The sequence below is a fragment of the Triticum aestivum genome, chromosome 2D (assembly GCF_018294505.1).
Source record: "Triticum aestivum cultivar Chinese Spring chromosome 2D, IWGSC CS RefSeq v2.1, whole genome shotgun sequence".
In the NCBI taxonomy this organism is placed as follows: domain Eukaryota; kingdom Viridiplantae; phylum Streptophyta; class Magnoliopsida; order Poales; family Poaceae; genus Triticum; species Triticum aestivum.
In genome coordinates, this window is record NC_057799.1 from 276,315,229 (window position 1) to 276,387,317 (window position 72,089).

Sequence of the window (72,089 nt, forward strand, 5' to 3'; positions counted from 1 at the left end):
CACACAAAGAGAGAGTCTTGTCCCGTTTTACTATACAAATGCTATTCAAAGCTACTCCCTCCTTCCATCTATATAGGGCCTAATGTGTTTTTTGAGGCTAAATTTGACAAACCAAATATTAGAGCAATAATATATGACATGCAACTTACACAAAGCACGCCGTTAAATTCATGTGTGAATGGAGCTTTCAATGATATAATTTTCACATTGTGCATGTCATGTACTATTAATCTTGTCAATAGTCAAAGGCGGTCTTAAAAAATGCATTAGGCCCTATATAGATGGAAGGAGGGAGTATGGATCCATGTTATGTCCAATTAAATTTTTTCGCTGGCTGTATAATGCATGTAACCTACTCATGCCAACATTTTAGTGCATTCCAAATGTCTATACTACCGCTGCAATTCGAACTGAATTTGAATTCGTTTCTCTATTTCAATAAGAATGTACAATCATGATTGTTGCCAACTTCAACCATCATTCGTGTATTACCTTAACAACACACCACATGATTACTATAGAGATGAACTATGTGTACTATATGAACTCGAATTCAATTTTTTGAATACACTTGATGTTGATTCCAAATAATAGTACATTTGATTTACTAACTAGATATTCATAATCTAAACCATGTTCCATACGCACACCGTGTTTATCACACAAAGTATAGTGCCCCGCCCCCTACATTATGACAAGTATTTAGCCCTGAGCCGCAAAAGCCACACATTAGCCCAAATTATAATCAGTGTTCTATATATTATATGTAGTACTAGCAAGATGCCCATGCGTTCCACGGAACATCAACATGATCAAGGGGATGCCTTATTTGCAAATATGGAGAGGGGTGTGGGTATCTTTTTTCAAAATAGCCATAGTTTCCTTCCTATCCGTCAGATATAAATCGGACGGCCTATATTGCAGGATGGCAAGCACACCATCATCAACAACTCTGTTTTTTATAAGAGTAGAGATAAAATATATTATATGTAGTATAACATGTTCATAACCAAACCATGTGTATCACCGTTATATATATTCACGCATGCGTCGGTTTAAAACACTATGATAAATTCATCAAATATCTGAATTCGTTTTTTATAATGAATTGTGATCTCTGTTCGTCTTTTACACCCACACAATCCTCTTATCTTTGTAGCTAGCGCTAACTTTCTCTCGTGCATGCACACGCCCGCATCCCTCTCACCCTCCCTCGGCATTCTCTAGCTCCATCATGCAAATTCGTCTTTCCACTTTAGGTCGTTCACCCATGGTGTGTGTAGGCCCCCCAGCTCCTTCTTTACAGCACACATCGATCGATATGCCTCTCTAGCCAGATGTGCTACCACAAACACAAGCTTCCCCACTTCTCTTCCCACCGTCCATGCCTCACTCCCACCACTCCTTTCGTCGATCTCGTACTCACACACTCCTTCCCCCTCGATATAGTATGCCTCTCGCACCACCTCCTAGATGCATCCCTCTCTGTCTCTATCCTTCTCCCCGTGCCTTATTTGCTTCTAACACATACATGCATGTATACCGATTGATCTCCCTACATATACCTAGGTCGAGTTTAACTATTTCCCCCCACCCATCGATTGACGTACCTCACAAGTTATGTCTCTCCTTTCTCTGACAAAGGACGATTGATCTTCCTATGTAGTTAAGTCTGCTTACCACAGCCATATCGTCTTCGCTCATCATTCGTGCATGCCTCCTGACCCGTCTCTCGCACGCACGTGCACAGACAGGCAGCCATCCCCTCTCTTATTGATATTGCAGGTGTGCCCTCCGTTTGTCTAGCAAGCCTCTCCCACCATTAGTTAGAAGCAACTCCACTACCACCCCCTCCAACACTCTAGCTCTGTCTCTCTCCCAACCTTATTCCTCTCCTACACATAGGCATGTATGCCGATCGATCTCCCTTAATACACAGTGGCGTAGCTAGGGGGTGGCCAGGGTGGTCCACGGACCACCCTGGAATTTCCTATAGCTTGTATATAATGTAGTAAAAAAATATTCTTTGAAAATAAATAAACTTATGTAAATACTAGCAGGATGCCCATGCGTTGCACGGAATATCAAGATGCATTTATATGAGTAGTTTATCTTGTGAGAGAAAAGGATGAATGAGGGAAGGCCTTATTTGCAAATGTGCAGAGGGTTGTGGGTATCTTTTTGCAAAATTGCCATAGTTTCCTTCCTATCCGTCAGATATAAATCGGACAGCCTATATTGCAGGATGGCAGGCACACCATCAACACCAACTCTGTTTTTTTATAAGAGTAGAGATTTCTATTGATGGACCACCCTGGCTTATTGGGCTGGCTACATCACTCTTAATACATAAGGTAGGCATCTCTCCTCCACAAATATACCAGCCATTGTACCACTATAATTAATTAGGCATCCCCCCACCACCACACACCGATAGTCGAGCGTTATAGGTAGGTATCCATGCCACAGAGACAAACTGCACCTATCCCCTCTCACGTTCTAGTAGGCCATCCACTCTATATCTTTGACGTGGGCACACACATATTCGATGTCGCTCTATCGATCGCCCACGCACACACACACATCATCCCTCTCTTCGATTCTATGGATACCTCAAGCCGATGATACCTCCACTCTCTTCTCGTGGATCGCCCCCTCTATATATATGATATATCCAGGACTCTATTTCACACAGATTGCATATGTTACATTTTTTGATTGACCCCCTCCCTAAAAAAACACTCATGAACCCACACACTATATCTCTCTACGTTTGTATCTCTCTCACACAACCCTATATAGGTGGTGTATGTACATGAAGAGAATAGTGCATGTACTCACACTTCGTGCCCAGCCACACCCGCGCGGGTACACGATGGAGCTCATTTCTGTATGAAATGGCAGCCCACGTGCTAATTTGAATGCGTGTAGCGGTTGTTCACCTACGGAGGTCATGTACCACACGTGCACGAAACAAAGTTCTACTTGATGCGTTGGCACGTTATTTTTAAATAAAGTTATATCGCTCAATGGCACGTACACAGAATATAAAACAATTTTTATGGAGAAAAAGTTAGTCCGCTCCACTATAGACAATCGAGCCTGCCTGCCTGGGTTTGTCTCTCTTCAGAGTATATCACACATGGCAGCGGTGGCCTCTCTCTCTCTCTCTCACCGTTGGTCACTGATCCAGCCGCATCCCGTCCGCCGACGGAAAGGGAGGATGCGCATCGTTTCTCCGTTCGACGGTGCCGAGGCAGCACATCCCGATCTGCCGTACCCGCCGTTCTCTCCGACCCAGCTCCGGCGCGGTAGGACCTACGCCACCTGCTCGCTGCCGCTGTATGGGCAGACCCCGCCCACCGCCGCTCACCTAGTTACATCCCGACGACCCCCAGGTATCCCCTCCGGCCTTGCTCCACTGCCCGTCTTCCCACGTCGCTGCATGTGGAAAATTTTGCATGTGGATCTTCCATAGTTCTTTGCCCAAAACGTAGCTCGTCCGGCATACTTTCCATATTGCAATCTCATCCACACACCGTTTTAGACAAACACAACCGTGTTGTTATCTTCCCTTATTACATGGAATATGCTTCTTTTTTATCGGCATATGTGTCTTCAACTCGTGTTATTGGCCAGTAATTGTTTCCTTTCTACCTCTTTTTTGCAAATAGGGCTACCATTTCACCTCGTTGCTATTGCGACCTTTTGGTGAACTACACAAATAACTTTTTTCTTAAGAGTGTTTTGTGCAGTTGTACTAAAATTTCACACGCGCAACGTCTCTACATTTCAGTGTGACTGCACAAAGGGAGATTGGTTCGGCTCTATCCTCCTCATCCAACTTCGAGCCTAATCTTCTCCAACTATTTGCTTAATCTTTTCCAGCTAGTTAGTCTTAAAAGAGACTGCAAAGGTGACCGGCTTCTATTTGTGTGTTTATTGTTTCATCAGTAGTCCTCTATTATCGTAATCACACTTAATATCTTTGGAACAGGGCGCTCACCTCTATTTTAGTGGATCTGCACAAAATGATTGGAATGTTGCATGCACTAGACAGCTACTTTTTTCCCAACATGCCTTGTTGATTTAGACAGAGCTGGGGGGACATTGCTGCCAATGAAAGCATGGATCAATTTTAATTTAACACCTTCTCACAACTTTGTCTTCAGTTGTGATGTAAATATTAGCTCTAATCTGCTAATCATTGAGATGCATTAGCAAGGAAGTTAGTTTTTTATTGTTTCCGTAAGAGCATCGATGGCAAGACACACGAAACAAAAGCTGAAAGCTCAAAGCATTGTACAATTTCATGTCGCTGGAAAATTATTTGTATAGTACGTCAATTATGTAAACAAATGCTGGAAGCTTGATAGCATTGCCAGAAGCCTCTTCAGCATCCGGGTCCATGTACCATGCACAAAATTATACTCCTCTGTTCCTAAATATTTGTCTTCTTACAAATTTCAAATGGGCATATTTTAGTGTGTAGATTCACTCATTTTGCTTCGTATGTAGTCACTCGTTGAAATATATAGAAAGAAAAATACTCCGGAGTATATTTAAGAACCGAGGGAGTAGTGCACAACCGCATGGGAGACTCAGCCCGGTCGTTGCGCCGCATTAATAGTGAGTAATGAGCAGTTATATCATAAGCCCCACCTTTCCCACTGTAAGTTGCTTGGAAGAGGCAACCATCAATACGCTCTTCCTTGAATCCGCTCATACTACTCCATCCGTCACTGTATATAGAGCGCACTTCAAAAAAATTCTCTGGGACCAAGGCGACTAGAGATCGGCCTAAAAAATGGCATTGGTAGTTATATCACGGCGTCTATTACTAGAGGAAATAATGCGTACACACATTCATGCAGTGCTTCCACCACGGGTACCCACATGCATGCACTTACTCCACTCCGTAGTACATCGAGAGAAAATTGTGGACTTAATTGCGTTACCACGCCCTATTTAATTGAGCATTAAACCAAACGCGTCTAAAGTCTCTCTGGTGGTGGAAATGGATTGAGTGCATCAGAATGAAGCACGCCCTGTAAACTGTGACAGACGGAGGAGTAGTATGAAGGTGCAAAACCAAGTACGCGTATGGCCAGTCGGTCAATGCACCTCATCTTGGCATATCACTGACATGTGGGACTGGAGTGTGAGCAAACCGATCTCAATTGACGGCAAAATGACCAACCCGCCGTTCCTTGAGAAAGACGAGGAGCGAGAACACACAGACGGGCTCGCACGGAGGCCAAGATATATTCGAGCATGGTTGATCGATATTGTCATTACATGTTCGATGTTTTTTAATACTATACTATTGGGCTGCCGTTTTCCGCCCTTCTCCCGAATAAATGTGTACTTTATCAGAGATTAAAATAAAATAAGGGTACAGACGCTCCACCATGCGGTTCTAGTAGTAGTACTACTCATACTACAAAACCTTGCGCCTGGCTCTTCGTGAAGTCGAACAATGATGGTACTCCGCATGTTGGGTACTAAAGTGTATGCCTCTGGCAATCTGACACCGAATGAACTGATGCATGTCCACCGCCTGGGCGAGGGCAGGTTGCATTAGTCAAAAGGCGTAAGCGAGCTTTACCTTGTCCTGCAAGCTTCTCCTCATTCTGTGAGTTGACGGGACACACCAAAAAGTAGTGCTAGTCCATACTCCCTCCTTTCCGCTTAATATGGCTTAATCTTTTTTGCGGGTAAATGACAGAGCTTTATTCATATATAAGCATTCTTAGGACGATCACCCAAGAGACTGGTCATGTAACAGCCCCAAAATTGGGTTATCAATTTTTGTGCTGTTATTCTCTCCTGGCACTCATTTTCAAATTTTCTCCTGAGTTTGCTAGATGACCCTGAGAAATTTTTGTCGTTTCCAACCTTTCAAAATCCTGCTCATGTCTTTTTCAGTGGGCAAGACCTCATTTGCATCAGCTCAATTCCTCTTAAATCCTAATTCCAAATTTTTGGAATTTGGATATGCCCTTGTGATTACAAAGGAGCCACCATTTTCCTTGTTCTGTTTATCCTCCCAATTGATCCCAGAGATCATCCTATCTTTCTTAACCTTGGATATGCAAAAATATTGCTAAGTCCAATGCAATATTTTTGAATTATGATTTATTCCTTTTCTTGCCTTTCTGAGGAATAAAATCCAAAGGCATATCTAGCCATCTCCTAAATTCATGAGAATTAGTGGAGTTGATGCTTATGCCTAATCCAAGCTCTGGCAAGTATATTGGCCATAATTAAATAAGTAAAATTGCCTTTTCCCATTTAATGCCAATATTGCATTTCTGCCAATTTCCAAAGGAACTACTATTTTTATAGCAGAGAAAATTCCCACATAAATTGTGGAGCTTGTCCTTGCTATATAATCACCAGTTCCATCCTAATATCATGATTCCACAGTTCAAAATTTGGCACATGATCCAATGCAAGTTTCTGCCTTCTCTGAAATTTTGCAAAGGAAGTGCTTTATTGCTAGGTCCAATTGAGCTGCAATTTGGCAGGGTGTTTAACATTGTTAAAAGACCCATGGATACCAAAGATGAGCTCAATCCATTCACCCTAGCTCCCTGTGCAATTTTTCAAAGTTTCTGACCAGAACACAAGTTTGTGAAGGAAGTACCTTCATAGTGTTTCCAAATGGGATGAAACTTTTCCATCCTCTCAAGTATCTCAAATCATTATCCTCCACCCAAATTCAGTTCATTTCATTGAACTATGTGAGCACAGGAGCAATTCTTGTTTTCTGTCCAAATTTTCAGTTTGTGAAGCAAGTGTATTTTATCTTGCTCCATTATGGCTGATAATTTTTCCAGGCCTTCTCCTACTCATATAACCTATCTCCACAAGATTGTGGCTCATTTCACTTGACCAATTGCCCTGAGGATTTTTCTGAAGTTTTTGGACAGAAATGATAGCTGTGAAGGAAGTACCATTTTGGTGAGTCCATTTGGTATGAACTTTTTACAGCATCATGGTATGTTCAAATCATCAGGCTTTGCCAAGTTATAGCCCAATCCATCACTCCTAGTGAGTGTTTCATCATGATTAAGTTTCTGGGTCAGTTTTGGTGGTTGTACAGCAACTATGGTAAATAGTTGTCCATTTTACCTCAAAACTCCCAGGACCGTAGTCCTTTCTACCCCAAGCCTCCCGGACATCAAGTTTACCATTTACCCTCTCTGGTTTAATCTCTAGGATGTTGCCAAGTTTGCAACAGCAAACTTGTGGAGCTTGTTTCACTCATCTCCATTTGTCTCTGCCCGATCTTTCACCATGGTAACACTCCACGCTGGAAGGACTACGCGGTAGACATGAATTTACATCAGTTAAAACCCCAGAGCGTGCCATGCCAGTGGTGACCACGCGTGTAACCAGCCAAAACGGTGGTCTAGCCACTGTGGTCGTCGGCATCGCTGCCCCGACCGCCTCTGGCCTCGCCATTAATGTCCAGTAGCCCCCCTCGTCGTCGTCTTCCCTCTGGACCGCTGCCCCCCTTCGTTTTCTTCTCCGGAGAGCCGTGCCAACGACCGGAATAGTGCGCTCCTGTGCATCGTCGTCTTCCTCGCCGATGTCTTCTTCCTCCGTTCGTCCGCACGCCTTCCTCGTCTCCGTGACCCTCTGGCGTTCGTCTTGATCCCCCTCGTCGCCTTCCCGTGCCTCCCCGTGAGCCTTGGCCGCGCCTGCGCCCTCGCCGGCGCACGGACACGTCGCACGCCGCGTGCCACCTCGCCCCCCCTTCCCGAGCTCTCCCGCGGCTATAAGTAGAGCCCTCGAGCTCTTCCGCAGCCACAACGCCTCTCAAAGCCTCCCCACTCGCCTCGGAGCTCCACATCCCCCTCCATGGCCGAATGGCCGCCGCCGATCCCCCTCGGCCATTCTCTCTCTCCGGCCGTCCCCTGCCCAGTCTGAGCCCATGGATGGACGCGCCACTCCCCGTCGATCCTCCCTGGCTCGCCGCCCCTCCGCTTCCCCCACCAGAACCCCATGCCCACCAGAGCCCGAAGCCCCTCTCCGCCGCGTGCCCTGCTGCTTCTTCTCCCGCGCTCCTCGCCGGCAACCGAGCCCACCAGGAGATGCGCCTCGTTCTCCTGAGCTCGTGGGTAGGTCGGCCGTCGCGAGAGGTGGCCGGACGCGCCGGCGATCGCCGTCGGGGCGATCCCCTCCCGCTGCCTCGCTCGACCCCGAGCGTGAGGAAGAAGAAGGCCAGGCGGGCCCCGCCCGCGTTGACCCTGCCTCTGGGCCCCACCTGTCGGCGAGACGGGGAGCGCCACGTTGGATAAGTGGACGCGCCCCAGGCGCGAAGTCGTTTTCCCCACGCGAAAGCGTATTGCTGGATAATGCGCTTTCAATCACCGAAAGCGTATTCTTCCTCTTCTTCGGGTTAGAATGCGCTTTCCTTTCTGGAAAGCGTATTTCTGAGAAAGACGCGATCTGTTTTTCTGCTAGGGCCCCGTTTGTAATGATTTTCTTTACAGATTGGTCCCTGATAGTTAAACGGTCATATCTTTTTACCCACAACTCCAAATGAGGTGAATCCAAAGCCCACGTCTTCGTTTCGTCGAGCCCGTTCCGTTGATGTCATTTTCATAATATTTTCACACAGTGAAAATGACCTTTTTGCCCTTGCCCGTAAACAGCCCCCTCCGAGAAGGAACTGTTTCCGGCAAATCTTTTCGCGATCATTTCGCACTTCTTCCCGGAGTATTTGTCGACCCCCAGGCAAGCCAACCTCTTATCATGAGCCCCGAACTTGCATGTTGACTTTGCTTGCACCTTGTGTGTGTGTAGTTGCAGTTGTTTTATATCGTTTTCATCGGCAGTTATTTCTTTATGCCTATCTTGCATGCTTGTGTTTCATGATACCTTTGCCATGTTAATTAGAATGTTATTATTAATAATGCCATGCCACTACTCTACTTTATTTGCATGTCATCGTTATAAACTGTTATGAGGATTGTAATGCACCGTTGATATACTATTGTCGTGTCCTTTATGTTATAGTTGTGCACTTGAGGAGTTCAATATTTTGTTCGTGCATTTGTATGCGGCATGTTGCACTCATGTTAAATATGTTCATGATGATGGAGAAGGAAATAAAATGACTTAATAATAACAAACCTCCTCCGTCATCGATGGGATCGAGTCATAGTGCCGCCAAACCGAACTTTTTCAGTGCAGCCACATTTGCCTTATGGGAGGCCTTAATGCGAGCTATTGTCGTGACCTCTCGCCGGTGCCTCCCACTAGGGAAGGTTATGGGCGTGCTTACCCTGATCAGGTAAGCGGACATAACCTTGTGTGCTCGTTTTTGAGATTTTTGGTACCAGTCCCCGAGTGGGAGTGTCCCCGAGTGGGAGTTGACCACGACGGTGGTCGGGGTGTCTTTGGTAGACACGGGGCCACCCAGGACCAGCCCGTTGGGGATTGGGTCGGAGTGGCCGGGAGAGCGTCATGGCAGTAGGTTGGTTTCGTCGGAATGCCGTTGGTCCACCCGAATGGGATGACGAGGCCATGGGTTCCGTGGTGTGGGTACAGTGTGCTACCTCTGCAGAGTGTATAAAGTCTATCGATAGCAACAGTTCGTAGTAGGTCCCACTATCAGGTCTTGGTCGAAATGGAGGACAAACCGAAATAATTAAGTTGGTAAATAAATATGTGATAACAAGAATATGGTAACTTGAACTATGAGATAGTCGTGAGGAGTCACGACGATATTTTGATGATGAGATAAGTGGTTGTGATCGCCGTAAGGATCACGGGCCAAATATTGGTCGTGGTTGTGATCGCCGTAAGGATCACGGTTGGAGACCAAGTGTTGGTCGTGGTTGTGATCGCCGTAAGGATCACGAGTTGTTCTTGAGAAAGACCACTTTGGTGGTGTGTTTGTGATCCAGAGATGATCACAGTTGATAAGAGAGTCCGAGGGACTCGGTGCACAAGTTTGGTTGCATTGCTGGAATAATATATCATTATTTGCATTTAAAGAACCATGATAGAACAGAAGATGATTGCATAATGTTAACATGCTATGTCTGCATTGGATATTATTGGTAGTTTATTTTCAGCATAGTTTCTTGATGCCATGCTATGCTTTGATTGACATGTTAAGTTATGCCATGATTGAGATAAAATTCTATGTTTTGCTATTACAATGTTATAATCATGTTCTGATATGCCATGTCATTGCCATGTTAGTAGATGTTATGATTTTGTTCATGCTTAGTTGATTTTTATCATGCCATGTTTAGTAATTGATATGAGATAGGGTGTTGCATGCGCTCGGTTCTTGCTTTGTCTGCAGCTTGTTTGGATGCTATGTATTTGGTTGTCTTGCAAGTACATTCAATGTACTGACCTGGCGTGTCATGCCAGTTTTGTAGGTCGTACCCGTATTGCTCGCTTGATCCGTCGTGCTAGGCCGTAATCTTGCCAGTCCTGTGAGTTGTGGAGCCCAGCCAGAGTTGTTATGCTGCCAAACCAAGACTTCCGCCGCCATTTTTATCAGACTTCCGCTGTCATTTAATAGCCTTAGGGCTATGCCAGATAATTGTATTCATCAATGATGTAATCTCATATACATGTATTTGATGAATATTTTTGTACCTGGAATGCTGTATTATGGACCTGTCGTGCGTCAGGTGTTATCCTGGGCTGACGTGCGAAGGCCCCCTGCTCCATGCGGATCGGGGTGCCACAGGGCATGGTATCAGAGCAGCCAGGCTGGCATAGGTTATCCTAGTATTAGATCACCGCTACCATTAACCGGTAATGGCCCTAAGGGATTTGACCCATCCCTGCATACGGCATGGCCACTGTTAATCAACAGGTGGCGCAGTCGGGACCGACACGTCCTCACCCCGCTGTCCCCGCCTAGTTATCCGTGGCGCGAATAGCAACCATATCCTTTCGGGTCGGCCACACCGCTCACCCTTCGCCATTAAGGGAAAGGGGCCACACCATGCGGGCATGTCTCGCATAGCTGCCTATAAAAGCCCCCTTTCCGCTCGCCGTATCGCTCACCCCTCAGTCAACCATGTCCCTGCAGAGAAGCCTAGCTAGTAGCACTCCAGCCATGACTGGCACCTTCAAAGCTCCCAAGTTTCACAGCCGCACCGGTGCCGTCAACCACCCCGGCTTTCCACCCCTTCTTGCTGAGATGCTCACCAAAGCCTTTGGCTGTAAGGCTAGCCCCGATTACCTGGTGTTCCAATCATCACCCGTCCCTCACCTTCATCGCTTCGATGCAAGAGTGTGCATCAGCCTAGCAGCGGATGGCCAGCCGTTGGTTTTTCAGGGTAGAGCTATGCCTACCTCTGATTTAGCCATTCAGGCCGCTGCTGTGGAGGCTATGCTTCACCTCCGAACCAGATACCCGCATATGGCAGCAAGGCGTGATTTCTGCTTCTACCCCATTGTGACAGAGGTAGGAATGCAGCCTTCTCCCGCTAGCCAAGGAGATGACCCCGCAATCGCTCGCCTGGTGCAGTATATTACCGCCCAGGGGATGATGATTTCCCAGATGCTTGCCGAGTTTCGAACTCTGGACAACGATGCGGTGCGAGTCGTCAAGGAAGCTTACCGTGAGGCTCGTAAATTCGCATCTCAAGTCATTTGTCCAACGCCATCCGAACCAGTGCTGTCCTCTCAACCCGTGTTGTGGCCTAGACCCAACATCGTCACCCTCGACAAGGCTCTTTTACAGATCCACCAGCAGCATTTGCTCGGATCAATTTCAGCCACACCCCCAGCAGCCGAACCCCAACCCATAGTAGTGTCGGATGATGAAGATGGAGATTGGCTCAGTCTTCGTCCTCCCGGAGAGCCCCAGCAAGGCAAATCCTCTGCATGACCTCAGTCAAGCAGTAAGATGATCAGTCTGTCGGTTCATCCTCGATATGAGGGTAGAACTATGTATCCCTAGATGAGTTGCTTCGTTTAGCGCGTAGCGCGTTCGTGTTCTGTTGTCTGCTGGTACTGTTGTAGTCCGTATGCTGTGTTCTATGTATGTTTTTGTGCTTTTGTTTTTGTGTTGTTTTTGCTTGTCTCTCTGTCAAGCAGAAATGTTTGACAGGGTTGACACTGTGTTGCTAACAAGATTTTAATTAGTAGATCACATACACTAAATTAACCCTGACTCGTCTCGAGTCTATAATAAAATGCGCGCTGGTGTAGGTATATGTATACCAGGAGTACATATACCCACTAGCATTAAAACACCGTAGAATGATTTTGCCTGGTGTGTTTTCCGTTGCATGTTTATTGCCTCTGTCTGTTTGCTAGTTTAGATTTTTCTGCATACTGCACGCATACCCGGTTCACCCACGAGTACATTCGGGCAGTACTCGGGGAAATGCAAAGTCACATATCCCTATCTATCTGTGCATACGCCGTGTGCCGGATTTCCAACTCTAGAAACCCCGCAGAGGCATTTCCGCTTGGAAATTCCTCGTCTCTAATTCTTTTTCCTGATTTCATTTCCGGAGAAACACTGCCAATTTTATTTCACTCGATCCAGTACATCTACCCCGATACAGGTTTCACCCTTGATTCTACCTCGACACCTACGTTTCGTGGAGGAATCCGCGAATTTTTTTCTCGGTGCCCCCAACTCGTTTGAATTTAACCAAAGGGTTAAAAATTAACCCCGAGGTTTTTCTCCGGAGTTGTTATTCTTTCGTTTGTGCTGTAACCCTAGGAATCTCGAGGACGAGATTTCTTTTTAAGGGGGGAAGAGTTGTAACAGCCCCAAAATTGGGTTATCAATTTTTGTGCTGTTATTCTCTCCTGGCACTCATTTTCAAAATTTTCTCCTGAGTTTGCTGGATGACCCTGAGAAAATTTTGTCATTTCCAACCTTTCAAAATCCTGCTCATGTCTTTTTCAGTGGGCAAGACCTCATTTGCATCAGCTCAATTCCTCTTAAACCCTAATTCCAAATTTTTGGAATTTGGATATGCCCTTGTGATTACAAAGGAGCCACCATTTTCCTTGTTCTGTTGATCCTCCCAATTGATCCCAGAGATCATCCTATCTTTCTTAACCTTGGATATGCAAAAATATTGCTAAGTCCAATGCAATATTTTTGAATTATGATTTATTCCTTTTCTTGCCTTTCTGAGGAATAAAATCCAAAGGCATATCTAGCCATCTCCTAAATTCATGAGAATTGGTGGAGTTGATGCTTATGCCTAATCCAAGCTCTGGCAAGTATATTGGCCATAATTAAATAAGGAAAATTGCCTTTTCCTATTTAATGCCAATATTGCATTTCTGCCAATTTCCAAAGGAACTACTATTTTTATAGCAGAGAAAATTCCCACATAAATTGTGGAGCTTGTCCTTGCTATATAATCACTAGTTCCATCCTAATATCATGATTCCACAGTTCAAAATTTGGCACATGATCCAATGCAAGTTTCTGCCTTCTCTGAAATTTTGCAAAGGAAGTGCTTTATTGCTAAGTCCAATTGAGCTGCAATTTGGCAGGGTGTTTAACATTGTTAAATAACCCATGGATACCAAAGATGAGCTCAATCCATTCACCCTAGCTCCGTGTGCAATTTTTCAAAGTTTCTGACCAGAACACAAGTTTGTGAAGGAAGTACCTTCATAGTGTTTCCAAATGGGATGAAACTTTTCCATCCTCTCAAGTATCTCAAATAATTATCCTCCACCAAAATTCAGTTCAGTTCATTGAACTATGTGAGCACAGGAGCAATTCTTGTTTTCTATCTAAAATTTCAGTTTGTGAAGCAAGTGTATTTTATCTTGCTCCATTATGGCTGATAATTTTTCCAAGCCTTCTCCTACTCATATAACCTATCTCCACAAGATTGTGGCGCATTTCACTTGACCAATTGCCCTGAGGATTTTTCTGAAGTTTTTGGACAGAAATGATAGCTGTGAAGGAAGTACCATTTTGGTGAGTCCATTTGGTATGAACTTTTTACAACATCATGGTATGTTCAAATCATCAGGTTTTGCCAAGTTATAGCCCAATCCATCACTCCTAGTGAGTGTTTCATCATGATTAAGTTTCTGGGTCAGTTTTGGTGGCTGTACAGCAACTATGGTAAATAGTTGTCAATTTTACCTCAAAACTCTCAGGACCGTTGTCCTTTCTACCCCAAGCCTCCCGGACATTAAGTTTACCATTTACCCTCTCTGGTTTAATCTCTAGGATGTTGCCAAGTTTGCAACAGCAAACTTGTGGAGCTTGTTTCACTCATCTCCATTTGTCTCTGCCCGATCTTTCACCATGGTAACACTCCACGCTGGAAGGACTACGCGGTAGACATGAATTTACATCAGTTAAAGCCCCAGAGCGTAGCATGCCAGTGGTGACCACGTGTGTAACCAGCCAAAACGGTGGTCTAGCCACTTTGGTCGTCGGCATCGCTGCCCCGACCGCCTCTGGCCTCGCCATTAATGTCCAGTAGCCCCCCCTCGTCGTCGTCTTCCCTCTGGACCGATGCCCCCCTTCGTTTTCTTCTCCGGAGAGCTGTGCCAACGACCGGAATAGTGTGCTCCTGTGCATCGTCGTCTTCCTCGCCGATGTCTTCATCCTCCGTTCATCTGCACGCCTTCCTCGTCTCCGTGACCCTCTGGCGTTCGTCTTGATCCCCCTCGTCGCCTTCCTGTGCCTCCCCGTGAGCCTTGGCCGCGCCTGCGCCCTCGCCGGCGCACAGACACGTCGCACGCCGCGTGCCACCTCGCCCCCCCTTCCCGAGCTCTCCCGCGGCTATAAGTAGAGCCCTCGAGCTCTTCCGCAGCCACAACGCCTCTCAAAGCCTCCCCACTCGCCTCGGAGCTCCACATCCCCCTCCATGGCCGAATGGCCGCCGCCGATCCCCCTCGGCCATTCTCTCTCTCCGGCCGTCCCCTGCCCAGTCTGAGCCCATGGATGGACGTGCCAGTCCCCGTCGATCCTCCCTGGCTCGCCGCCCCTTCGCTTCCCCCACCAGAACCCCATGCCCACCAGAGCCCGAAGCCCCTCTCCGTCGCGTGCCCTACTGCTTCTTCTCCCACGCTCCTTGCCGGCAACCGAGCCCACCAGGAGATGTGCCTCGTTCTCCTGAGCTCGTGGGTAGGTCGGCCGTCGCGAGAGGTGGCCAGACGCGCCGGCGATCGCCGTCGGGGCGATCCCCTCCCGCTGCCTCGCTCGACCCCGAGCGTGAGGAAGAAGAAGGCCAGGCGGGCCCCGCCTGCGTTGACCCTGCCTCTGGGCCCCACCTATCGGTGAGATGGGGAGCGCCACGTTGGATAAGTGGACGCGCCCCAGGCGCGAAGTCGTTTTCCCCACGCGAAAGCGTATTGCTGGATAATGCGCTTTCAATCACCGAAAGTGTATTCTTCCTCTTCTTCGGGTTAGAATGCGCTTTCCTTTCTGGATACCGTATTTCTGAGAAAGACGCGATCTGTTTTTCTGCTAGGGCCCCGTTTGTAATGATTTTCTTTACAGATTGGTCCCTGATAGTTAAACGGTCATATCTTTTTACCCACAACTCCAAATGAGGTGAATCCAAAGCCCACGTCTTCGTTTCGTCGGGCCCGTTCCGTTGATGTCATTTTCATAATATTTTCACACAGTGAAAATGACCTTTTTGCCCTTGCCTGTAAACAGCCCCTCCGAGAAGGAACTGTTTCCGGCAAATCTTTTCGCGATCATTTCGCGCTTCTTCCCGGAGTATTTGTCGACCCCCAGGCAAGCCAACCTCTTATCATGAGCCCCAAACTTGCATGTTGACTTTGCTTGCACCTAGTGTGTGTGTAGTTGCAGTTGTTTTATATCGTTTTCATCGGCAGTTATTTCTTTATGCCTATCTTGCATGCTTGTGTTTCATGATACCTTTGCCATGTTAATTGGAATGTTATTATTAATAATGCCATGCCACTACTCTACTTTATTTGCATGTCATCGTTATAAACTGTTATGAGGATTGTAATGCACCGTTGATATACTATTGTCGTGTCCTTTATGTTATAGTTGTGCACTTGAGGAGTTCAATATTTTGTTCGTGCATTTGTATGCGGCATGTTGCACTCATGTTAAATATGTTCATGATGATGGAGAAGGAAATAAAATGACTTAATAATAACAAACCTCCTCCGTCATCGATGGGATCGAGTCATAGTGCTGCCAAACCGCACTTTTTCAGTGCAGCCACATTTGCCTTATGGGAGGCCTTAATGCGAGCTATTGTCGTGACCTCTCGCCGGTGCCTCCCACTAGGGAAGGTTATGGGCGTGCTTACCCTGATCAGGTAAGCGGACATAACCTTGTGTGCTCGTTTTTGAGATTTTTGGTACCAGTCCCCGAGTGGGAGTTGACCACGACGGTGGTCGGGGTGTCTTTGGTAGACACGGGGCCACCCAGGACCAGCCCGTTGGGGATTGGGTCGGAGTGGCCGGGAGAGCGTCATGGCAGTAGGTTGGTTTCGTCGGAATGCCGTTGGTCCACCCGAATGGGATGACGAGGCCATGGGTTCCGTGGTGTGGGTACAGTGTGCTACCTCTGCAGAGTGTATAAAGTCTATCGATAGCAACAGTTCGTAGTAGGTCCCACTATCAGGTCTTGGTCGAAATGGAGGACAAACCGAAATAATTAAGTTGGTAAATAAATATGTGATAACAAGAATATGGTAACTTGAACTATGAGATAGTCGTGAGGAGTCACGACGATATTTTGATGATGAGATAAGTGGTTGTGATCGCCGTAAGGATCACGGGCCAAATATTGGTCGTGGTTGTGATCGCCGTAAGGATCACGGTTGGAGACCAAGTGTTGGTCGTGGTTGTGATCGCCGTAAGGATCACGAGTTGTTCTTGAGAAAGACCACTTTGGTGGTGTGTTTGTGATCCAGAGATGATCACAGTTGATAAGAGAGTCCGAGGGACTCGGTGCACAAGTTTGGTTGCATTGCTGGAATAATATATCATTATTTGCATTTAAAGAACCATGATAGAACAGAAGATGATTGCATAATGTTAACATGCTATGTCTGCATTGGATATTATTGGTAGTTTATTTTCAGCATAGTTTCTTGATGCCATGCTATGCTTTGATTGACATGTTAAGTTATGCCATGATTGAGATAAAATTCTATGTTTTGCTATTACAATGTTATAATCATGTTCTGATATGCCATGTCATTGCCATGTTAGTAGATGTTATGATTTTGTTCATGCTTAGTTGATTTTTATCATGCCATGTTTAGTAATTGATATGAGATAGGGTGTTGCATGCGCTCGGTTCTTGCTTTGTCTGCAGCTTGTTTGGATGCTATGTATTTGGTTGTCTTGCAAGTACATTCAATGTACTGACCTGGCGTGTCATGCCAGTTTTGTAGGTCGTACCCGTATTGCTCGCTTGATCCGTCGTGCTAGGCCGTAATCTTGCCAGTCCTGTGAGTTGTGGAGCCCAGCCAGAGTTGTTATGCTGCCAAACCAAGACTTCCGCCGCCATTTTTATCAGACTTCCGCTGTCATTTAATAGCCTTAGGGCTATGCCAGATAATTGTATTCATCAATGATGTAATCTCATATACATGTATTTGATGAATATTTTTGTACCTGGAATGCTGTATTATGGACCTGTCGTGCGTCAGGTGTTATCCTGGGCTGACGTGCGAAGGCCCCCTGCTCCATGCGGATCGGGGTGCCACAGATCACTAGGAAGCGAGGTACCCCGCAATAAAAGAAGAAGGAATCGAGGTGTTTCATCAAGCCAGCTCTCGTCGGCATTCAAAGTGCAGCAAGCACAGTTCGCACAAAGATGCGCCGCAAGGTTTGCTGACCTGTTTACATGCTTAATAAAAAAAGAGGAAATATTACCGAGCGCTCCTATTTGTAATAGTATATGAGCGAGAATTAAGCGAGAATTGTGGCGAGTGTTCCATGCAATCAACTTCCATTATCACATGCGAGAACCCTCGAAGAGAACCAAATGTGTTGAAGATTGCTTTATCACATTTTTAAAATATAATAAGAGTGCAGACGCTCCTCCATCTGGTTCCTAGTAGTATAGTACATACCTCTATAGTCGTAGTACTAGTACTAGTGAACTTTGAGCTTGGATGTTCGCTTCTTCGGGAAGTCGAACAATAATAGTACTAGTATAGTGTATGCTTCTGGCAATCTGACACCGAATTAACTATTGCACGTCCACTGCCTGAGCGAGGGAGAGCTTGCATTAGTCAAAAGTTTCTCCTTGTCCTGCGAGCCACCGTGCGCAAGCTTCTCCCGTCCTGCAAGCTTCTCCTCGTTCGGCAAGTTGACGGGACACATCAAAGTAATGCTAGTCGATATTGCCTCCTCTCCGGTTAATATGGCTTACTTTCAAATGAGATAAATACACTGTCTGTCACTATATATTTGTAAAAATATGGTCAGTGGACTTCATAATACGCTCATTGCGCTCAATATATACATTTTCCGGTGTTTATACGGTCATTAGCTCACCCTGGCTGAGTATGTGTGTGCATGCGCGTGTAGGTTGAGCACTTGAGCGTGACCGTGTGTATTCCGTCGTGTGCTCGGACATTAAAGCATTAGGGCGTCGCACGCGTTTTTTTGCGTCCATGTGTACGTGTGACTGTTGCATGCATGCATGAGGTTGTAGTCCCTCACATTCACATGTTCATAAGTCAATGCTTTGTCAAAACGTTGCATGCAAGGTTTAATCATTCGTTGTTCACGCATGCATTCCCGATAATAATACGTTGGTAAAGACAATTTCTTGAGGAAAACGAGCCCATGAATTGAGTACAAAGGGGACCAATAAGCCAGGAAGGAGGGAGTACCAGTAGTGAACCGGAAGGAGGGAGTAGGTACTAGTAGTACAGTACTACGCAACAACGTGAAGTAACAAAATTCCTCTATGTGCATCATGTCTACGTGTCATGCAAGAAAATAGAGATAAGTACAAGTGAGACTCAGGAACAGTCATACACGTAGGGGGAGTACGTGTAGGGGCCACTAAGGAGCGGTCAAATCACACAGTAAGTTAGTTGGAAGAAGCAACCATCATTTCACTCTTCAATGACACGTACGCAATATAAAATGGTTGATATGGAGAGAAAAAGAAAACCACTATATATACACTAGCAGGAGCCTAAGCTACAGGCCTGCTTGCTTGGGTTGCTCTCTTCACAAGCATAGAACGACGATGGCCACACCGCTGATCACATATCCGGCCTGATCCCGCCGCTGGGGGAAGGGAACAATGTTTTGCCTAGACGCGGTCGACATCGGCGAGGGAGAAAACCCACAGTCAGTGTGTCCCAATCGGGGGTCCCCGCGGTATGGGCTGATGCCGCGTCCCAACCGCCCTTCTAGCTACAGCCTGACATCCCAGGTAGTAGTACATCTTCCTTTTGGAGCCGGCTTGCTCCACTGCCGCAGCTCCCCACGTAGCTCCATCTCCATGTCGATATTTCTCTACTTCTATCGGCTTCTATTTGTGATGAGTTTATGTCTCATGAACTAGTGCCAATACTAATTCCAATCACACTTCTTCAATATCTTTGCCATCAGGGATGCTCAGCTCGATTCTAGTGGAACTGCACAAAAGCATCGTATGATCTGAGGGTGCCAGCCGTCTTTCCTTCGACCGGTTCTACCTAGCCAGGAAATTAAATCATGTTTAGAGTTTAGGGTTTAAGTCGTAGTGACCTCATCAATTTTTTTTGTACACGCTCTCACAACTTTTGTCTTTAGTTGTGAAGTAAAAATTGGTTACGATCTGTGAATCATTGAGATGCATCAGCATGCGTGTTAGTTTTCCTTTGTATTTGATGGAATGTTGTAACGGGCAACCTTGGAGTAGGAATGAAAATGGAGTGGAAAGTTTCCGTTTTTCCGGAGAAAATATGGAAACGGAGAGAACCAACGTTCCGTTTCGTTGGATCGCGCCATCGAGCAAAACCAACGTTTAAATCACGTCTGTCGCGTTCGTGTCTCACCCTCCTCCACGGCTCCACCCCACACGGTCGCTCGGCATGCCACTCACCGCAAATGGAGTATACGATAACTTTCCCGCCTGCTTGTCGATGGATCGCGCCATGGAGTACTAGCACTACTGGAAGAGATTGACGAGTTAGGGGAGGACAGCTAGCTGTAGCATGGACTCCCAAGAACTTTTTACATGCATGTTGTGGCCGGCTATTGCGACCTTTGAACGCGGAGCAGTGGCGTGCACCAGGAAGCGGCGCGGGCGCCAGTGAGAGGTCGCATCCGCTCTGGCCGGGCATGAATGCGACACTGACCGTTTCGGGCGGGAAGCACGCGCGGGTGATGAAGAGGGTTCGGGTTGGTCAGGAGCGGGCGTGGCAGCGGTCTGGACGCCCGCAAACAAGAGATGTTGTACGTTAATATTGCTACGTATATAATTAACAACGTAAATAATGTGCCAGTTGGACAAATATGATTGGAGATGGAGATGGAGATGGAGATAGAGATGGAATTTTACGTAAACACAGATATGCATGTCTATGTCTATGTGTGTGTGCGCGACGACTCTCACGACCTGGAAGCGGGGGCGTGTTTTTAATTGAGTTTTCTTTCTTGGTCAGTTTTCGTTTCTTTTTTCCGGGAACGCGCGTATTCTATTTAAAACCAGTGCTATGGAGAGATTTTTTTACTCCATTGTATATATAGCCTCTGGTTTGATAGGGTTTCTCGTGTCTCGCTCTCTCATCCTCTCCATATCAAAACAAGATGGCAGTGTCCACTCTATCTCTCCCCTCACCGGTGGTCACAAATCCGGCTGAATCCCGTCCGTTGTGGGAGGTGAGGAGGTGCAGCGTTGACGTTGTCGTCGTCGGCGATGGAGGAAGCCGATGCGCACCGTCCTCTCGGAGCCGGCGCTGGCGCGGACGAAGGTCCTCCGCACCCTTGTTCACTGCCGTCGTGTGGGCAGATCCCGCCCGCCCGCCTAAGCGACATCTCGCCCACCTGAGGTATAACTTCTTGTACTGGTCCAGCTCCCCAGGTCGCTGCATGCGGGTTTTCTTCTATGCGACTACTCCCCAGCTCCCCATGAATAGTAGCTAGGGTTCGTCGGCTGGTCCAACATCACCTACTATTATTGAGGAAATGCCACTCGAAAAGTTGTCCTGATTTATGCCTCGGTGGAGGTATACATGTTGTTTTGACAAAAAGTACATGGTGGTTGTGTGGTCATTGTCCATATGCTCCTATTGCTGCTGCTAATCTAATACTATCATTGGTTAAATGGAGAAATGCTTTTTTTCTCGAGTATCCTGGTTTAGTTCCCATCAAGATAATCATGATGCTTCTATTTGTTGGTGTACTTTTCATTAATTCTTATTGACAATTCAGATGTCGTTGTTAATCCTGTACCACTGCCAAAACAAAGTAACAACACTATATCCCTTTTTTTATATTTTTGCAAACAGCGATGCGTATCTCCATACCCGGGCATGTCTTCCTCAATTTTAGTGGAACTGCACAAAATTGGATGGCCATTGTTGTTTCGCCTCATTGTCCTCTGCCACGTGGTTCTTCCTTCCTCGAGCTTGATTAATGAGAAGAAACAGACCACAGTGAGGATTTGTCGAACTTCATAGGTGCCTCACCAATACTTGATGCCAAATGGATGATGCATCACCACGATGATCTATCGATGCTCATGGTTGCGCCTCATGGTTACATCGGCTGGTGAAGCTGATCGATTTTCGACGAAAAACAAGGTGTCTTCCATCAGTGCTCTTTGCTTGGTTGCGTTGGAGACGAAGTCGTCTTTCACGTTGGTGCAATTTTATCACACAATTGGCGAAGAACCAAATGTTTCCTCGAAGAAGGATCAACGTTGGTACTAAGAGCATAAGTTTTGTATTGATTTCTAAGCCTTCTCACAACTTTGTCTTCAGCTCCCCTGTAATTTTATTTGTCCAGCTATTAACTTTGATTAAAAAATGGTGTGGACTAAAAACCCAGATGGACGTAGTAGCCCTCCATTTTTATTTACTCCGCATATTAGATTTGACTAAAGTCAAACTTTGTAAAGTTTGACCAAGTTTAGGACGAACACAACAAACCATAATTATTGAGAGAGGGCAAACTGTACATACTCTCAAACCTTTTCGATAATTGAAATTAAAATTCTTTATTTGTACACACTCTCACATGTTTCCGATAATTTGGCACATGTGTGGTTGTTCACTTAAGGGAGGGTAGTGTACCACACGTGAAGCACAGGAAGTGCGACCAGGACGCGTGGATCGTTAGTTCATCGGAAGTAGTAGTTTTCTGCACTGGTATGTTAAATAAAGATTTTCGTTTCGTACTTACACAATTTAAAAGGATTGTTATGGAGAGAATAACAAAACCACTCCACTATATATTAGTAGTATACACGAGTACTATATATTAGTGTATGACAGTTGGGCCCAAAATGTGGCTGGCCCACCTGTCATACAGCCCAAGGCAGGTGCAGTTAAGGCACCGGAGCTCAGTCCGTAATACAGTATATATGTAGTACACTATATAAGCTGGAGCCTCAGCGCTTGTTCGCTAGGGTTTGCACTCTCCACACTCTCGCCGCACTACATATATATGGAACCCATATATATATACACGCTGCAGGCTCAGCGTTCCTTTGCTAGGTTTGCTATATTCATAGTCTCTCACCCTCTTCACCAGATCTAAACAAGACTGCGTTGGCCTTGTCTCTCTCTCCCCCCTCACAGTTGGTGAAGGAGGCGTCCGGATCCCGTCGCACCGGGAAGGGGAGGAGGTGCAGCGTTCACTCTATCACCTTCGACGAGGGAGGCAATCCACTGCCGGCTGCGTTGTTCTCTTTCACCGAGCGCCTGTGCGGGAGGGCCACCGACCCCTTCTTCCTTGCTGCCGTATGTAGTTTGGGCAGATCCGGCCTCCCGCCGCACGCCTTGCCACATCCCGACGACCCTAAGGTATAAGTTTCTTTGAAACCGTCATTGCTCTAGCTGCGTGCAGATCTTTTTCGATTATGTAGTCGAATCCAGGTCTTGGTTCAAAGAGGAAAGAAGGGTGCAGTGGGGTGGAGCATGAATCTAGGACGTGGTTCAATCAGGAAAGGAGGGAGGGAAAGTAGTATAGACTGGCTATCCAACCGCTTTGTTGGTTGAGAAGGGAAAAAGGGGGTAACCCAGTACACACATCTGTAAGGAACCGATCTCTTTGTTGAAAAGGGAAAGAAACTGGGGGTCGGGTAGTTTGTGCAGGACTAGATTTGCTGCCCTCACATAGGAAAAAGGTTCAAAGAGAACAAATATGGGACCAACGCAGATATGCTGCTTGGCTACATACTCTGCATCACCCATTTATACGTGTGGACGCACATGGTGCTGGCATGTCCCATGTGCCATACAACTATTTTTGCTGTTGTTAATCTCAGAATGCTGCTGGAAAATTGAAGCAATGCCACTGTTAAAAGTAAATTACATTCTTAACGAATGTTGTTTTAAGAGAATGTCTCTGTTAATATGAATCAATGCAACCGTTTAAGGAATGCTACTGTCCTACTTTGTTTTCCATCAAGATAAGTTAGATGCTTCTTTTTGTCGCCGTTTGTTTCATCCTCCTTTATTGGCCAGTAATTGTTTCCTTTTTTGCCTCTGTTAAAACAGGGATATCTATTCAACTTGTTGCTATAGCACACTTAAATGTCACACCGGCGACTTTACTTGACTTCAGTGCAACTGCACAAAGCGAGATTGAATTTCCTATTCGTGTTGGCAAATTCATAGGTGATCTTGTGTCCGTCATGACAGGTTGGTACTTACCTACATCCACATGATCGTGCAGCGTGTTTTGATACGCTGTGCTACTTGTATTGATACTATTTTAGATAAAAGTTGAATTGAAGCTATTGTATTGCTCTCTTTTCCCATTAAGTAGTGAACAAAAATGGTAACAACCCAGATATGATGCTTGTTGCTTTGTTACAACAAACTCTGCATCACCCCCTTTATAAGTAGATGGACGCACATGGTGTTGTTGCGCCCACTCTCCCCCGGAATTGTTTATGCTTTTTCTTAATCTAATGCCGCTGGTAAAATTAAGCAATGCCACTCTTAGAATTAACTACTGAACTATTTTAAGAGAATTTCTCTGTTAATACGAATCAATGCAACCGTTTTAGAAATTCTACTGTCCTATACTTTGTTTTCCATCAAGATAAGGTAGATGCTTCTTTTTGTGGCCGCATGTTTCATCCTCCTTTATTGGCCAGTAATTGTTTCCTTTTTTGCCTCTGTTAAAATAGGGATTTCTATTCAACTTGTTGCTATAGCAAACTTAAATGTCACACCGGCAACTTTGCTTGATTTCAGTGCAACTGCACAAAACAATTTTTATGTTGGTTGTCTCATGAAAGGTCGGTACAGGCCTTCATCCACATGATTGTGCAGTGTGCTTTGAGATGATGTGCTACTTGTATTGGTTTTGTTCTAAATAATTGTTGAATTGAAGCTATTGTATTGCTGTCTTTTCCCATTAAGTAGTGAACAAAAATGGGACCAACCCACACATGATGCTTGTTGCTTTGTTACAACAAACTCTGCATCACCCCCTTTATATATAGATGGATGCACATGTTGTTGTTGCGCCCACTCTCCCCTGGAACTGTTTATGCTTTTTGTTAATCTAATGCCGCTAGTAAAATTAAGAAATGCCACTCTTAGAATTAACTACTGAATCTTAGTTCAAAACTGCAACACTTGTTAAGGATTGGCGGGATTACCATTTTTGTGGCCGCATGTTTCATCCGACTTTATTGGCCAGTAATTGATTCCTTTTTTGCCTCTGTTTGATGAGGACATCAATACCATTGTTACACCCACAGCCCCTACTGTTCCATATACTGGACCAATTACTAGAGCTCGCGCACGCCAATTAAATTACCAGGTACTTTCGTTTCTTGGTAATGATTCTAATGTTCTTGAGAATATGATGCTGCCTAAATTGGATACATTTGTTTTGCTTACAAATGAAGGGCCTAGCTTGGAGAAGGATGAACATTGGAGCAAGGGGAACAAGAACAGAGTTACAAGTGATGATTTCAGGACTTTGAAGCCACCATAAGGAGTGCATGAAGCCTTGGACGAAATATAGAAGATGCCACTTCATAAATTTCGTCCAGAGGCTATTCTAGGTGCTGCGTCACCTTATAATTGGGCCAGGCCCATGTAATTTCGAAATACATAAGTATTGGCTCTTTTTAGAGTCTGTATGTGTGGGGAAACAAGAGATAGGGTTGGTTTCGGACCCCTTCCCCAAGGGCCACGAAATTCCCCCCTCTTCCTCCATATATACAGCCCTTAGGGCACTGTTTAGACTTTGGGTTTTGTTTAGATTAAAAGTTCGCCATAGCTGCAACTTCGCGTACTTCGTTTGTGTTCCATGACCAGACAAAGGCGTCACTGAACCCCACCTTCATTAATAAAGCTTTCCTCTTTTATTCGCAATATCCAGATTGCAATCTCAGTTTCTTGCTTGTTCTTCGTTTGCTCACAGGAAATAGACCCTCGTGGTCAGGTTGATCGTGCTCCTCCGTGGTCAATATCCCTTCGGAAGTTGGTTTAGCGATTGCTAAGGCGCGACGTCTTCGCACGTTCGTAGTCGGATCGTCAAAGTCGACTCCCATAGAAAACGATTGCTATCTCATCGAAACATCGGGACACCTTCGCCTCTATCAAGTGGTATCAGATTTCTAGGTTGCTCGGTGAGATTTTCCAGTTTTTCGTAGTTTAGATCGAGTCTGTCCTTCATACCTACAGTCCACGAAAAAGCCACAAAAAAATTAGGGTTAGTTCATCATATCCGAACCAGTCTGAGCCTTTGCATAGTCTTTTCAGTATTTTCCTTTGTTGAATTTGTGGTTGCATCGTCGTGTCTAGTTGCTGGTCTTAGAGTCTAGTCTTTTAGAGTCTCGAGTTCTGGTCATAAGTTTTCACGCCGCCGCCGCACCATCATCATCGCCCCTGCCATCTACCACCACGGCTTATCCGCCGCCGATCCATCTCCATATACCATCACCAATCCGTATCCATATACCACCACCAATCCGTATCCATATACCACCACCAATCTGTATCCATATACCACCACCGCTGCCATATCCTACCACCATATATCCACTACCAATCCGAGTTACTTCCATATTAGGTTTGTTTTCGAGATCCGTCTAATTTCCGATTCGTGTTTCCTTGCCTGAGTAGGTTTCAAAAAAAAGAGTCTGGAGACCCCCGGGCAGTTTTTAGGCCAAAATTTTGGCAGCCGAAAATATTTTTCCCTATCCTGTTTTTAGGCTTTTCTAAGTCTTTTGAGCCACGTGCCATCATAGTGATTTTTTGTCGCACTTTTCCGTCATCGCTGCCCTGATTTCCGAAAAAAAAGTCAAAAAAAATTTCGTGCCCATCCTATCAGTTTGACCTGGGAAGAGTTTTGAGACACTCACCATTATAGTGATTTTTCGCAAAAAAAAGAGGAGCGCAAAAAAAAGAGCGAAAAAAAATTCCAGAGTGTGCTTTTCCCTTGTTTACGTGCAGCGTCATGATTTTGTTAGTGTTCTAGGCTCGCGTCTCTAGCACGGTCTAGCCTAGGACCAGCACAGTACCGTCGTTCAGCGTTTATTCAACTTTGCATCTCTGAATTGATTATTGCTGACCCTTCTTGCTACCATATTATAAGCCTTCCCAGCTCCACATACATCTACATCGTGTGTTTGACTCTCCCTGCTAATCACTCTATCCAAGCTTTGAGAGTTTTGACTACATCGGTTGCGGATCACCGCCTGCTGCTGGGTAAGAACTGGTAAGAATTTGAGATTTGCTTGACGGATTTGTGAGACCCACCACCACCACCACTTGTTAGTAGTCTGTAGGATAATATTCTTGTGTGTTTCTATTGCTGCTAACCATGCCAGGATCACAAGCCGACGAGATTGTCTGGGAGAACTTAAGGAACAAGGAGCTTCATGATAAGTTTCAGCAAATGATGACTGAACAGGTGCAAGATGTGCTAAAAAATTTTGAAGAGGCTAAGGAGAAGATCACTGGCCTTTAGAAGATGTTCGAAACAAAGCTCGAGAACAAATTTAATGAACTGCTTGCGCGTCTTCCACCACCGGCTGCACCTGCCGCACCTCTGCAACAACAACAACAACTACTACTACTACCTCCACGTCGCGAAACAGCCCACCGCCGAGCGAGCCGTGTCCTTCTTCAGCCTGGCCAAACTGTTGGTGCTGCTGTTGATACTTCTGTGGCTCCTGCTGCTGATAAGGCGGAGGATGATTATGACGGAGATTACGAGGATGAGGTTGATCAAAATCAGAACTACGTGCAACCACCAGCACCACAACCATGAGGACGTCCACATGCAAATAATCACAATGGTAGGGCTCTCCCTCAGGTACGAGATCATGACCTTCTTCCTAAACTAAAATTGAATATTCCACCATTTGAGGGTTGATATGTTCCTGATATATATATTACTTGGGAGTTAGAAACCAAACAACGTTTTACATGTTTAGAATATCCCGAGGAGAGACGTGTTGCTGCTGCACTTTGTGCTTTCACTAGTTTTGCTTGTGTGTGGTGGTCTGAACATCATAGATTATATCCGAATAATATTCCAACTACTTGGGCTGCTTTGAAAATTGCTATGCATACTCGTTGGGTTCCACCATATTATCAACGTGAATTACTTCAAAAATTGCAGCGTTTAAGACAAGGAAAAAATTCTGTAGAGGAATATTATCAGGAATTACAAACTGGCATGATTAGATGTGGTATCGTTGAGGATAATGAAGGTATGCTTGCACGTTTTATGGGTGGATTAAATAGAGAGATTCAAACCATTCTAGAGTATAAGGATTATAATAATATCACTCGTTTATTCCATCTTGCTTGTAAAGCCGAACGTGAAGTGCAGGATCGACAGGCATTGGCGCGAACTAACTTTTCTGCAGGTCAACCTTCATCATGGACACCACGTGCATCCTCTACTTCCACTGCACCATCCCCTCCATCAGGTGCCGCCTCCAAGCATGATACAAGAAAGCAGGCACAACCACCACTATCTGCCAAGAGCACACCTGCCGGGCCTGCACAGAGTTCTTCTTCTTCCATGGCATCAACAGGGCACACAAGTGATATTATTTGTCGTCGTTGTAAGGGAAGAGGTCATTATGCGAGAGAATGAAAATCTCAACGTGTGATGATTGCTACTAAGGATGGTGGGTATGAGTCTGCTAGTGAATATGATGAGGAGACTTTGGCTCTTATTACACGTGAAGAACACGGTGGAGATGATTCTGATCATGAGACGCAATACATGGCTCCTGAAGATGCCGACAGGTATGAATGTTTAGTTGCTCAACGTGTTTTGAGTGTGCAGGTTACATAAGCTGAGCAAAATCAGAGGCATAATTTGTTCCATACAAAGGGAGTTGTGGAGGAACGTTGTATTCGCGTCATCATAGATGGAGGGAGCTGCAACAATTTGGCTAGCATGGAGATGGTGGAGAAGCTATCTCTCACCACAAGACCACATCCACATCCTTACTACATCCAATGGTTCAACAACAGCGGCAAGGTTAAGGTAACACGTACTGTTCGTGTGCATTTTAGTATCTCTACATATGCTGATTATGTAGATTGTGATGTGGTACCTATGCAAGCATGTTCCTTATTACTTGGTAGACCATGGCAATTTGATACAAATTCTGTACACCATGGTAGAAACAATCAGTATACTCTTGTTCATAAGGATAAAAATATTACTTTGCTTCCTATGACTCTTGATTCCATTTTGAAAGATGATATTAATAGAGCTACTAAAGCAAAACAGGAGAAAAATAAGAGTGAAAATCAGATTGTGGCAAAATAATTTGAGCAACAAATGAAGCCTAATAATAAACCATCTAGTGTTGCTTCTGAAATTAAATTGAAAAGTGCATGTTTACTTGCCACCAAATCTGATATTGACGAGCTAGATTTTAGCAAATCTGTTTGCTATGCTTTTGTGTGCAAAGAGGCATTATTTTCATTCGAGGACGTGCCTTCCTCTTTCCCCCTACTATCACTAACATTTTGCAGGAGTTCGCTGACGTCTTCTCACAAAATGTGCCACCGGGATTACCACCTATTCGAATCAAATTGACTTAATTCCCGGTGCATCGCTACCCAACTGTGCACCATACCGTACCAATCCAGAGGAGACGAAGGAGATTATGCGTCAAGTACAGGAACTGCTCGACAAAGGTTATATACGCGAATCTCTTAGTCCTTGTGCTGTTCCTATTATACTAGTGCCTAAAAAGGATGGTACGTCGCGTAGGTGTGTTGATTGTAGAGGCATTAATAATATTACTATTCATTATCGTCATCCTATTCCTAGGCTAGATGATATGCTTGATGAATTGAGTGGCTCTACAATATTCTCCAAAATCGATTTGCGTAGTGGATACCATCAAATTCGTATGAAATTGGGAGATGAATGGAAAACAGCATTTAAAACTAAGTTTGGTTTATATGAGTGGTTAGTCAGGCCTTTTGGGTTAACTAATGCACCTAGTACTTTCATGAGACTAATGAACAAAGTTTTACGTGCTTTCATTGGACAATTTGTGGTAGTCTATTTTGATGATATACCGATTTAAAGCAAATCTTTGGAAGAACATTTGGAACATTTACGTGTTGTTTTTATTGCTCTACGTGATGCATGTTTGTTTGGTAACCTTGGGAAGTGCACCTTTTGCACCGACCGAGTATCTTTTCTTGGCTATGTTGTTACTCCACAGGGAATTGAAGTTGATAAAGCCAAGATTGAAGCTATTCAGAGTTGGCCGCAGCCCAAAACGGTCACACAAGTGAGGAGTTTTCTTGGACTCGCTGGTTTCTATAGGCGTTTTGTGAGAGATTTTAGCACCATTGCTGCACCTCTCAATGAGCTTACAAAGAAGGATGTGCCTTTTGATTGGGGTACCGCACAGGAAGAAGCCTTCACGGTGTTGAAAGATAAGTTGACACATGCTCCTTTACTCCAACTTCCTGATTTTAATAAGACTTTTGAGCTTGAATGTGATGCTAATGGAATTGGATTAGGAGGTGTGTTATTACAAGATGGTAAACCTGTTGCATACTTTTCCAAAAAATTGAGTGGGCCTAGTCTGAACTATTCTACTTATGATAAAGAATTATATGCTCTTGTTCAGACCTTAGAAACATGGCAACATTATTTATGGCCCAAAGAATTTGTTATACATTCTGATCATGAATCTTTGAAACACATTAAAAGTCAAGCAAAACTGAACCGTAGACATGCTAAATGGGTTGAATTCATTGAGACTTTCCCTTATGTCATTAAACACAAGAAGGGTAAAGAAAATGTTATTGCTGATGCATTGTCTCGTCGTTATACTATGCTTTCACAACTTGAGTTTAAAATATTTGGTTTGGAGACCATCAAAGATCAATATGTGCATGATGCTGAATTTAAAGATGTATTGCAGAATTGTAAAGAAGGGAGAACATGGAACAAGTTCGTCGTTAATCATGGATTTGTGTTTCGTGCTAACAAGCTATGCATTCCAGCTAGCTCCATTCGTCTTTTGTTGTTACAGGAGGCGCATGGCGGAGGATTAATGGGACATTTTGGCGTGAAGAAGACGGAGGATATACTTGCTACACATTTATTTTGGCCAAAGATGAGACGGGATGTTGAGCGTTTTGTTGCTCGCTGCACTACATGTCAAAAAGCTAAGTCACGACTCAATCCTCATGGTTTATATATGCCTTTGCCTGTGCCTAGTGTTCCTTGGGAGGATATATCTATGGACTTTGTTTTAGGTTTACCTCGAACAAATAAGGGGAGGGATAGCATATTTATTGTTGTGGATAGATTTTCAAAAATGGCACACTTTATACCATGTCATAAAAATGATGATGCTATTAATGTTGCTGATTTGTTCTTTCGTGAAATTATTCGCTTGCATGGTGTGCCAAATACTATCGTTTTAGATCGTGATACTAAATTTCTTAGCCACTTTTGGAGATGTTTATGGGCTAAGTTGGGGACTAAACTACTTTTTAGTACTACTTGTCACCCCCAAACTGATGGACAAACTGAAGTAGTCAATAGAACTTTGTCTACTATGCTTAGGGTTGTTTTGAAGAATAATAAGAAAATGTGGGAAGAATGCTTGCCTCATATTGAATTTGCTTATAATTGTTCGTTGCATTCTACTACTAAGGTGTGCCCTTTTGAAATTGTGTATGGTTTTCTACCTCGTCCACCTATTGATTTGTTGCCTCTTCCATCTTCGGTGAAGGTAAATTTTGATGTAAACAACATGCTGATTTGATCTTAAAAATGCATGAGTTAACTAAGGAAAACATTGAGCGTATGAATGCTAAATATAAACTTGCTAGAGCTAAGGGTAGAAAACATATTGTCTTTGCACCTGGAGATCTTGTTTGGTTACATTTGCGTCAGGGTAGGTTTCCTAATTTGCGCAAATCTAAGCTAATGCCACGTGCTGATGGTCCTTTTAAGGTGTTAGAGAAAATAAATGATAATGCATATAAACTTGAGCTGCCTGCAGATTTTGGGGTTAGTCCCACTTTTAACATTGCAGATTTGAAGCCTTATTTGGGTGAGGAAGATGAGCTTCCGTCGAGGACGACTTCATTTCAAGAAGGGGAGGATGATGAGGACATCAATACCATTGTTACACCCACAACCCCTACTGTTACATATACTGGACCAATTACTAGAGCTCGCGCACGCCAATTAAATTACCAGGTACTTTCATTTCTTGGTAATGATTCTAATGTTCATGAGAATATGATGCTGCCTAAATTGGATACATTTGTTTTGCTTACAAATGAAGGGCCTAGCTTGGAGAAGGATGAACATTGGAGCAAGGGGAACAAGAACGGAGTTACAAGTGATGATTTCAGGACTTAGAAGCCACCATAAGGAGTGCATGAAGCCTTGGACGAAATATACAAGATGCCACTTCATAAATTTCGTCCAGAGGCTATTCTAGGTGTTGCGTCACCTTATTATTGGGCCAGGCCTATGTAATTTCGAAATACATAAGTATAGGCTGTTTTTAGAGTCCGTATGTGTAGGGAAACAAGAGATAGGGTTGGTTTCGGACCCCTTCCCCAAGGGCCACGAAATTCCCCCCTCTTCCTCCATATATACAGCCATTGGGGCACCGTTTAGACTTTGGGTTTTGTTTAGATTAAAAGTTCGCCATAGCTGCAACTTCGCGTACTTCGTTTGTGTTCAACGACCAGACAAAGGCGTCACAGAACCCCACCTTCATTAATAAAGCTTTTCCTCTTTTATTCGCAATATCCAGATTGCAATCTCAGTTTCTTGCTTGTTCTTCGTTTTCTCACAGGAAATAGACCCTCATGGTCAGGTTGATCGTGCTCCGGCGTGGTCAATAACCCTTCAGATGTTGGTTTAGCGATTGCTAAGGTGCGACGTCTTCGCACGTTCGTAGTTGGATCGTCAAAGTCGACTCCCACAAAAAACGATTGCTATCTCATCGAAACATCGGGACACCTTCGACTCTATCACTGTTAAAACCGGGATATCTATTCAACTTGTTGCTATTACGACATTTTGCTTCGCTACGCCAAACACTTATGTTTTAAGGGTGTTTTGTGCAGTTCAACTTGAATGTCACACCGGCGACTTTGCTTAATTTTGGTGGAACTGCACAAAAGGAGATCATGTATTTTCATATATGTCTTGGGATTTCTTTCAAGTCCTCTTCGCAAGTTGTTTCAAATCTTGGTCAAGAAAGGTCAGTACCGACTTTCATCCACATGATGCTGTGGTGTGCTTTGAGATGTTGTGCTACTTGTATTGGTACTATTTTCGATAAATGTTGAATTGAAGCTATTGAACTGCTGTCTTTTACCATTAAGTGGGCAAAAATTGTTCCAACCCAGACATGATGCTTGTTTCTTTGTTACAACAAAACTCTGCATCACCCCCTTTATAAGTAGATGGAAGCACATGTTGTTCTTGCGCCCACTCTCCCCTCGGAACTATTTATGCTTTTTATTAATCTAATGCCGCTGGTAAAATTAAGCAATGCCACTCTCAGAATTAACTACTAAATCTTAGTTCAAAACTGCAACACTTGTTAGGGATTGGTGGGATTACCATTTTTGTGGCCGCATGTTTCATCCTCCTTTATTGGCCAGTAATTGATTCCTTTTTTGCCTCTGTTAAAGTAGGGATATCTATTCAACTTGTTGCTATTGCGACATTTTGCTTCGCTTAATTTTGGTGGAACTGCACAAAATGAGACCGGATTTCCATATCTGTGTTCAGATCTCTTTTAGATCTTCCTCACGAGTTGTTTCAAATCTTGGTCTTGAAAGGTCAGTACCAACTTTCCTCGGAATTAACTACTGAATCTTAATTCAAAACTGCAACACTTGCTAGGGATCGGCGAGAGTACCATTTCGGTTAGGGATCGGCCGAAGTACATGTTTAAGAAATGTATTGTTCACATAATGTCTCTATTATTATATATATCAGCTAGAGTGTTTTACAAATGGTACTCTCCTGCTTTGTAGTTCTTTCTACATGTTTAACCAAGGTATTGTTAAGATAATGTTTCTGTTAAAATGAGTCACTCGCATTGTTTAGGAATGGTACTTTTCTGCTTTGTCGTTCTTTATACATGTTGAAATAAGGCATTGTTAAGATAATGTCGCAGTTAATATGAATGAATCACACTGATTGAGAATTGCTACTCTCCTGCTTTGTTTCCCATTAAGACAAGGTAGATCAGTAGATGTTTTTCTTCTGGGAGTACAAGTCATCAACCGTTATTTCTCAGTAATTGTTTCCCTTAGACCTATTGTTGCTTACAGGGATATCAAAATTAAAGCTCGATTTTATTCCGACTTTGATTTTAGTTGAACTGCACAGAAGGAGCCAGTGTGTCTAAGGCAAACTGCTGCATTAGTGGGTCCAGTTGGTCTTACCACTTTGCAGAAAGAAGAAGTCATTGTTTGCGCTACATTACACAAGGAATGATCGAGAAGCTTTACAGAGTATTAGTAGACACTGGTGACATGACTACTCTGCAGAGAGCATAGGCAACTCTACAACACGTGGAGTGCACTGGGCAAAAAGTGCCCAAACAAGTACAAGAAGCCATGAGAGGACTCCAAGTCTGTCAATGTCATTCTAAGCAACAATGATGGGGCATCTGGGTATGGTAATCTATTTACCGTACTTTCGGTTTGTTAGTCCACCGATTGGTGGGTTGACACTGGGGCCAATATTCATGTGTGTGCTGATATGTCTTTGTTTTCTTGCAGCATATAAATATGAAATACACAGGGATGCTCAGCTTGATTTTAGTGGAACTGCACAAAATGTTCAGATGGTTTGTGTCCTACATAGTACTTCATCATGCACAATACATCGAATGGTTCTCTAATCATTCGTTGTCACCTTGAGCCACCGGACTATCAGTTGTCAAACTAATGACAAACCCTGCCTGTTCCACAGTCATAGGCATTACATATTTTGAATGGGAAAAGCTTGTCAAAGTTTAATTATTGATGCTAGCAAGAAGACATTAGTTTACTATATTGGAATTGGAAAACCTTGTCAAATTTTGCTCATTGATGTTAGCCAAAAGACATGCATTTGATATTTTTGAGTGGGACGCACTTTGCTGTGAGCAACATCGATCGTTTTTTCCTATTCCTGTCTTCAGTTCAGAAATATTTACTCTGCTGAGATGCATAGTCACATGAATGTTGACTTATGTAAGGTATTTTAAGAGTTTGTTCTGAATGTTGTCTACGTAATGCTGTGGCATGCGGCATCACGAACTGTTCACCGTGCTTCCTGAGAATAATGCTTCATATTGTTTTGCATGTTGAGCTAATGCATGTGATTTGCATGTTATGAAGATCATCCTCTTCTCTTGTTTTTGTGCTTAAGAAGTTCTTATGTTTCATTCATAGCCTATACGACAACTCGGGTCGGTTAGAGGTGAAACCATATGATCTTGTGACCAACTCATCATCTTAGGCTGTGATTGCATCGTCGTTTTCCAAACAAAACCGCAAAACTAACGCTTGTAAATAAAAGAAGATGGTCTCGGGCGAAGCGCTTGGTTGGTCGATTTCGACTAGTAAAATATACACTGGTCTCTCAAATTACGCGCGTAACCCACCGGGTTTACTTACAGACCTCGGGCCCTCGGTTTCATTACGCCTATATTTTACGCGTTGTTTCCGATGACGAGTAAATTCAACTTGTATCTTAATACATGTGTGAAATAAACCAGAGCTCCCAAGCACGGCCTTACCGTTTCATGCCGTCTCAGTCTCTCGAAGGTGCTCATGGGTGTCCGATAATCCTGGCTTCCTGAATGAGCAGCGGGCGCTGTATCAGACCATCTGTAGGGCCCGCGTGGCCCTCTCCGTCGTCCTTCGAGTTGTTGCGCTCGTCGTGGCGTTGAGGATTGTCAACATGGTCAACGAACATGAGGATTTAGGAGATGACTTTGTTTTGACTAGATGATAGTAGGGACCCAGTAGGGCCATAGCCGTACGTACGCAAGTCCCTCCTTATTATGTACAACTATATTTTTTTGCTTCCTCCTGGTTTCCTGACAACACGGTCGAACACCATTGTCAAACTATGTAGTCAATAAACGAGAGAATTGCACAAGGAGCGGCCGATAGTTGGGACCAAGCAGCTCGAGCAGTATTTGTGTTTTTGAGGTGTGAGCACTGCAGAGTTTTTCTTGAGCGATGTTTTCATTGTTGTTCAGAGGAGAGCAGGGTATTAACTAGGCAACGACAGAATTGCACAAGGAGCGGCCGACAGCTGGGACCAAGCAGCTCGAGCAGTATTTGTGTTTTTGAGGTGTGAGCACTGCAGAGTTTTTCTTGAGCGATGTTTTCGTTGTTGTTCAGAGGAGAGCAGGGTATTAACTGGGCAGGCTGTGGCCCGTCTAGCCCAGGCCAGATATCCAGCCCAGATATTAATTGTTTACAAGCTGAAAATGGCTAGCCGAGCTATACTTTTTTTAGGAGTACCCAGGCAAGGTCAACTTGTTATTCTCCGCCACGCTGCGCTGCAAATCTTTCCTAGGAGGGATGCATTAGGCTTAACAGGAAAATGGGCTATAAGAAATATTAAATCAGATGTAATTATAAAATTGGGCAGTAACTATAAAAAATGCACCAAACACGTAATTAGTTTATAAAATATTATTTTTGGATTTTGAAAATTTTAATTTATTTAATTGTTGCGCGCGCAATGTTTTGTTGGATTTTTACATAATACAAATTTATAGTGAAATTGTATTTAATCTGACTAGAAATTTCATGATAAAAATATTTCGGATCCCATGAAAATGTGGGGAATTTTATTGAATTCTGTTTTGAACGGTTGGTTGAAATTATTAATCGTTGTCCTAGCTAGAAAATGGGATGCACTTTTAACGAACTGTAAATGGGTTGTAGTAAATTCCATTATAATTCAAAAATGGGTTGTACATTCTTACAAATCGCAAATGGGCTATAAGTTCTCTGCCACACACTTGTGGGCCTACTAAGTTGACGCGTCCCCTAAAAAAAGTAAGTTCACGCGTATGCAAGGCTTTGTCAACTTATAGTCAACACGGTTCTAGCAGCAGTGGCCGTTGGATGTCCATCCAACCAATGTCATGCTTCTTCTTCAATCTCGGATATTCTAGCTTCAGCCGCCCAAAAAATGATTCCTCCCCTTGACATCTGGGGCGCACCGTTTCGGAGGCTGACCTGTGGGCCTACTAAGTTGACACGTACCAAGGGCTTTGTCAACTTAGTCAATATAAACGATTCTAGCTGCAGTGACCGTACGATGTCCATCCAATGGCCGTCGTGCTTCTTCAACCTCTGGTCTTCTTGCTCCAGCCGCCCAAAGCAGTGCCGGTTGTGCCGCCTGCTCCTGCCTCCCGTGGCCGGTTGTGCTACCGCAGAGGCCTCACCGCCCCCTACTACTCCCACCGCTGGCCAGGCCATCCCTCTACTCTCCCACACCCCCTGTTATTCTGCGGCGACGGCAGCCTCACACCGCAGCCGAACCAGTGAACCCTCGTACTCCTCTCCGCATGGGCATCCGCTGCCGCGTCTTCCCCGGCTCCGCGTCGTCCCCTCCTATAGGCCTCACTGTCGTCCACCGCCCTGGTGCTCTGGGCGCGGCGTGGTCAACGTGGTGAACGAACAACATCCATCGGAAGTGCACTGTACGTGGAGAGGCTGACAGCTGGGTCCACGACCGCACACAAGGAAATGCCTCCTTATTACGCGCAAAATAATGATTCCTCCACCTGACATTTGGGACCCACCGGAAGGGCCTCCGTATTTTGCGAAAAAAAAGTTCCCCCCGCTGACAGGTCGGATGCACCAGCTATATCTTCGCACGCAAGGAAGTGCCTCCTTATTACGCACAAAAAATGAATACCCCCTACTAGCTGGGACCCAGCATAGTGGGAGGCTGACTTGTGGGCCTACTAAGTTGATGGGGATGGCGGGCTTTGTCAACTTAGTCTATATGAATGATTCTAGCTCCAGTGATCGTACGATGTCCGTCCAACAGCTGTAGTGCTTCTTCAACCTCTGGTCTTCTTGCTCCAGCCGCCCAAACCAGCGCCGGTCATGCCGCGTGCTCCTGCTTCCCGTGGCTGGCTGTGATGCCGTGGAGGCCTCACCGCCCCCTACTACTCCCAATGCTGGCCAGGCCCTGCGGCGACGGCAGGCTCACACCAAAGCCGAACCAGTGAACCCTCGTACTTGATACGTCTCCAACGTATCTATAATTTTTTATTGTTCCACGCTATTATATTATCTGTTTTGGATGTTTAATGGTCTTTAAAATACCTTTTTATATTATTTTTGGGACTAATCTATTAACCGAAGGCCCAGTGCAATTTGCTGTTTTTTGCCTATCTCAGTGTTTCACAGAAAAGGAATATCAAACGGAATCCAAACGGAATGAAACCTTCTTGAGGATCGTTTTTGGAACAAACACAATCCAGGAGACTTGGAGTGGACGTCAAGGAAGGAAGAGGTGGCCACGAGGCAGGAGGGCGCGCCCTAGGGGGTTTGGCGCGCCCCCCACCCTCGTGGGCCCCTCGTAGCTCCACCGACCTACTTCTTTTGCCTATATATACTCGTATACCCTGAAAACATCCAGGGGAGCCACGAAACCACTTTTCCACCGCCGCAACCTTCTGTACCCGTGAAATCCCGTCTTGGGGCCTGTTCTGGTGATCTGTCGAAGGAGGTTTCGATCACGGAGGGCTTCTACATCAACACCATAGCCTCTCCGATGATGTGTGAGTAGTTTACCACAGACCTTCGGGTCCATAGTTATTAGCTAGATGGCTTCTTCTCTCTCTTTGGATCTCAATACAAAGTTCTCCTCGATCTTCTTGGAGATCTATTTGATGTAATACTTTTTGCGGTGTGTTTGTCGAGATTCGATGAATTGTGGGTTTATGAACTTGATTATCTATGAATATTATTTGATTCTTCTCTGAATTCTTATATGCATGATTTGATATGTATGCAAGTCTCTTTAAATTATCGGTTTAGTTTGGCCTACTAGATTGATCTTTCTTGCAATGGGAGAAGTGCTTAGCTTTAGGTTCAATCTTGCGGTGCTCGATCCCAGTGATAGAAAGGGAAACAACATGTATTGTATTTTTGCCATCGAGGATAAAAAGATGGGGTTTATATCATATTGCTTGAGTTTAACCCTCTACATCATGTCATCTTGCCTAATGCGTTACTCCATTCTTATGAACTTAATACTCTAGATGCATGCTGGATAGCGGTCGATGTGTGGAGTAATAGTAGTAGATGCAGAATCGTTTCGGTCTACTTGACACGGACGTGATGCCTATATTCATGATCATTGCCTTAGATATCATCATAACTATGCACTATTCTATCAATTGCTTGGCAGTAATTTGTTCACCCACCATAATATATGCTATCTTGAGAGAAGCCACTAGTGAAACCTATGGCCCCGGGTCTACTTTACATCATATAAGTTTCTACTCTACAATCCTAGTTTACTTTTGCAATCTTTATTTTCCAATCTATACAACAAAAATACCAAAAATATTTATCTTATTATCTTTATCAGATCTCACTTTTGCAAGTGGTCGTGAAGGGATTGACAACCCCTTTATCACATTGGTTGCAAGGTTCTTGATTGTTTGTCCAGGTACTAGGCGATTTGCATGTAGTCTCATACTGGATTGATACCTTGGTTCTCAAAAACTGAGGGAAATACTTACGCTACTTTGCTGCATCACCTTTTCCTCTTCAGCGGAAAACCAACGCATGCTCAAGCGGTAGCAAGAAGGATTTCTGGCGCCGTTGCTGGGGAGATCTACGCACAAGTCAAGACAAACGAAGTACCCATCACAAACTCTTATCCCTCGCATTACATTATTTGCCATTTGCCTCTCGTTTTCCTCTCCCCCACTTCACCTTTGCCGTTTTATTTGCCCTTTTTCGCTCGCTTCCTTCCGCTTGCTTCTTGTTTGCTTGTTGTGACAGCCTGGATTTTGCCTTCTCTCTTTTTCCGGACTTGCCTTCTCTCTGTTTCCGGACTTGGTTTTTGCCTTGCATTGATTTGGGTTTTGGAATCAATTCAAATGGACTTGTCACTTGGGCATACCCTTGGCTTTTACCCAAGTGACCTATCTACTCCTCATTCAACTTTATTTCTCTGATAAATCCCCAAAATAATCAAATGAATATTTTTCGTACAAGAAAAATATTCATTTTCCTCTCTGAAACTCTATTTAGAAACTTGTGCTCCAAAGCAACCCTCATTTTTATTGCTCCCAAAAATCTAAAATAATTCCTGAATATTATGTGAACCTTGGCACACCTGCCCAAGCTGATGAGGACATCAATACCATTGTTACACCCACAGCCCCTACTGCTACATATACTGGACCAATTACTAGAGCTCGCGCATGCCAATTAAATTATCAGGTACTTTCGTTTCTTGGTAATGATTCTAATGTTCATGAGAATATGATGCTGCCTAAATTGGATACATTTGTTTTGCTTACAAATAAAGGGCCTGGCATGGAGAAGAGGGATGAACACTGGAGCAAGACCAAGCCTGGAGATGATGGCATGAGCAAGGGGAACAAGAACGGAGTTACAAGTGATGATTTCAGGACTTTGAAGCCACCATAAGGAGTGCATGAAGCCTTGGACGAAGTATACAAGATGCCACTTCATAAATTTCGTCCAGAGGCTATTCTAGGTGCTGCTTCACCTTATTATTCGGCCAGGCCCATGTAATTCCGAAATACTTAAGTATAGGCTGTTTTTAGAGTCCGTATGTGTGCGGAAACAAGAGTTAGGGTTAGTTTCGGACCCCTCCCTCAAGGGCCACGAAATTCCCCCCTCTTCCTCCATATATACAGCCCTTAGGGCATCGTTTAGACTTTGGGTTTTGTTTAGATCAAAAGTTCGCCATAGTTGCAACTTCGCGTACTTTGTTTGTGTTCAACGACCAGACCAAGGCGTCACAGAACCCCACCTTCATTAATAAAGCTTTCCTCTTATATTCGCAATATCCAGATTGCAATCTTAGTTTCTTGATTGTTCTTTGTTTGCTCACAAGAAACAGGCCCTCGTGGTCAGGTTGATCGTGCTCCGGCGTGGTCAATAACCCTCGGAAGTTGGTTTAGCGATTGCTAAGGCGCGACGTCTCGCATGTTCGTAGTCGGATCGTAAAGGTCGACTCCCATAGAAAACGATAGCCACCATTTCATCGAAACATCGGGACACCTTTGCCTCTATCCAGTGGTATCAGATTTCCAGGTTGCTCGGTGAGATTTTACAGTTTTTCGTAGTTTAGATCGAGTCTGTTCTTCATACCTATAGTCCATAAAAAAGCCAAAAAAATTAGGGTTAGTTCATCCTATCCGAACCAATCTGAGCCTTTGCATAATCTTTTCTGTATTTGCTTTGTTGAATTTGCGGTTGCATCGTCGTGTCAAGTTGCTGGTCTTAGCGTCTAGTCCTTTAGAGTTTCGAGTTCTGTTCACAGGTTGTCACGTCGCCGCTGCCATATATCACCACCGCATCATCATCATCGATGCTGCCATATACCACCACCACACCAACTTCATCGTCGCTGCCATATACCACTACCACATATTCACCACCAATCCGAGTCCATATACGCCACCACATATCTGCCGCCATCACGCCAATTCAAGTCCACCTGCAACATATATCTGCCACTAGTCCGAGTTCCACCAGATTCACCTCCGCCACCAGTCCTAGTCCGAGTCCAGTATTTGTTGCTTTGTTTTCGAGTTCCAGATCACGCGATACTTCGAGTCGTGACCAAGTCAGACTCCCCAATTTCTGTGCTACCCGCAGAAGAAAAATAGTTCCAAACTCAAAAAAAAACTAAGTCTGGAAAATTCTGGCTAGGCAGTTTTTAGACCGTGTGTAGACTTTTTCGGAAAAAAAATTGTTGCGGAGCAAAAAAGAGAGGAAAAAAGTGAAAAAAAAGAAAAAAAATTCCGAGCGTAGTCCTCCCTTATTTACGTGCAGCGCCGTGATTTTGTTAGTGTTCTAGGCTTGCGTCTCTAGCACAGTCTAGCCTAGGACCAGCACAGTACCGTCGTTGAGTGTTTATTCAACTTTGCATCTCTGAATTGATTACCGCTGACCCTTTTTGCTACCATATTCTAAGCCTTCCCAGCTCCACATACATCTACATCGTGCGTTTGACTCTCTTGGTAATCGCTCTATCCAAGCTTTGAGAGTTTTGACTACATCGGTTGCCGATCACCGCCTGCTGCTGTGTAAGAACTGGTAAGAATTTGAGATTTGCTTGACGGATTTGTGACACCCACCACCACCACCACTTGTTAGTAGTCGGTAGGATCCTATTCTTGTGTGTTTCTATTCCTTCTAACCATGCTAGGTTCACAAGCCGACGAGATTGACTGGGAGAACTTAACGAACATGGAGCTTCATAATAAGTTTCAGCAAATGATGACTGAACATGTGCAAGATGTGCTGAACAATTTTGATGTAACATCCCAAATTTTCAATTTGAAATGTTCTACAATTATTAGTTAAGCATCTATGCATTTTGTTTGAATTGTGTGGCATTTGGAAATTTTAAGAGGCATTTGAGTTTTATTTGAATTTGAATTCAACTTGGCATTTGAAATTTGTTTCAAATATCCCTGACAAATACTTGTTTAAAAGTATGAGAGGAGCTAACATGACACTCCAAAAAAATGTCAGAAGAAAATATTGCCAAAAGGTTTGAATTCAAAATTTGAATTTTATTTGGGATTTGCAGAAAATGTTTTTATTTTGTTTCTGTTTTGCCTCTGGAAAAATGTTCACGTTGTAGGATTTATTTTTCTGATGTTTTTGATATATATATATGTCCTATATAAAAATATTATAGATTTCTCTATGTTTTACTTTTCTCCCTGTCTTATTCAAAAAAAAAAGACCCAGGCGCAAGCCAGGCCAACCGGCCCAGCCGACGCCCGAGCCGTAGCCCACCAGCGCCGAGCCGGCCTGCTCCCGCCGTACCGCGCCGACCCCGTTCCGATCGGTCGCCCGTTCGCTCCCCTCTCTCTCTCCCTCACTGACCCGCGGGGCCCGCCCTCTCTCTTTCCCCTCGCCCACGCTATGCCGCTCCGGAGCACGCCCGAGCACCGCCGCGGTTCCGATCTTCCCGGGATCACGCTCCGAAGCCTTCCCCTCGCGCAAGCTTATGTCCTATAAATACCTACGCCCTTCCTCTCCCGAACCCCCTAAAACCCTAGCCCAAAACCCACCGCAGCTCGCGCCCTCGCCGATCGCATCTCGCTACTGCCGGCGCAGTTCGCCGCCCGTTCCGACTCCGGTGAGCACTCCCACGACTCCAATTTCCACCCACGTACTTCCGTCGCCGTTTCCCACCTTTTTGACATGGCCTGCCGCCCTCTTACCCACAGCAGCGACGACCCCGAGCTCGTCTGCCACCCGCCAGAGCTGCAGAGCACCGGGCTCTACTTCGCCTCGCCCTCGACGTCCGCGTCGTCCCCGAGCTCAAACAACTCCACCACCACCTCCGCCTTGCTCCGCCGCATCGCCCCGACGTCACCGCCGTCGCCCCGGACCACCGGAACCCCTCCGCCACCGACGCCCGAGTCGCCGCCGTCGTCTCCGTCTGTCGCCGCCGTCCGCTGTAAGCCCGAGCCCCCTCCACCGTTAGATCGTTAATCTAGGGCCTAGATTAGACTAGCGAAGGGTTTGGTTTATTTTTACTAGATCGGTTTTGTACGGTTTAGTTTACGGCTTATTTCTGGTTTAGTTACGGTTTAGTGTAGACCGTCCCGATCGGTTTTTTTATTAACCCGTACGCGTACTAGCCTATTCAACGCATGTGCGCTGTTTAGTTTTAGAACGCTCACTGTTTCGGCCCGTTAGCACCTTAGTTATTTTTTTTGTTTAATTTTCGTTTCTGTTTTTTAACAGAATAGTTCCAATTTTGTAAAATCTATATCTCTTAGGTTCTTGAATGTTTTTAGTTGATTCTTTTTTTGTTAGTTTAAAAATTTCCTATATTTTCTGTAGAAAATAGATTCGGCCATGTTTTAGTTTTTTAAAAATTGTTTATATTAGTTTTAGTCAGATTAGTATTTTCTGCTATAAATTGAGTTAGGATTATTCTTTTTTAGCGTTTCTTTTTTTCACTGCTTTGTTTTGACCTTGCCTAGCAGTAGGAATTTATTTGGGTATTTTTAGTCTTTATTAAAAATAGTTTTACTTGAAAACAAGCTTTTCTAGTTTTTTTAGCTTGCTGCTGTTTTCTGTTGTTCTAGTTAATTTAAGATTTTATTTTACCTCTGTTATAATTTATTTTAGATTAGTTTCTGTAGTTACAGAGGGTGAACTTTTATTTACAGAAAAAGAAAATGTTTATTTTATTTTCTTGCTAGTTGTTGGCTTGGAGTTCTTCGAGTTTTCTTTGGTTTTGGTTTGATTGCTTTGTGTGATTTATGTTAGCATGCTGTTATGTTAAGTGATTGTATGTTTGTATGCTTATATGATTATTGTTTGCTTCGATAGAATTTCCGGAGTGCGAAGTCTGCTATTTTGAGTCGCTAGCTTTCGAAGACCGTCAGCCAGGCAAGTCATTTGATCATGTTTTACAATACCTATGATTTTGTTGCATTAGAATTATTCCTCCCCACCATGCATGCAGTAGGAGAATTTTAAGTTATGTTCTTGAGTAGTATCATGAGGTAGGATGAACCCAATTCCCCTTGTTACCATTGCCCGGGACGATGTAGTTCATTTTGCTATGCTCGTAGACGGGGTTGGTTGAGAGATTCATAAGGGAGATGTGAGAGTCAAGATGATGACAACCCCATGACTTCAAGCTCAAGATGGACTTCAAATTCACTACTGGGTGGAGGACGGTTGACGGGCACCCTGGAGAAACCAGCGGATGGCCGGGATGCATGGAGAAGCGCGAGACATCTTGCGGAAAGCTTCACCCAGCCACGAAGAGACGGATGGTTACACCTTGACCGGAAGCTTACCTGTGCAGCCGCAAGCCATTATGGGCTCTGGCTGGGTTGACCTTAGGCGTGACTCTGGACGAACGGTGCCAGCAGATGTAGAAGAACGGTAGGACATGGATGGGCACCGGTAGTGCCCAAAGAAACTCTACGGAAGACCCTGTTTCGTTCGTCCCGTCTTCAAACACCAGGCAGTGCGAAGACATAAAGTAGGGAACGATTCTTGCGGGTAAAGTGCACAAGACTCTGCAGAGTAAAAACCTAATTGATTAGCCATGTCGCCGGTTACGGACAAATAAGCCTCTGGAATTGGAGTATTTCGGAAATCTCAACACCGAACTTAATAAATTAATTGAGGGGTTATTTAATATTCGGGAATGAGACATGGGTTGGCGGAACCATCTCAATAACAACCAACATTTTGTAGTAATTGCAAGCAAGTCCTTTTGTTATAGGAAAAAATTGGCCTTTTCGCAAAAACATAAAACTTAGAGCCCCACAGCCAAATTGCATATAGTGTTAGTAATTTTATTGTTGTTCTCTCTTCATGACTTGCCGGCATATTCAAAATGCTGACCTACACGGCTGCAACGTCTTATGTTGCAGAGGAGTTTTCCGACCAGGAGTGAGGCTACGATCCACGCTTGGCGATTGCCCTATGGAGTCGGATGGACTCGCTATTCGTCTACGCTTCCGCAGCTTTATTTAGTTTATTTCTCATGAGTTGGCCTTCGGCCGAATTTGTTATGATGTAATAAAGACTCAATATGAGAATCGTGTAATAAATTCAGGTGTGATTGAACTTTGAATCTTTTCATCAATGTACTGTGTGTGCCAGCATGATCTTGGGATGGTACAGCTACACAGAGACTTGACCGATTTCGGGTCGGGTCGCTACATTTGAAGAGGCCATGGAGAAGATCACTGGCCTTGAGAAGACGCTCGATAACAGATTTAATGAACTGCTTGCGCGTCTTCCACCACCGGCTGCACCTGCCGCACCTCTGCAACAACAACAACAACTACTACTACTACCTCCACGTCGCGAAACAGCCCTCCGCCGAGCGAGCCGTGTCCTTCTTCAGCCTGGCCAAACTGTTGGTGCTGCTATTGATACTTCTGTGGCTCCTGCTGCTGATGCGGAGGATGATTGTGCGGGAGATTACGAGGATGAGGTTGATCAAAATCAGAACTACGTGCAACCACCAGCACCACAACCACCAGGTCGTCCACATGCAAATAATCACAATGGTAGGGCTCTCCCTCAGGTACAAGATCATGACCATCTTCCTAAACTGAAATTGAATATTCCACCATTTGAGGGTAGATATGTTCCTGATATATATCTTACTTGGGAGTTAGAAACCAAACAACGTTTTACATGTTTAGAATATCCCGAGGAGAGACGTGTTCCTGCTGCTGTTTGTGCTTTCACTAGCTTTGCATGTGTTTGGTGGTCTGAACATTGTAGATTATATCCTATTCCAGCTACTTGGGCTGCTTTGAAAATTGCTATGCGTACTCGTTGGGTTCCACCATATTATCAACGTGAATTAATTCAAAAATTGCAGCGTTTAAGACAAGGAAAAAATTCTGTAGAAGAATATTATCAGGAATTACAAACTGGCACGATTAGATGTGGTATTGTTGAGGAGAATGAAGCTATGCTTGCGCGTTTTATGGGTGGATTAAATAGAGAGATTCAGACCATTCTAGAGTATAAGGAGTATAATAATATCACTCGTTTATTCCATCTTGCTTGTAAAGCTTAACGTGAAGTGCAGGATCGACAGGCATTGGTGCGAACTAACTTTTCTGCAGGTCGATCTTCATCATGGACACCACGTGCATCCTCTACTTCCACTGCACCAGCACCTCCATCAGGTGCCACCTCCAGCCATGATACAAGAAAGCAGGCACAACCACCACTATCTGCCAAGAGCACACCTGCCGGGGCTGCGTAGAGCTCTTCTTCTTCCATGGCATCAACAGGGCACACAAGTGATATTATTTGTCGTCATTGTAAGGGAAGAGCAAATTTTGCGAGGGAATGCAAATCTCAGCGTGTGATGATTGCTACTTAGGATGGTGGGTATGAGTCCGCCAGTGACTATGATGCGGAGACTTTGGCTCTTATTACACATGAAGAACACGGTGGAGATTATTCTGATCATGAGACGCAATACATGGCTGCTGAAGATGCTGACAGGTATGAATGTTTAGTTGCTCAACGTGTTTCGAGTGTGCAGGTTACACAAGCTGAGCAAAATCAGAGGCATAATTTGTTCCATACAAAGGGAGTTGTGAAGGAACATTCTGTTCACGTCATCATAGATGGAGGGAGCTGCAACAACTTGGCTAGCATGTAGATGGTGGAGAAGCTATCTCTCACCACAAGGCCACATCCACATCCTTACTACATCCATTGGTTCAACAACAGCGGCAAGGTTAAGGTAACACGTACTGTTCATGTGCATTTTAGTATCTCTACATATGCTGATTATGTTGATTGTGATGTGGTGCCTATGCAAGCATGTTCCTTATTACTTGGTAGAGCATGGCAATTTGATAAAAATTCTGTACACCATGGTAGAAACAATCAGTATACTCTTGTTCATAAGGACAAAAATATTACTTTGCTTCCCATGACTCCTGATTCCATTTTGAAAGATGATATTAATAGAGCTAATAAAGCAAAACAGGAGCAAAATAAGAGTGAAAATCAGATTGTGGCAAAAGAATTTGAGCAACAAATGAAGCCTAATAATAAACCGTCTAGTGTTCCTTCTGAAATTAAATTAGAAAGTGCATGTTTACTTGCCACCAAATCTGATATTGATGATCTAGATTTTAGAAAATCTGTTTGCTATGCTTTTGTGTGCAAAGAGGCATTATTTTCATTCGAGGACGTGCCTTCCTCTTTGCCTCCTGCTGTCACTAACATTTTGCAGGATTTCGCTGACGTCTTTCCACAAGACGTGCCACCGGGATTACCACCTATTCAAGGGATTGAGCATCAAATTGACTTAATTCCCGGTGCATCGCTACCCAACTGTGCACCATACCATACCAACCCAGAGGAGACGAAGGAGATTATGCGTCAAGTACAAGAGCTGCTCGACAAAGGTTATATACGCGAATCCCTTAGTCCTTGTGCTGTTCCTATCATTTTAGTGCCGAAAAAGGATGGTACGTCGCGTATGTGTGCTGATTGTAGAGGCATTAATAATATTACTATTCGTTATCGTCATCCTATTCCTAGGCTAGATGATATGCTTGATGAATTGAGTGGCTCTACAATATTCTCCAAAGTTGATTCGCGTAGTGGATACCGTCAAATTCGTATGAAATTGGGAGATGGATCGAAAACAGCATTTAAAACTAAGTTTGGATTATATGAGTGGTTAGTCATGCCTTTTGAGTTAACTAATGCACCTAGTACTTTCATGAGATTAATGAACGAAGTTTTACGTGCTTTCATTGGACGATTTGTGGTAGTTTATTTTGATGACATATTGATTTATAGCAAATCTTTGGAGGAACATTTGGAACATTTACGTGCTGTTTTTATTGCTCTACGTGATGCACGTTTGTTTGCTAACCTTGGGAAGTGCACCTTTTGCACCGACCGAGTATCTTTTCTTGGCTATGTTGTTACTCCACAGGGAATTGAAGTTGATAAAGCCAAGATTGAAGCTATTCAGAGTTGGCCGCAGCCCAAAACGGTCACACAAGTGAGGAGTTTTCTTGGACTCGCTGGTTTCTATAGGCGTTTTGTGAGAGATTTTAGCACCATTGCTGCACCTCTCAATGAGCTTACAAAGAAGGATGTGCCTTTTGATTGGGGTACCGCACAGGAAGAAGCCTTCACGGTGTTGAAAGATAAGTTGACACATGCTCCTTTACTCCAACTTCCTGATTTTAATAAGACTTTTGAGCTTGAATGTGATGCTAATGGAATTGGATTAGGAGGTGTGTTATTACAAGATGGTAAACCTGTTGCATACTTTTCCAAAAAATTGAGTGGGCCTAGTCTGAACTATTCTACTTATGATAAAGAATTATATGCTCTTGTTCAGACCTTAGAAACATGGCAACATTATTTATGGCCCAAAGAATTTGTTATACATTCTGATCATGAATCTTTGAAACACATTAAAAGTCAAGCAAAACTGAACCGTAGACATGCTAAATGGGTTGAATTCATCGAGACTTTCCCTTATGTCATTAAACACAAGAAGGGTAAAGAAAATGTTATTGCTGATGCATTGTCTCGTCGTTATACTATGCTTTCACAACTTGACTTTAAAATATTTGGTTTGGAGACCATCAAAGATCAATATGTGCATGATGCTGAATTTAAAGATGTATTGAAGAATTGTAAAGAAGGGAGAACATGGAACAAGTTCGTCGTTAATCATGGATTTGTGTTTCGTGCTAACAAGCTATGCATTCCAGCTAGCTCCATTCGTCTTTTGTTGTTACAGGAGGCGCATGGCGGAGGATTAATGGGACATTTTGGCGTGAAGAAGACGGAGGATATACTTGCTACACATTTATTTTGGCCAAAGATGAGACGGGATGTTGAGCGTTTTGTTGCTCGCTGCACTACATGTCAAAAAGCTAAGTCACGACTCAATCCTCATGGTTTATATATGCCTTTGCCTGTGCCTAGTGTTCCTTGGGAGGATATATCTATGGACTTTGTTTTAGGTTTACCTCGAACAAAGAAGGGGAGGGATAGCATATTTATTGTTGTGGATAGATTTTCAAAAATGGCACACTTTATACCATGTCATAAAAATGATGATGCTATTAATGTTGCTGATTTGTTCTTTCGTGAAATTATTCGCTTGCATGGTGTGCCAAATACTATCGTTTTAGATCGTGATACTAAATTTCTTAGCCACTTTTGGAGATGTTTATGGGCTAAGTTGGGGACTAAACTACTTTTTAGTAATACTTGTCACCCCCAAACTGATGGACAAACTGAAGTAGTCAATAGAACTTTGTCTACTATGCTTAGGGTTGTTTTGAAGAATAATAAGAAAATGTGGGAAGAATGCTTGCCTCATATTGAATTTGCTTATAATCGTTCATTGCATTCTACTACTAAGGTGTGCCCTTTTGAAATTGTGTATGGTTTTCTACCTCGTCCACCTATTGATTTGTTGCCTCTTCCATCTTCGGAGAAGGTAAATTTTGATGTAAACAACGTGCTGATTTGATCTTAAAAATGCATGAGTTAACTAAGGAAAACATTGAGCGTATGAATGCTAAATATAAACTTGCTGGAGCTAAGGGTAGAAAACATATTGTCTTTGCACCTGGAGATCTTGTTTGGTTACATTTGCGTAAGGGTAGGTTTCCTAATTTGCGCAAATCTAAGCTAATGCCACGTGCTGATGGTCCTTTTAAGGTGTTAGAGAAAATAAATGATAATGCATATAAACTTGAGCTGCCTGCAGATTTTGGGGTTAGTCCCACTTTTAACATTGCAGATTTGAAGCCTTATTTGGGTGAGGAAGATGAGCTTCCGTCGAGGACGACTTCATTTCAAGAAGGGGAGGATGATGAGGACATCAATACCATTGTTACACCCACAGCCCCTACTGTTACATATAGTGGACCAATTACTAGAGCTCGCGCACGCCAATTAAATTACCAGGTACTTTCATTTCTTGGTAATGATTCTAATGTTCATGAGAATATGATGCTGCCTAAATTGGATACATTTGTTTTGCTTACAAATGAAGGGCCTAGCTTGGAGAAGGATGAACATTGGAGCAAGGGGAACAAGAACGGAGTTACAAGTGATGATTTCATGACTTTGAAGCCACCATAAGGAGTGCATGAAGCCTTGGACGAAATATACAAGATGCCACTTCATAAATTTCGTCCAGAGGCTATTCTAGGTGCCGCGTCACCTTATTATTGGGCCAGGCCCATGTAATTTCGAAATACTTAAGTATAGGCTGTTTTTAGAGTCCGTATGTGTGGGGAAACAAGAGTTAGGGTTGGTTTCGGACCTCTCCCTCAAGGGCCACGAAATTCCCCCCTCTTCCTCCATATATACAGACCTTAGGGTGTTGTTTAGACTTTGTGTTTTGTTTAGATCAAAAGTTCGCCATAGTTGCAATTTCGCGTACTTCGTTTGTGTTCAACGACCAGACCAAGGCGTCACAGAACCCCACCTTCATTAATAAAGATTTCCACTTATATTCGCAATATCCAGATTGCAATCTTTGTTTCTTGCTTGTTCTTCGTTTGTTCGCAGGAAACAGGCCCTCGTGGTCAGGTTGATCGTGCTCCGGCGTGGTCAATAACCCTCGGAAGTTGGTTTAGGGATTGGTAAGGTGCGACGTCTCGCACGTTCGTAGTCGAATCATCAAGGTCGACTCCCACAGAAAATGATAGCCACCATCTCATCGAAACATCGGGACACTTTGCCTCTATCACAAGCAAAAATATTGCATGACTTTTTGTAATATTTTTGCCATAGAAAATCATTTCTCTTCTGGTCCAAAATTCCAGTTTGTACAACAAGTACATTTTTCCTTGATATTTTGGCCCTGATCTTTCTTGAGCTTGATTACCCCCTAAGAAAACCTAAACCCCAGGAGATCAGCCCTAATGGCCTTCTAGAAGATTGCTTAACTTGGCGACCAAGTTTCTGGTCAGAAACTAGCCAGCTTAGTTGAGTCAAGTCTGGTCGGCCTGGCTATGAGCTATCAACTTTCCTAGACTAAACACTGTGTGGACTAGAGCATAGACAAGGTTTGGCAGCGTTTGGGCATCGTCTTGACCATGCCAGCGTGGTGACCGCGTGAAGACATGGCGCCTGGCAGCGTCTCGACACGCTCTGGATGCCGCCTTCCTCTCTATTTAGCGCGTGCTCGATCCAGCGCTCGCCCACGCCTGCCGCGCCGCGCCTACAGCCCCGACCCATCACCCTTGACCTCTCCCTGGTGCTCGCCGACGCCGGAGATGCCGCAGCGAGCACGACACGTCGCGGCCAAAAGCCACAGTGCGCGCGTGCCCTTGTCCTCTCCCCCTGCATCCTGTGCTCGTCCCGAGCATGGGCAGCTCCGACAGTGACGCTGCACGCTTCCCCCTCACAATGGAGCGCTTCGTCGCCGTTCGCCGGCTTCCAGAGAGCTCCGGCGGCGACACGTTACCCCCCTCGCTCCGGCTATATATAGAGCCTCCCTCCTCGTTTCCTAGCCACGCACCACTCCTCTCCACCTCCACGAACACGTAGACGGGCCACAACTCGGTCGGGCAGGCCTCTGGCCGTCGCCCCGACCAGAGAACTCCGGCGACCTCCGCAGCAACGCCACCGCTCTCCGGTGCCTCTCGATCTCGACCAGCTGCTCGGGCGTGGCATTGGAGGTCTCTTGGTGCTGTTTGGATGGTGTTGAGCCGCCAGAGCCGCCTCTAGCCGTCGTCTTCATCCGCTCCGGCAAACCCCGTCCGCCACCGAAGCTTGCGAGCTTGACCGCGAGCAGCTTCGGCCATCCCACGGCAAGCCACGGGTATGGGCAGGTGCGCCGCGAGCCCAGCTTCAATCCTATCCCTCTAGCCTAGCCCCAAACCCCCTCGTCGCCGGCGTGAGCTCCGGCGAAATGCCGCCCCTCTCTGATCTCACTTTCCCCCTCTCTCTCCTCACGTGCGGGACCCACTCATCAGCCTCACCGCTCGCGACCGAAGCGGTACGAGTGGAGGCGCACTCTCGCTTTACGCCTTCGACGTCACCCCTCCCCAGGAATTTCTGTTTAATTCAAATTTATTTAGAAATTGACCCAAACTTTGACTAGCCACCATTTCTAAACCATAAGTCCAAATCATTTGATTCTTTTTGCATTGTCTTTGTTTCAGAAAGCTCTAGCAGCACACCAAAAGGTGGGGTCTTCCTTGTTGTCTAGAATTTCTGGTGATTTTCAGAATGGGTTTTGATATTTGTCTTTGTGGTTTTTAAATATTTTCAGAAGGAGAAGCTTGTATTGAAGCAAACCAAGAGGGGTGTGATCATCCTCTACACTAAGGCAAGCCACACCAGCATTTGGATGGTTTTATTTCAATATCTATGATTTTCTACTTGAATATGAGTTTTTATTTGCATTTAAAATTTGATATATATATATATATATATTGTTGATTGCTAGTTAGTTTACCATGCTTGATATGCTTGTTTTAGTTACTGGTTAAATGCATGAACTTATTTGGTCAAGTAGAATAAGATTTTGCACTAGTTATATTGCTATGGTAAATAATGATAGCTCTTTTATGAAGTGATATTTTCATTTAAATGATGAACTAATAAAAATAAGTTATAACCAGAGATGTTTTGATCTTGAGTAGTGCAAGATAATTGTTGATAAGATTAATCCATGTCAATGAGTAGTTTGTGTTGCATGTCGATTAGTTGCATGGTTATGGCATAGTATCATTGTTATTTTATAAAAAGTGTTTGTCAAAGTTAAACTTGATTAAGTTCAACTTGAATATGATGTTGATCACATCATGGTGCCACTGAATCGGGTTTTTATTCAGTGCGACCACATTTACCTTATGGGAAGGTCTTGATTCGGTCCTTTGTTGTGCCTCTCACCGGTGCCTCCCGCGAGGGAAGGTTATGAGCGTGCATACCCTGGCCCGGTAAGCAGACATAACCTTGTGTGCTCGTTTTTGTTTTTATGGTACCTTGTCCCCGTTTGGGACCGTTTTGCCACGACGGTGGCCGTTGGTGTCTTTGGTAGACACGGGGCCACCCAAGACCTAGCCCTGAGAGGGAGTTGGTCGGAGTGGCCGGGAGAGTGCCATGACAAAGGGAGGGTTTCGTCGGAATGCTTTGGTCCACCCGAATGGGAATGCGAGGCCAGGGTTCCGTAGTGTGGGTAAAGTGCGCTACCTCTGCAGAGTGTATTTAATCTATCGATAGCCGCATCCTCGGTTATGGGCATAGCTCAGAAGTAACTCAGACCACAGATCAACTTTTATAATAAATCTTGCATACTAAAATGATTGTTGTGATGCATTGTGTTTCGTGTGATTCATTAACTCGTGAGTTGTTCATGAGTGGTTGGTTTCAGTTGTGACCCAGGTATGGTCACCGTTTGGTTACGAGGTAACCGTCTGGTAAGCGAGTCCGTGAGACTCGGTGCATGTTTTGGTTTTCTTTGCATCTATAGTAGTTCTTGCATTGCATTAATTTGCTTAATTGTCATGATATTGTCTGTCATCGTGCTTATGTTTGTTGTGAGCTTGCAAGTACATTCAATGTACTGACTTGGCATGTCATGCCAGCTTTCAGGCAAGTCGGTTCGCATCGGAGCGCATCTCGCGTCTAGGCCGTGTCCACGTCGGTGTCCCTGTGCTATCGAGTTCCACTTCGTCGTTCTTCCGCTACCGCGTAGTTCGTGTGATCGAGGCCCCCGTCATGTTCATTAAATAATGTACATACTGTTCAGCAGCATCGTGTGTGCCGCTTGGCCTCGTATCTCGATGTAATATCAGACTTATGTAATCCGCTAGCATCAATAAAGCGGTTGTTTCTGTACCAAGTTGTTGTGTATTGCCAGAAGACTCGATCTCTGGGCTGGCAATGCAGGGTGAACCGGTTGCTCTGAGCCGGGGTGCCACAACGGTTGGTATCAGAGCCGCGTTGATTGTAGGACACGCTAGACTGTTAGTGCGTTAGTGGAATGGTAGATAGCTTCGTCTGAGTGCCGGTAGTCATCGAAATTGGATGCTGCATTGCATGCATGTTTATTTGTTGTTATTACTAACCGTATGGTTTGTGAGTGTAGATGGCTCCAGTACCGACCTTGTACCATCCTGAGCTAGCTCCGTACACATCTCCACACCTGCTTCAGAACGTGTGGCGACGACTCTATCCAGAGGGTGCTGATCCAGAGTATCGGGTGTATCGGGAGCATCTGGCCGGTGCATTGTATGAGTATTATGTTGAGGTCACTCTACACCACAGTTCCCCTTCCGGCGCTTACACTCGTTCTTCTAAGGGTGGTCTTGCTTCTACGCCATCTCCGACGGTTTAGTTTGCTGCTATCGAGGCTCTTGTATACTTGCGCTACAACGAGGTTCACATGCACACCCACCCAGGTTTCTTCTAATACCCATCTCTGCACGAGAATGGGCGTATCCGCTTTCCTTTGATTTATCCGGCGTGCGATCATCCCACTAGCCACCTTTCTCGCTATATCACTGCTAGTTATCTCATGAACTACGAGTTAGCTCGGGAGCTTTCACGCGCCCGGACAGCTCTCGCCGCTGCTCGTACCAGGAACCCTCTTCCCACTTTCATCTACACTACTCCAGTTCCTTCCGCCTCCGTTCCCCAGTGACTTTGCAGGGTACAGTTAACCCTCTGACGGTGACCCCTCGAGTGCTCCTGCTGCGTGGGCTTCCCTTGTCGCTACTCCTGCCGCTCCTATGCTTAGATCCCATCCCCCGCCTGCCCCTGAGGGAGAACCCTCGAGGCTGCGCCGTCGCGTCTCTCATAACCCGGAGGTCCCTACTATCAGTTCAGGATCGGGGTCCGGCTTAGGAGAGGAGCCCGCAGCTGCGCAGTCCGAGCAGTAGACCATTAGGGTATCGCTTTCATCATGAGTATGATGTATGGGTGTAGTCGCACGTGTCATGATGCTTAGTTTCATGTATGAGGGTAGTAGCCCGTTATGATCTTTACTTTCATGTTGAGCCTATGTATAATTATGTTGGAATGTTTTATTCGCTTTGGTTTTCATTCACTGTTTTCTTCCAGGATTTGTCGATGGCTTTCCTCCCATTTTGGAATTTTCTCATCATGGTTGCTATGTATTGGGAAAACAAATATTAGGATGGCGCGAGGAGGCAGCGGCAGCCGAGCTTGTGAGGATGTCCCTGTCCGTCGCTCCGCAAGACAGGCAGGACATTCCCCCGAGCCATACCAGCCACCTCCGTCTCCGCCACCACATCCGCCTTCCACTGAGCAAATCCTGTGAATGTTTGAAGAAAGAAGGAGCAACGATCTGCTGGAAATATTGAAAAGTGTGCAAGTTATGGTTGGGCAGAATGGAAACTAGAATGGTCATCACTCCAAGCTGTCAGATTTTCAGCGAACCAAGCCTCCCAACTTCAGTCAAGCTATTGATCCATTGCACGCCGATGATTGGTTAAGAACTATTGAACGGAAACTGGAGATTGCTCGCACTGAAGAAGGAGACAAGGTTCCCTTCGCAACGCATTATCTCGAAGGAGCTGCCGCTATATGGTGGGATAATGCCAAGGCAATATGGCCCGCAGACGAGGAAATAACTTGGACAAAATTCAAGGATCATTACCGCAAGTATCATATTCCCACTGGAATTATGAAAATCAAGCAGCGCGAATTCCTCGCCCTCACTCAAGGCAGCATGACCGTCAACAAGTACCTGAATAAATTCAACCATTTGGCCCGCTATTCTCTCCATGATTTGGCTACAGAAGAACGAAAGATTGATAGATTTCTGGGAGGACTGAATCAGCATATCAGGTGCACTGTCAGCATGTTTGATTTTCAGGACATCCTGACTCTGGTGAACAAGGTCCTCATCGCAGAAAGGGAACACAAGCTCCTACACGACAACAAGCCAGCTATTAATGACCACAAGTGAAAATTTGAGCCAAAGAAGGATATGCAACCAGTGCAGAAGGCTCGTACTTGGCAACAGACTCAGGTTGAGTACAAACCCAACTGGCAGCAGAATGTCAACAAGACTACCACTCAAGTCAAGAATATCGTGACCAGCCCGGTGCATGAAGATTGTCAGCGCAACAACTCCTGTTTCAGCTGTGGACAAACAGGGCATTATGCCAGGCAGTGCCCCAAGAACAACAAATCAACAGCTCCATTCCATCCGCAAGTGAACTACATGGAGCCGTATTCCGCCCCCGATATGATCCAAGGGCAAATCCATCATATCTCCGTAGACGAAGCCCAAGAGGATCCATAAGTCGTCATTGGTATGTTCCTTGCTAACGACATACCCGCCGTAATTTTATTTGACTCTGGGGCTTCCCACTCTTTTATTTCGCAGAGTTTTGCTGCCCAAAACAAATTTCCTTGCTCGATTTTGGGAAAGCACATGCTGGTACAATCCCCGGGATCCTTGCTCAGAAGCAATCTGGTCTGCCGAAATTTGGAAATTGACATCAAGGGCGTCAAGTTTCCAACATCTCTGATAATCATCGAGTCTAGCAAATTGGATATTATTCTAGGCATGAATTGGTTAACCCAATACCAAGCATGCATCAACTGTGCGACCAGAGAAGTTACCATGAAAAACACGAAAGGTCGCATCATGAGTTTTTATGCCTGCAAGAGTATACCCAAGAAGGATATGATTTTCACAGCCATGGCAGAAGAGGTGGAGCTAATTCAAGTGGTCAGTGAGTATCTAGATGTATTTCCTGAAAAATTACCAAGCATGCCACCCGACAGAGAGCTGGAGTTGGCAATTGACTTGGTGCCTGGAACCACACCGATACACAAGAAATACTATCGGATGCCTTCATCAGAATTGGTGGAATTAAAGAAACAGCTGGATGAGATGCTGCAGAAAGGATACATCCGCCCAAGCTCTTCACCATGGGGATCACCAGCGATTTTCATGGATAAAAAGGATGGTAGTCTATGAATGTGTGTGGACTACCGACTGCTGAATGAAGTCACCATCAAAAACAAGTATCCGCTGCCAAGGATTGACGATCTGTTTGATCAACTCAGTGGGGCCAAAGCTCCAAAGTTGATTTGAGGACCCGATATCATCAGCTCAAGATAAAGAAGGAGGATATTCCTAAGACCGCGTTCACCACTCGGTACGGTCTTTATGAGTATACCGTTATGTCCTTCGGCCTCACCAACGCCCCAGCCTTCTTCATGCATATGATGAACAAGGTGTTTATGGATTTCTTGGGCAAATTTGTGGTGGTGTTCATCAATGACATCCTCATTTACTCCAAGAGCAAAGATGAACACAAGGAACATGTCCGAGCAGTTTTGCAAAGGCTTCGCGATCATCAGCTTTATGCCAAGTTCAGCAAATGTGAGTTTTGGCTCCAACAAGTTGGATTTCTCGGGCATGTACTCTCGGCAGAAGGAATATCCGTGGATCCAAGCAAGGTGCAAGATGTACTTGATTGGTCCGCACCTACGACAGTCTCAGAAATCCGGAGTTTCCTTGGACTAGCCGGATACTATCGCCATTTTATTGAAGGATTCTCCAAGATTGCCAAGCCAATGACCGAGCTCTTAAAGAAGGATAAGAATTTTGAATGGACTGAGGACTGCGAACGGAGTTTCAATGAGTTAAAAATCAGACTGACGTCCGCACCAGTACTGACTCTTCCAGACATCTACCACAATTTTGATGTCAACTGCGATGCATCCAGAAAAGGGCTTGGATGTGTACTCATGCAAGATGGCAAAGTTGTGGCATATGCAACCCGACAACTGCGGCAACACGAAGGAAACTATCCCACTCATGATTTGGAATTGGCCGCAGTGGTGCACGCTTTAAAGATATGGAGGCACTATCTGATTGGAAAGAAGTGCTAGATATTTACCGACCACAAGAGTCTCAAGTATATATTCACTCAGCCCGATTTGAACCTTCGACGGCGAAGATGGCTCGAGTTGGTTAAGGACTACGACCTCGGAATAAATTATCACCCGGGCAAAGCTAATGTAGTGGCTGATGCCCTCAGGCGCAAACCAGCCAACCTTAATGCTCTCATGGATTCATTGCCTGCTGAGCTTTATGAAGAAATCACTCAGCTCAATTTGGTGATCACCGATGCCCGCCTTGCCAACATATTGGAAGTTACCCCTACTCTCGAAGAAGAAATCCGCAGTGCTCAGGTAGATGACAAACTATTGAAAATATATGTCCAGAAGATGCACAAAGGGCATGCACCGGATTTCTCTAGAGATCAACAAGGCACGCTAAGGTTCCGAGGAAGGATTTGCGTACCCAATCAACAAAAAGTAAGTCTGAAGAAGAAGGTATTGGCAGAAGCACATGAAGCGCCATACTCAATTCACCCAGGTGGTACCAAAATGTATGAGGACCTTCGTCAGATATTCTGGTGGGATGGAATGAAGATAGATATCGCATACTTTGTGGCTTGTTGCGATATATGCAACAAGGTAAAGGCGGAACACCAAAAACCCGCAGGAGTCCTCCAACCTCTACCAGTATCCCAATAGAAATGGGACGATATCTGCATGGATTTCATCACCGGATTACCAAGGTCTCACCGAGGAAACGATGCAATATGGGTCATCATGGACACCTTAACAAAGGTGGCACATCTCCTTCCCATCCGGACCATATACCGTGCAAATCAACTCGCACTGCTGTATGTGTCAAGAATCGTCAGTCTGCATGGAGTACCCAAGACTATCACTTCAGACAGGGGATCTCTCTTCACCTCCACCTTTTGGTCTCGACTACATCAAGCCTTGGGAACTGCTCTGAAGTACAGCACGGCGTATCATCCCCAGACAGATGGACAGATTGAGCGAGTAAATCAAATACTCGAAGATATGCTCCGGGCATGTGCATTGGCCCAAGGAACCAAGTGGGAAGACTGTCTTCCCTACGCCGAGTTTTCCTACAACAACAGTTTCTAGACCAGCTTAAAGATGTCACCTTATGAAGCTCTATATGGCCGGAAATGCCGCACCCCGTTGAACTGGTCTCAAACCGGAGACAACCGTATCTTCGGGACTGATTTAATGCTCGAAGCAGAGAAGCAAGTCAATGAAATCCGAGACCGACTGCAGCTGGTCAAATCACGACAGAAGAGCTACTATGATGCCAAACACCATCAGATCAACTTCGAACCCGGAGAACACGTATATCTCCGAGTCACCCCTATGAAAGGAGTCAAGAGGTTTCAGACCCGCGGAAAATTGGCACCCAGATATATCGGTCCGTTTCCAGTCATGGCCAGAGTCAGAACAGTTGCATACCAATTGGAATTGCCACCGGAACTGTCATAAGTACACAATGTGTTTCATATCTCGCAGCTGAGAAGATGCATCTCGCCACCGAAGAAAAGGACTGATATGGCAAAGATAGAATTGGCTAAGGATTTGACTTACGAGGAAAAGACAATCAAAATATTGGATCAGACATAAAGGGTCACTCGCAGCAAAGAAATAAAGTTTTACAAGGTTCAGTGGGAGCATCACACCGAAGAGGAAGCAACCTGGGAAAGAGAGGAATTTTTAAGGACTGCGTACCCAGAATTGTTTTCCCAAGCAACCGAATCTCGAGGACAAGATTCATCCTAAGTGGGGGAGGTTTGTGACAGCCTGGATTTTGCCTTCTCTCTTTTTCCGGACTTGCCTTCTCTCTGTTTCCGGACTTGGTTTTTGCCTTGCATTGATTTGGGTTTTGCAATCATTTCAAATGGACTTGTCACTTGGGCATACCCTTGGCTTTCACACAAGTGACCTATCTACTCCTCATTCAACTTTATTTCTCTGATAAATCCCCAAAATAATCAAATGAATATTTTTCATAAAACAAAAATATTCATTTTCCTCTCTGAAACTCTACTCGGAAACTAGTGCTCCAAAGCAACCCTCATTTTTATTGCTCCCAAAAATCTAAAATAATTCCTAAATATTCTGTGAACCTTGGCACACCTTCCCAAGCAAAAATATTGCATGACTTTTTGTAATATTTTTGCTATAGAAAATCATTTCTCTTCTGGCCCAAAATTCTAGTTTGTACAGCAAGTACATTTTTCCTTGAACTTTTGGCCCTAATCTTTCTTGAGCTTGATTACCCTCCTAAGAAAACCTAAACCCCAGGAGATCAGCCCTAATGGCCTTCTAGAAGATTTCTTAACTTGGCGACCAAGTTTCTGGTCAGAAACTTGCCAGCTTAGTTAAGTCAAGTCTGGTCGGCCTGGCTATGAGCTATCAACTTTCCTAGACTAAACACTGCATGGACTAGAGCGTAGACAAGGTTTGGCAGCGTTTGGGCGTCGTCTTGACCATGCCAGCGTGCTGACCGCCTGAAGACACGGCGCTTGGCAGCGTCTTGACGCGCTTTGGATGGCGCCTTCCTCTCTGTTCAACGCGTGCCCGATCCAGCGCTCACCGACGCCTGCGGCGCCGCGCCTACAGCCCCGACCCATCACCCTTGACCTCTCCCTAGCGCTCGCCGACGCCGGAGACGCCGCAGCGAGCACGGGCACGTCGCGGCGAAAAGCCACAGTGCGCGCGTGCCCTTGTCCTCTTCCCCCCTTGTGTCATGTGCTCGTCCCCAAACGTGGGCAGCTCCCACAGTGACGCTGCATGCTTGCCCCCTTGCACTGGAGCGCTTCGTCGCCGTTCGCCGGCTTCCAGAGAGCTCCGGCGGCGACATGTTACCCCCTCGCTCCGGCTATATATAGAGCCTCCCTCCTCATTTCCTAGCCACGCACCACTCCTCACCGGCTCCAGGAACACGTAGACGGGCTATAGCTCGGTCAGGTAGGCCTCTGGCCGTCGCCCCGACCAGAGAACTCTGGCGACCTCCGCAGCAAGGCCACCGCTCTCCGGTGCTTATCGAGCTCGACCAGCTGCTTGGGCGTGGCATTGGAGGTCTCTTAGTGTTGTCTGGATGCTGCTAAGCCCCCGGAGACGCCTCTAGGCATCGTCTTCATCCACTCCGGCGAACCCCATCCACCACCGAAGCTTGCGAGCTTGACCGCGAGCAGCTCCGGCCATCCCACGGCAAGCCACGGGTACGGGCAGGTGCGCCGCGAGCCCAGCTTCAATCCTATCCCTCTAGCCTAGCCCACAACCCCCTCGTCGTCGGCATGAGGTCCGGTGAAACGCCGCCCCCCTCTGATCTCGCTTTCCCCCTCTCTCTCCTCATGTGCGGGACCCACTCGTCAGCCTCACCACTCGCGCTCAATGCATTACGAGTGGAGGCGCACTCTCGCTTTACGCCTTCGACGTCACCCCCCCCTAGGAATTTCTGTTTAATTCAAATTTATTCAGAAATTGCCCCAAACTTTGACCAGCCACCATTTCTAAACCATAAGTCCAAATGATTTGATTCTTTTTGCATTGTCTTTGTTTCAGAAAGCTCTAGCAGCACACCAAAAGGTGGATTTTTCCTTGCTGTCTAGAATTTCTGGTGATTTTCAGAATGGGTTTTGATATTTGTCTTTGTGGTTTTTAAATATTTTCAGAAGGAGAAGCTTGTCTTGAAGCAAACCAAGAGGGGTGTGATCATCCTCTACACTAAGGCAAGCCACACCAGCATTTGGATGGTGTTATTTCAATATATATGATTTTCTACTTGAATATGAGTTTTTATTTGCATTTAAAATTTGATATATATATATATATATATATGTTGTTTATTGCTAGTCAGTTTACCATGCTTGATATGCTTGTTTTAGTTACTGGTTAAATGCATGAACTTATTTGGTCAAGTAGAATAAGATTTTGCATTAGTTATATTACTATGTTAAATAATGATAGCTCTTTTACGAAGTGATATTTTCATTTAAATGATGAACTAATAAAAATATTGCTTGATAATAAAAATAAGTTATAACCAGAGAAGTTTTGATCTTGAGTAGTGCAAGATAATTATGTTGATAAGATTGATGCGTGTCTATGAGTAGTTTGCGTTGCATGTCGATTAGTTGCATGGTTATGGCATAGTATCATTATTATTTTATAAAAAGTGTTTGTCAAAGTTAAACTTGATTAAGTTCAACTTGAATATGATGTTGATCACATCATGGTGCCACTGAATCGGGTTTTTATTCAATGCGACCACATTTACCTTGTGGGAAGGTCTTGATTCAGTCCTTTGTTGTGCCTCTCACCGGTGCCTCCGGCGAGGGAAGGTTATGGGCGTGCATACCCTGGCCCGATAAGCAGATATAACCTTGTGTGCTCGTTTTTGTTTTTATGGTACCTTGTCCCCATTTGGGACCGTTTTGCCACGACGGTGGCCGTTGGTGTCTTTGGTAGACACGGGGCCACCCAAGACCTAGCCCTGAGAGGGAGTTGGTCGGAGTGGCCGGGAGAGTGCCATGACAAAGGGAGGGTTTCGTCGGATTGCTTTGGTCCACCCGAATGGGAATGCGAGGCCAGGGTTTCGTATTTTGGGTAAAGTGCGCTACCTCTGCAGAGTGTATTTAATCTATTGATAGCCGCGTCCTCGGTTATGGGCATAGCTCGGAAGTAAGTCACACCATGTATCAACTTATATAATAAATCTTGCAAACTAAAATTATTGTTGTGATGCATTGTGTTTCGTGTGATAGAGCGTAAGCAAGACTTCGTGTGATAGAGCATCTACACCTTACACCATTGTTGTGATGCATTGTGTTTCGACAACGATATCCATGTGTTTGCTTGGCAACCATCTGATATCCCCGGTGTTCCCAGGGAGGTAATCGAGTACCACCTTGCTGTCTGCCCACATGCCCGACCCATCAAGCAGAAAGTTAGGAAGCAAGCTTTGGAGCGGCAACAGTTCATTGCTAAGGAAATCAAGAAGTTAGAGGCAGCTGGATTGGTTAGAGGAGTACTGCACCCTACATGGTTGGCCAATCCAGTAGTAGTTCGGAAGGCGAATGGGAAATGGAGGCTTTGCATTGATTTCACAGATCTCAATAAGGCTTGCCCAAAGGACCATTCCCCTTGACGCGCATCGATCAGATTGTGGATTCTACTTTAGGTTGCGATCTGCTCTCCTTTTTGGATGCTTACTCCGGGTATCACCAGATCTTCATGTCCAAAGAAGATGTGGAGAAAACATCATTCATCACTCCATGTGGTACATACTCATACTGTTTTGTCCGCATGCCTTTCAGATTGAAGAGTGCCGAGTCTACTTTTGCAAGAGCAGTCCAGATTGGTTTTGAGCCACAACTACACAGAAACATAGAAGCCTATATGGATGACATTATGGTCAAGAACAAGGATAAGGCCACCCTTCTCCAGGATTTGGAGGAGATGTTTGCTAATTTGCGCAAGACAACCTGAAGCTTAACCCGAAGAAGTGTGTATTCGGTGTTCCCTCCGGCAAGCTAGTAGGATTCTTCGTGTCCCATCGGGGGATTGAAGCTAACCCTGACAACATCAAGGCCATTGAGCAGATCCAAGTGCCAAGGATAGTTAAGGATGTGAGGCGCTTGACGGGATGAATCGCCGTGCGAAACAGATTCATTTCCATGTCTGCCGAGCGTGCCCTGCCGTTCTTCAAAATTTTGAAGAAGGCAGGGCCTATGAAGTGGACTTCGGAAGCAGATACAGCCTTGCAAGAGTTGAAGGCTTACCTGTCATCTATGCCTACCTTGGTTGCACCCAAGCCTCAAGAGCCATTACTGCTTTACTTGGCAGCAACCAACCAAGTGGTCAGTGCAGCCTAGATAGCACAGCGAGAAGTGGATGAAGCAGAGAGCGGCCAGATCGCGGCAGAGTCAGAAGAGGATTAGAACGGCAGTAAGCACGACAACGAGTGCAACCCGAAGGACGCGACAAGGAAGAAAGTGGTGTAGCGCCCAGTGTACTTCGTCAGCTCCTTGTTACAAGGGGCTAGTCGAGGTACTCTGGTGTGCAGAAGTTGATCTTTGGCCTCATCATGGCCTCAAGGAAACCGCGCGACTACTTCCAAGCCCATGAGATCATGGTTGTTACTTGTTTTCCGTTGTAGAGGATACTCCGAAACCCTAAGGCTACAGGCAGAATAGTGTAGTGGGCTTTGGAGTTATCCAGCTTTGGTTTGAAGTCTGAGAGAACTTCAACCATTCAAAGCAGGGCGCTGGCAGAGTTTATTGCATAATGGACGCCAACCCCTGATGAGGAAGCAACAGAAACAGCTCTCCCCGGCAAGGAATCACCCCAATAATGGATTATGTATTTTGATGGTGCCTTTTCCCTACAAGGTGCAGGAGCTGGCGTGCTTCTTGTTGCCCCCTCCGGGGAGCACCTGAAGTACGTCATCCAAATGCACTTTTCCCGGGAAGAAGCCACCAACAATACAGCTGAGTACGAAGGGCTCCTTGCCGGGCTCAGGATCGCAGCAGAATTGGTAATCAAGAAGCTGATCATTCAAGGAGATTCACAGTTAGTGGTGAGACAAGTCAACAAGGATTACCAAAGCCCATTGATGGAAGCATACATTGAGGAAGTAAGGACATTGGAGGAGCGCTTTGACGGGTTGCAAGCAGAGCACATACCCCGTGTAGAAAACAGCATAGCTGATCACCTGTCAAACTGTGCTGCGTAGAAGCTTCTTGTGGAACCAGGAACTTTTGTTCTCCACCTCTCTCAACCCTCTGTATCACCAACCACAATGGCCCGGAAAAGGAGAAAGTTGGACTATGGTAAGCCTCTCCTGATCGAGCCATCCGCTCCTGGCAAAGACCCTGCCGGAAACAACTCCTCACAGCCTGCCGGACCACCCCCTCCAGCCGGGCCTATGGACCCCGCGAATGAGGCTGGTGCTCCCGCAGCCGAGGAGGTGCCGCTAGTCCTCGTTGCCGAGCGTCAGGCTCCAACTTGGGCAAGGCACATCGTCCACTTCCTCCAAACCGGAGAACTCCCGGCGACCCAGATGAAGCTGAGAAAGTAGACCGGAGGGCCAGTATGTATCAGTTTGTCGATGACACTCTGTACAGAAGGAGGCCCAATGGTGTGAAATTGAAGTGTGTCTGCCGGGAGGATGGAAAGGAACTACTGGCTGAAATTCATAGAGGAATGTGCGGCTCACACATTGGATCAAGGACATTAGTTGGTAAAGCATTCCGGCAAGGATTCTATTGGCCCACAGCCCTCCAAGACGCAGTTGAGCTCGTCACGACATGTGAAGCCTATCAGTTTTATTCCAAGAAAACACACCTGCCTGCCCAAGCTCTTCAGACAATCCCTCTGTCATGGCCATTTTCGGTCTGGGGGCTCAATATCCTCGGCCCCTTCCCCGAGAGCAATCAGGGGCTTTGAATTCTTGTTCATCGCCATCAACAAGTTTACAAAAGTTGCCGGAAGTGATTGTCGTGAGGAAGGTGACTACGCAGTCAGCTATCAAGTTCTTGAAAGAATTGGTGTGTCGTTTCGAAGTTCTGGCAAGGATCATCACTAACAATGGCCCCCAATTCACGAGCCACGCCTTCATGCAATATGTTCAAACCCTCGGATGCAAGATCTCATTTGCCTCTGTGGCACACCCCCTGAGCAATGGACAAGCTGAGAGGGCGAACCTTGAAGTGCTTCATGGACTCAAGACAAGGACTTTCGATACGCTGGAGAAGCACGGCAGGCGGTGGATCGAGGAGCTGCCGGTAGTTCTCTGGTCCCTCAGAACGACACTAATCGAGCTACCGGGCAGACTCCCTTCTCCCTGGTCTATGGGGCAGAAGAAGTTATCCCCACAGAACTCATTTACGGGTCTCCTCAGGTGCTTGCCTATGATGAAGTAGCGCAAGATCAGCACCGGCGTGACGATGATGTGCTACTCGAGGAGAACCATCTCCGGGCCGCTAAGCGTGCTGCACGCAATCAGCAAGCCCTGCGTCACTATCACAGCCGCAGGGTTCGTGCCCAATGTTTTGAGGAAGGTGACCTTGTCCTTAGGCGCGTTCAGTCCGCCAAGGGTACACACAAGTTATCACCTAAGTGGGAAGGCCCTTACTGGGTAGTACGAGTCTCTAGACCCAGTGCAATCCGCTTAGAGACCAGGATTCTCCTTGGACAACACTGGATTCCCCAGGTGCCCACAAACCAATCCACCCAGATGTGTGTTAAAGTAGCCACCTTAAGTTAAACCTTAGTTAACAATAATCTCTCACATCTGTCATGAATTCTCTCAAAACCAAACCACGTCTACGAGCATAGCATAGTAGTATAAGCATAACGTAGCAACTCCCAAGGTTTCAATAATGGAAAATAGGTTCTACCTCATCAACTACTTCCCAATACCCACATGTTAAGGATTGAATCTAATGCATAAAAACTGGGTAATAAAGAGGTATGATCAAAGTGTTACTTGCCTTTCTGAAGATCTGAAAACCCTAGTGACTCGTAGTAGCAAGCCTCGCACTCCGGAAACTCTATCGTGAACAAACAATAGCATACATAAGCACTCAAGCATAAGATGCAAGGGTAAAACTCAAAAGAAAAGATCCAAACTAAAAGTTCAACTGAAGAGCTTCGATTTGCAAAAAGAATCAATCGAATCGGAGCTACGAAACTCAAACTGCGATCAAAATAAGTTCGAAATCAAATCTGCTTGAAACAAAATTTTAATTTTCAAAATCATGTTCAAGTTGGTTATCTGGAAAGAGGGGAACAATACAAAGATTTTGGCGTTGGTTTCACTGGGTTCGGACAAACGAGTAAAAGTAGCGAGGGTTTGTAGTTCAGGGACTAATCTGTGATAAAAGTATTCGCGGATAGGTCCCTGGCCGAAAAATAAAATAAAAAGAAAAATCTACGGAACGAACATTCGCTAACAGAACTAAACGAACGAATTCGTTCATTCGTTAACAGAAACTAACTGATGAACGTTCGTTAACTAACGAACTAAATAAATAAAACCGATCTAACGGAATAATCCGAAACTAACCGAAAGAAAATAAACCGACGAACCCTAAAGAAACCAATCTAGGTTTTTACCTAAAAACCAGCGAAAACCGGCGGCGGGTTCTGGCGAGGCGGGGCAGGGGCGGCGGCGGCGGCTCGCGGCGCGGGGAGGCGGCGTGGGGTGGTCTGGCAGCGGCGCGGGCGGCGGCGGCAGCAGCGGCTTGCGGAGGCGGCGGCGGCTCAACTTGGGGAGGCGCGGCGCGGTGGGTTGAGGAGAGAGGGGGGCGGCTCCGGTTTTAAAGGCGGGGCGAGGCGGCTTGGGGAGGGGGTCGCCGGGAGGAGGAGTCCTCCCCGTACTCGGCTGTGGCGGCGTGCGCCTGCCGGACTCCCGCCCGGAGTCGGTCGGGGCGAGGCGGTGGGCTGGGGCGGCGGCCTGACTCGGCTGGGTTCGGCCGAGTCGGGCGAAGAAGTTTTTTTTATAAAATTTCACCCGAAAGAAAATCCTAATAAAATATAAAAAATTGAAAAATACCAGAAATAATTTTCGCCGTCCAAACCTAATATTTAGGACAAGATGAATATTTTCTGGCCTAAAAATGAAATTTTCAAAAATGCATATTTTTTAATTCAAATAAAATACAACTAAAATAATAATTTGATTTTAAAATTCTTTCTCTAATATTCCTCTCTTATTGAAGAAGTCATTTTATCTTCTCTCATTTGTTTTTATTATTGGAAATAATTGGAGAGAAAAATATTAAAATCAAATTGATCCTCTTTTCAAATTTGAAACAAATCAAATATGAAAATTTGTGAAATCTCCAACTCTCTCCTTGGGTCCTTAAGTTGCCTAAGATTTCTAGGATCAAAACCAAAATGCAAATAAAATATGATATGCATATGATGTCCTATGTATAACATCCAAATTGAAAATTTGGGATGTTACAACACGCGAAGCTGAGCCGGATCAACCGCACACCCCGGGTCAACCACGTTCCCCTCAGGGACACCGCACGCGAGTGATGTCTATTATGCAAGTTGTTCTTGTAGACTTGTGTTGGGCCTCCAAGCGCAGAGTTTTGTAGGACAATAGCAATTTGCTCTCAAGTGGATGACCTAAGGTTTATCAATCCGCGGGAGGTGTAGGATGAAGATGGTCTCTCTCAAACAACCCTGCAACAAAATAATAAAAAGTCTCTTGTGTCCCCAACACACCCAATACAATGGCAAATTGTATAGGTGCACTAGTTTGGCGAAGAGATGGTGATAAAAGTGTAATATTGGTGGTAGAAATATATTTTTATAAACTGAATAAATAAAAACAGCAAGGTAGCAAATAGTAAACGGGCACAAAAATGGCATTGCAATGCTTGAAAATGAGGCATAGGGTCTGTACTTTCGCTAGTGCAATCTCTCAATAGTGCTAATATAATTGGATCATATAACCATCCCTCAAAGTGCGATGAAGAATCACTCCAAAGTTCCTATCTTAGCGGAGAACATAAGAATAAATTGTTTGTAGGGTACGAAACCACATCAAAGCTATTATTTCCGTTCGATCTATTCAAGAGTTCATACTAAAATAACATAAAGCTATTCTTTCTGTTCGATCTATCCTAGAGTTCATACTAAAATAACACCAAAGAAAATTCATATTCATAATACTCAATCCAACACAAAGAACTTCGAAGAGTGCCCCAAGATTTCTACCAAAGAAACAAAGACAAGAACGTGCATCAACCCCTATGCATAGATTACCCCAATGTCACCACGGGAATCCGCGAGTTGAGTGCCAAAACATATATCAAGTGAATCAATATGATACCCCATTATCACCACGAGTATTCAATTGCAAGGCATAATCAAGTGTTCTCAAATCCATAAAAATATTCAATCTGATAACAACGAAATCTCAAAGGGAAAATCTCAATTCATCACAACAAGATAGAGAGGGGAAAATACCATATGATCTGACTATATTAACAAAGCCCGCGATACATCAAGATCATGACATCTCAAGGATATAAGAGAGAGAGATTAAACACATAGCTACTGGTACAAACCCTAGGCCCCGATGGTGGACTACTCCCTCCTCATTGTGGTGGCCGCCGGGATGATGAAGATGGCCACCGGTGATGATCTCCCCCCTCCGACAGGGTGCCGGAAAGGGGTCTAGATTGCTTTCTCGTGGCTACAGAGGCTTGCGGCAGCGGAACTTCTGATCTAGGTTCACCCCGAGGGTTTTTGGAATATTTGTGAATTTATAGGGTAAAGAGGGGGTGCAGGAGGCCACCGAGGTGGGCCCAACCCACCTAGGCGCGCCTGGCCCCCCAGGCGCGCCCTGGTGGGTTGTGCCCCCTCGAGGCACTCCCAGGTGCTGCTCTGGCCCATCGGGAGTCTTCTAGTCCATAAAAAATCCACAGAAAGTTTCACGGTGTTTGGACTCCGTTTGATATTGATTTTCCTGCGATGTAAAAAACATGCAAAAAACAGCAACTGGCACTTGGCACTATTTCAATAGGTTAGTCCCAAAAATGATATAAATTTCTATAAAATGATTATAAAATATCCGAGAATGATAATATAACAGCATGGAACAATAAAAAATTATAGATACGTTGGAGACGTATCAGCATCCCCAAGCTTAATTCATGCTCGTCCTCGAGTAGGTAAATGGTAAAAACAGAATTTTTGATGTGGAATGCTGCCTAACATGTCATATCATATTCTTTTCTTTATAGCATGGACATTTGGACTTTTATATGGTTCAAAGCAATTGTCTAGTTTCGACATGAGATTTAAATACTCAAGCATACCAACAAGCAACCATGTCTTTCAAAATATCAATGCTAAAATAAGTTATCCCTAGCCCATCATGCTCAATCATTGATACATTCTTGAAACACACTCGCATATTAGCTACACCCAATGCTCAAGTACGGTCATAGTGCCCCCTAGTTGGTGCTTTATAAGAGAAGATGGAGACTCAAATTAAAAATAAAAATTGCATAAAGTAAAAGAAAGGCCCTTTGCAGAGGAAAGTAGGGATTTGTAGAGGTGCCAGAGCTCAAAGCGAAACTTGAGAGATAAAAACATTTTGAGAGGCATACTTTTCCCACCAACGAAAACGACTTGGAGCTCGCAACAATTTCCATGCTAGATATATCATAGGCAGTTCCCAAACAAAAAATAAAGTTTATTCCTTTTTCAACTATAATTTCGCTTTCCATGGCTAACCGTATCCACGGGTGCCCTCCATACCAACACTTTCCAAGGAATTTATTATTTGACAACATAAAGTAAATTCATTTTTCATTTCGGGACTGGGCATCCCTAATACCTTTGCCTTACTCTCGTGCAATGACAAGTGAATAGACACTCATCGTGAGAATAACACATCTAGCAAGGAAATTATTAGCCACCCCTCACCGCCTCACGAGCGGTCCGAGCACACAAAAGAGAAATTTATTTTGAAAATTAGAGTTGGCAAATACAAATTTGCTTAAAACGGAAAAAGAATACCGCATATAGGTAGGTATAGTGGACTCATGTCGCAAAACTGGTTTAAAGGATTTTGGATGCACAAGTAGTGATCATACTTAGTGCAAAGTGAAGGCTAGCAAAAGATTGAGAAGCGACGAACCAAGAAACGAATAATCTCATAAGAGAGCATTGAGCATAATTAACACCGAATAATGCACCACAAGTAGGATGTAATTTCATTGCATAACTATTGACTTTCGTGCTTGCATAGGGAATCACAAACCTTAACACCAATATTTTTACTAAAGCATAATTACTCATCAATATGACTGACATATCACATCATCATATCTCAAAACTATACAAAGAATCAAGTTTATTTTGTCCAATGATCTTCATGAAAGTTTTTATAATATCACTACTGGAATCAGGATCTTTGCCGTCAGCCAGCTGACGACAAAGAATGTCTTTGCCATCAGCTTAAAGAAAACTGACGGCAAAGAACGAGCTGACGGCAAAGGTCAAGTTTGTCGTCAGCCAGCTCTTTGCCGTTCGCTAGCAGACGGCATAGCAGCTTTGCCGTCACCTAGCAGACGGCAAAGAGTGAGGGTGGCCCACTAGCGAGAACCACCTAACAGACACTTTCTTTGTCGTCTGCTAGCTGACGGCAAAGCTTCGTTGCCGTCTACTAGCAGACGGCAAAATAAGTCGCCAAACTAACGTCCGTTAGCTAGGCTCTCTGCTGTTTGCTAGCAGACGACAAAGAACCGTGCCCTAACTAAAATGCCAACGACGCCCGCCCGCGCCCCATCTCTTTGTCCCCTCTCTCTCTCCGTCCCGTGCCCAAGCCGCCGCCGCCCCGCGCCACCCCGCCCCCGTGCTACTAACGCCCCACGCCACCCCCATCGTCGCGGCGCCCCGCCGCCCCGGCGACCCCCTCCTTCGCCCGCGCCATCCCCGTCACCGCGCCGCCCCACCCCCGTGCCCGAGCCGCCACCGCCCCACGCCACCCTCGTTGCCACGGCGCCCCCTCCTCCACCCTGGCGGCCCCGGCGCCCCTCTCCTCCACTACCGCTGCCGCCCCGCCGCTCCGGCGCCCCCCCCTCCACCCGGCCGCCCCGGCGCCCCTCTCCTCCACCCCCACGGCCGCCCCGCCGGCTCCGATGAGACCTCTTGTATTTTTTGTGTGTGTTTTTGTTTTTGTTTTTTAAGTTTAGTTTAGGTTTAATTTAGGTTTGGTTTAGTTTAGGTTTACTTTAGGTTTTGTTGAAGTGATTGGTAGGCCTAGTGATTGTGTGACTCTGTGATCCTATGGAGTAAAATTTATATGCACACCTGATA